Source organism: Aegilops tauschii, chromosome 2 (genome assembly GCF_002575655.3).
Source record: "Aegilops tauschii subsp. strangulata cultivar AL8/78 chromosome 2, Aet v6.0, whole genome shotgun sequence".
Classification (NCBI taxonomy): domain Eukaryota; kingdom Viridiplantae; phylum Streptophyta; class Magnoliopsida; order Poales; family Poaceae; genus Aegilops; species Aegilops tauschii.
In genome coordinates this window covers 597,114,457-597,186,545 of record NC_053036.3, presented here as the reverse complement: position 1 = coordinate 597,186,545, position 72,089 = coordinate 597,114,457, and the positions used below count along the sequence as shown (strand labels likewise).

The window sequence follows — 72,089 nt, the reverse complement described above, 5'->3', positions numbered from 1 at the left end:
AGATATCCGTAACCGAGATAGTCGTGCACCGTCGTGAGCAGTGCGGCTCTCATAGGGAAATATTCTTTCTCTGCGGCGTCCCACGTATTGGCTGGCGTTTTCCACAGCGTGTCTAGCTCCTCTTTCAGCAGCCCCAGATACAGATTGATGTCGTTCCCTGGTTGTTTCGGCCCTTCAATTAGCATACTCATGTGAATGTACTTCCTCTTCATGCACAACCAGGGGGAAGGTTGTACATCCACACAAACACAGGCCAGGTGCTATGTGTGCTTCTCTGGCTGCCAAACGGATTGACTCCATCGGTGCTCGCGCCCAGCACGATGTTCCTTGGATCGTCCCCAAATTCTGGGTATTCGAAGTTCAACGCTTGCCACTGGCTCGCATCCTTAGGGTGACTCAGCATCTTGTCTTTTTTATTTATCTCCGGATCATTTCCATCATCTTCTCGCTTCTTCTCCTCCCTATCCGCGTGCCAACGCAGGAGCTTTGCTAGCTTAGGGTCCGTGAAATACCGCTGCAGACGAGGAGTGATCGGAAAGTACACACCACTTTTCGAGGAGCTTTCTTCCTCTTCTTGTATCGAGTGACGCCGCACACCGGACATATGGTAGACTCCGCGTGCTCGTCCCGATAAATGATGCAATTGTTCATGCACACATGGTATTTCACGTGCGGTAAATCCAGAGGACACACGATTTTCTTCGCCTCCTCGAAACTGGTCGGGCACTTGTTCCCCTTGGGAAGACGTTCGTGCGAGAATGACATGTTCTCGTCGAAGCATGCGTCGGTCATTTTGTGTTTTACCTTCATCTCTAGAGCCATGAGCGTTACTTTCAGGCGGGTATCCTTGGGCCTGCATCCTTCATACAATGGAGTAACCGTGTCTATCTCCAGTTGATCCAGCTTGGCTTTCTCTCGGGCGGCAGCTCTTGCGTTATCCGTCTGCTTGAGAAGCAGCTCTTGAATATGAGGGTCCTGCACCGCCCATCGATGGTCCATCGTCGTCTGCTCCGGCATCTTCATCTTCATGATCATGCCCTTCGTCTTGATCTTCCTCATCATCATGTCCTGCATCTTCTACATGATGACTGTGTACAGCATCACCGTCGTGATCATGTCCTGGAGATTCTTCGTCTTCTCGCCCGCCCTCGCCGCGGTGGTTGTCTTGCTGCCCTTCCTCATTTCTTGCCCGGCCCCCATGGACGACTTCATAGTCATCTTCATCACCTTGCCACCGATAGCCATCCATGAAACCACGCAAGAGCAGGTGGTCCCGCACCTGCCCGGAAACCGGGTCCGCAATAAGGCTCTTTAGCTTGCATCTTCGAAACGGACATCTTATCTCTGTCTCGTTCTTTTGAAGCATCTCGGCCTTCGGGGAGCTCAAAAACCTATTCACGATGCCTTCGGTCATCGTGCGGACCATGGTCGCCTGCGGGGTAGAGCAAAACGATACTTTAGAACCAAGAAAAAATTTGGCATGACTTTGCCTAAAAATAGGACCAAAAAGAATGCATAGTGCCAAATTCTCGCCGAAACGGAAATGAATCAACATTCCGGCAAAATATTGGCAACTATCGCATTTCAAATACCGGTACCTACAAACATAAACATATATGCAACACCACAAACATACGTAGATCTAGCTAGGCCATAAAAAGTGTATGTGCATGTTGTTGGAGGGAGAAAAAAGTAGATCTACAACATAAAGAAAGCTTTCCCCTTACTTACCTATAAAAAAGGCAATTTAACCACTTAATTTGGGTGAATCTATGGTGCAAATGAGGTGAGGAGGAGGAGGCAGCCGAGACAAGCTTGGAGGAGGAGGTGGAGAGAATGAAGTGGGGAAAGTGAGTGTGGTAGGTGGCTGTCCAAAATATCTAGCTGGTCTCAGGTTACTAATGGCGCACCACCCAAACATGCGCCATTAGTAACCCTGGTTACTAATGGCACACCAGTTAGGGGTGCGCCATTACTAGTTTTGCAATATATATATATATATATATATATATATATATATATATATATATATATATATATATATAATTGTCAGTAGTGGCGCACCGTGGTTGTGGTGCGCCATTTCACCCTGGTGCGCCATTACTACTTTTGAAAAACAAGTAAAAAAAATTGTCAGTAGTGGCGCACAGAGCGTGTGGTGCGCCATTACTAGTTAAAACTAGTAATGGCGCACTGTGCCCTGGTGCGCCATTAATAGTTTTGGAAAAATAAAAAAATAAAATTTGCTAGTAATGGTGCACCGTGTGTCTGGTGCGCCATTAGTAATCAGGACACTAATGGCGCACCTGTATCTGGTGCGCCACTGCTATATATAGCAGTGGCGCACCACATACATGGTGCGCCATTAATGTCCATATCAGCTATAGCCCTTTTCCTAGTAGTGATGTTGTCTTTCCTCTAGTGGTGTTATGTGAACGCCGACTACATGACACTTCACCATGATTTAGGCCTAGGGGAAGGCATTGGGAAGTAATAAATAGATGATGGATTGCTAGAGTGACAGAAGCTTAAACCCTAGTTTATGCCTTGCTTCGTAAGGGGCTGATTTGGATCCATATGTTTCATGCTATGGTTAGATTTATCTTAATTCTTCTTTCATAGTTGCGAATGCTTGTGAGAGGGTTTAATCATAAGTGGGAGGCTTGTCCAAGGAAGGGCAGCACCCAAGCACCAGTCCACCCACATATCAAATTATCAAAGTAACGAACGTGAATCATATGAGCATGATGAAAACTAGCTTGACAGTAATTCCCGTGTGTCCTCGGGAGCACTTTGCTTTATATAAGAGTTCGTCCAGGCTTGTTATTTGCTACAAAAAGGATTGGGCCACCTTGATGCACCTTAGTTACTTTTGTTACTTGTTACCCGTTACGAATTATCTTATCACACAACTATTTGTTACCGATAATTTCAGTGCTTGCAGAGAATACGTTGCTAAAAACCTCTTGTCATTTCCTTCTGCTCCTCGTTGGGTTCGACACTCTTACTTATCGAAAGGACTATGATAGATCCCCTATACTTGTGGGTCATCATATATTTACATATATTCCAAAACCACTAGAAGCATCCATGAAGACACTTTTCCACCGCCGCAACCTTCTGTTCCCATGAGATCCCATCTTGGGGCCTTTTCCGGCTTCCTGCCGTAGGGGGATTCGATCACGGAGGGCATCTACATCAACTCTATTGCCCTTTCGATGAAGCGTGAGTAGTTTACCTCAGACCTACGGGTCCATAGCTAGTATCTAGATGGCTTCTTCTCTCTCTTTGATTCTCAATACCATGTTCTCCTCGATGTTCCTGGAGATCTATCCGGTGTAATCTTCTTTGCGGTGTGTTTGTCGAGATCTGATGAATTGTGGATTTATGATCAGCTTATCTCTGAATATTATTTGAATCTTCTATGAATTCTTATATGCATGATTTGGTATCTTTGTATTTCTCTTCAAATTATCGGTTTGGTTTGGCCAACTAGATTGGTTTTCTTGCAATGGGAGAGGTGCTTACCTTTGGGTTCAATCTTGCGTGATTTCACCTAGTGACAAAGTAGAGGTGCCCCGAAACGTCGGAAAATGAGAAGAAAAAGGACATCACCCGAACTCTTGTGCAGTTGAAATATCTCCGCCTGGATTCCATCACTCCAAGAAATCCACCTGGAAGCCTTCTCTTTGCACCAACATTGAGGTACCAGAGAATATTGCAGCGGCTTCTCTCTGTAAGGTGTCGTATAGCAGAACGAGGACTTGTCGTTGCTGCGCCATCCAGTGTTGCCGATGCTAGAACTAGGCATGTCATGCAAACTTAGGAAATTAAACATAAATGTCAGTGGTCATAAACAAGCTCATGAACGAGCTTAGTGTTGGGGAACGTTACATGGAAAACAAAAATTTCTATGCACACGCAAGATCTATCCATGGAATGTATAGCTACGAGAGGGGAGAGCATCTTCATACCCTTGAAGATCGCTAAGCAGAAGCATTTATCAACGCGGTTGATGTAGTCATACACCTTCACGATCTGTCCCGATCAAGTACCGAACGTATGGCACCTCCGCATTCAGCACACATTCAGCTCGATGACATCCTCGCCTTCTCCATCCAGCAAGAGGGGCAAAGTAGTAGATGAGTTCCGGCAGCACGACACCGTGGTGATGGTTGGTGATGAAGAACAATCTCCACAGGGCTTCGCCGAGCACTACAGAAACTAGACGAAGGATAAACTAGAGGGGATGGGTTACCGGCACACGGCTTGGTGAATCTTGATGTGTTCCGGGTGCTAGCCCCGCCCCTCTATTTATATGTTGAGCCCTGGGGTCGAAACTTGGAGAAAGAGCCTCCTCAAAGTCGGTTTTGCCCGCAAGGAAGAGTCCTTCTCGAACTTCCAGGACCAGACGCCACAGTCCTTGGCGTTTGGCCCAAACGCCATGGGCCTCGGCGTCTGGCCCAGGGCCAGACGCCGGGGTCTCCGGCGTTTGGACCCTGAACTCTGCAAAACATCCTTTTGCACCGACCTAAAGCCCCGTGGGCCTTACCCCTTGGCCTAACCATATCATCCTATATATCAATCTTTACCTCCGGACCATTCCGGAGATCCACGTCATGTCCGTGATCTCATCCAGGACTTCGAACAACATCCGGTCACCAACATACATAACTCATATAATACTATATCATCATAGAACATTAAGCATGCGGACCCTACGGGATCGAGAATGATGTAGACATGACTCAGACGCTTCTCTGGTCAATAACCAATAGTGGGACCTGGATGCCCATATTGGTTCCTACATATTCCACAAAGATCTTTATTGGTCAAACCTTTATGACAACATACTTAGTTCCCTTTGTCTGTCGGTATGTTACTTGCCCGAGATTCGATCGTCAGTATCTTCATACCTTGTTCAACCTTGTTACTGGCAATTCTCTTTAATCGTTCCGTAATACATCATCTCGTAACTAACTCCTTAGTCACTTTGCTTGCAAGCTTCTTGTGATGCTGTATTACCGAGAGGGCCCAGAGATACCTCTCCGTCACTCGGAGTGACAAATCCCAGTCTCGATCCATGCCAACTCAACAGACACCTTTGGATATACCTGTAGAGCATCTTTATGATCACCCAGTTACGTTGTGACATTTGATAGCACCCAAGGTATTCCTCCAGTATCCGGGGGTTGCATGATCTCATGGTCGAAGAAACATTATTTGACATTTAAGAAAGCAATAGCAATAAACTGAACGATCATATGCTATGCTAACGGATGGGTCTTGTCCATCACATCATTCTCCTAATGATGTGATCCCGTTATCAAATGACAACTCATGTCAGTTAGGAAACATTAACCATCTTTGATCAACGAGCTAGTCTAGTAGAGGCTCACTAGGGACACGGTATTTGTTTATGTATCCACACATGTATTTAAGTTCCCGGTCAATACAATTCTAGCATGAATAATAAGCCTTTATCATGATTAAGGAAATATAACAATAACCATTTTATTATTGCCTCTAGGGTATATTTCCCTCACTCAGTGTGTAGCGGGCAGTGGCGGCTGATAAACTAGCTCATAAAATTAGCCATGTCCTTCATCTAATTCCAAAATACTCAAACATGTGAGTTCATCAAAGATGATTTGGCAAAGTATGTGCTTACCTACGTCACCGGTGAGAGGCAGCAGACCCACCAACACTGATCTGCACCCCGATGACCCGCCCAAATCCACACTACGACGCTCCATCAAGATCACGGACAGCGGCACCCTGTCCAGATCCTCTCCATGCAGATGAGGAAGAATATGAATGCGCCTCGATGAGTGGGAGCGTCTGTCGATGAGGCATGGCGAGAGGGAAGAGGAGGAAGACCTCGAACGCGCCGAAGACAAGTGTCGTCGAGGAGGTGTGGCGATGGCTAGGTGTGGGGCGTGATAGGTCTCCAACGTACCTATATTTTTTATTGTTCCATGCTATTAAAGTATAAATCTTGGATGTTTTATATACATTTACTAGCAACTTTATATCATTTTTTGGAACTAACCTATTGACATAGTGCCCAGTGTCAGTTGCTTTTTTTGCTTGTTTTTACTTTGCAGAATATCAATACCAAACGAAGTCCAATTGCCACGAAACTTTTTGGAGATTTTTTTCTGGTGATAAGAGACCCTGGAAGCTTCTAGAGCTGACGAGAGGTGGCTTGTGGGCCCACGAGACACCAGAGCACGCCAGGGGCCTCCGGCGCACCCTGATGGGTAGTCGGGGCCACGGGAGGCTTCTTGACCTACCTCCACCTCTATAAATACTCTAAAATCCCCAAAACCCTAGGGGAGTCGATGAAACACTTTTCCAGCCGCCGCAAGTTCCAGAACCACGAGATCTAATCTAGAGGCCTTTTCCGGCACTCTGCCGGAGGCGCCAACGATCACGGAGGGGTTCTTTATCATCCTTGTTGGCCCTCTGATGATGCGTGAGTAGTTTACCACAGACCTACGGGTCCGTAGCTAGTAGCTAGATGGCTTCTTCTCTCTTTTCGATCTTTAATACAATGTTCTTGGAGATCTATTTGATGTAACTCTTTTTTGCGGTGTGTTTGTTGGGATTCGATGAATTGTGAGTTTATAATCAGATCTATCCATGAATATTAATTGAGTCTTCTTTGAACTCTTTTATGCGTGATTGTTATAGCTTCGTATTTCTTCTCCGACTTATTGGTTTAGTTTGGCCAACTGGATTGATTTATCTTGCCATGGGAAGAGGTGCTTTGTGATGGGTTCGATCTTGCGGTGCTCAATCTCAGTGACAGAAGGAGACATGACACACATGTAACGTTGCTATTAAGGGTAACAAGATGGGGTTTATTCATACGTGAGTTTATGTTGTCTACATCATGTCATCGTTCTTATTGCATTACTCCGTTTTTCCATGAACTTAATACACTAGATGCATGCTGGATAGCGGTTGATGTGTGGAGTAATAATAGTAGATGCAGAATCATTTCGATCTACTAATGTTGGGTGTGATTCCTATATACATGATCATTGCCTGGGATATTGTCATAATTATTTGCTTTTCTGTCAAATGCCCAACAGTAATTTGTTTACCCATCGTATGCTATTTTCTTGAGAGAAGCCTCTAGTGAAAATTACGACTCCCGGGTCTATTTCCTATGATATTAAAACCAAAAATACCTTGTGCAATTTTTCTTTATTTTTTTGTTTTAGTTAGATTTATTTATCAAATCTCATACAATTTAATCTGTCTCAATACCGTTGAGGGATTCACAACCCCTTCACGTGTTGGGTTGCAAGTATTTGTTGTTTGTGTGCAGGTGTTGTTTACATAGTGTTGCTTGGTTCTCCTACTAGATTGATAACCTTGGTTTCATAACTGAGGGAAATACTTACCTTCGTTGTGCTGCATCATCCCTTCCTCTTCGGGGAATTACCAACGCAGATACAAGCAATCAGGAAGAATTTCGGGCGCCGTTGCCGGGGAGACATCATCAACATCTATCAAGTACGTACGCATAAACTCTCATCTCCTTGCAATTTACTTTATTTTCCATTTGCCTCTCGTTTCATCTCCTCCACTTCTAATTTTTTTTACAAAAACACAAAAATATGTTTTGTTTGCTCGTTTGCTATCTTTGTTTTTGTTGCAATGTGCCTTCTATTTGCTTGCATCTTTGCTTGCTGAAAATCTGTTGATATGGATCTTCATCCACTTTCTAATCTTTTCAAAAGATCCAATTATGATGAACCAGTTGCTAGTGAGTTGAGTGCACTTGATTATCTCTATGACGTTTTGCTTGAAAATCATGAATCTGAAAATTGTGATGAAGTGTTGAAAGAAGAAATTTATAAAGTGATTCATAATAGCTCCTTGAATGAAAAGCCCGAATGCAATGATATCAATATAAATTCTATTATTGTCAATTGTGCTAATTATATGCAAAGCTACAAGCTTGGGGATGATAATTTTGTTATGTCTACTACTTATTGCAATGATCATGATTGGGGTGATAATGTTTCTTATGATCTTGAAAATTTATTTAAGCCTCATGATGAATAAGATATTGATAATAATGCTTGCAATAATATTGAAAGTGGGTTTGGAAGAGCGACAACTTTAAGTAAAATAATCCCACACATTTGGAGAGTGTTCAATCTTATGATATTTTTGATAAAAGTGGGTTTGGAGAGGTCATAACTTTAGTAGATGTTAATCCCACTATCTTGGTAGATTATAAATTTTTTATTCATGTGGAACATGAACAGAAAACTTTATATGATAGCTATATTGTTAAATTTGATTATGATCCTACATGTAATTATTGTGACAGAGGAAAATATGGTTGTAGAAATTTTCATGTTACTAAATTACCTCTCGTTATGTTGAGATTACTATTGTTTCTTTCTTCTTCCTTGCATATGCTAGTTTTTGCTTGTCTTGATAATTTGTTTTCCTATAAAATTCCTATGCATAGGAAGTATGTTAGACTTAAATGTGTTCTTCACATGCTACACGATGCTCTCTTTGTGTTTCATTACTATCTTTCATGTGAGCATCAATAAAATCTTAAGCCTATCTTAATGGCTATAAAGAAAGAGCTTGTTGGGAGACAACCCAATAGTTTTACATTTCTGTTTTTAATAAATATGCAATTATGTTACTGTTATGATTGTGTTTTTATGTTTTAGTTAGTTTTTGTGCCAAGTAAAGCCTTAGGATCATGTTGGATGATAGTTGATTTGATTATGTGCAATAACAAAAACTTTTGCATCCAGTAGCAGAATTTTTAAAATTCACAGGAGCATGATAAAATTCTTAATTTTTCACACATGATTGGTATACAAATTTTCCACGTTTTCCTAATTTGTCAGAATTTTTAGAGTTACACAAGTATGGTTAAAGTTCAGATTACTATAGACTGTTCTGTTTTTGACAGATTCTGTTTTCGTTGCATTGTCTGCTTATTTTGATGAATCTGTGGATTGTATCAAGGGGGTATAAGCCATGGTAAAGTTAGAATACAGTAGGTATCATGCAATAATAAAATATGAATGGGTTTGCAATAGTACTTAAAGTGGTGATTTGCTTTATTATACTAACGGATCTCACGAAGGTTTTGTTAAGTTTTGTGTGATTGAAGTTTTCAAGTTTTGGGTGAGATCACGATGGATGAAGGAATAAGGAGTGTAAAGAGCCTAAGCTTGGGGATGACCATGGAACCCCAAGGTAGTATTCAAGGAGTACCAGGCAACTAAGCTTGGGGATGCCCCGAAAGGCATCCCATCTTTCTTCTAACGACCATCGGTAATTTTACTTGGAGCTATATTTTTATTCGTCACATATCATGAGTTTTGCTTGGAGCATCTTGTATTATATGAGTCTTTTCTTGTTTTGCTTTTTAGTTTGTCACAATCATCCTTGCTGGACACACCTATTTTAGAGAGCCATAATAATGCTATGATTTGTTAGAATTGCTCTATGTGCTTCACTTAAATTTTTTGAGCCATGTAATTTCTCTGGTACTTCACTTATATGTTTTTGAGCATGGTGGTGGTTTAATTTTTGAAGAAATACTCTCATGCTTCACTTAGATCACTTTGAGAATTAGTAAAATTTTGAAGACCTCATGCTTCACTTAGATCATTTTGAGAGTTAGCAAAATTTTGAAGAAATATCCTCTCATGCTTCACTTATATTATTATGAGAGATGAAAATTTTGAAGAAATATCTATGCTCCCGTGCTTCACTTAAATTTGTTTGAGAGCTTGTTATTATCAATGGTAATTTTCTTAAGATATGAAATTAGTCCCAAAGTGATAGATATTCAAGAGGGATAATAAAAACTATCATCAAGATCATTGGATATTAAAACTTGATTCCTTGAAATAGTTTTGCGATATGGAGATAGTAATGTATGAGTGATAACCCACAAGTATAGGGGATCGCAACAGTTTTCGAGGGTAGAGTATTCAACCCAAATTTATTGATTCGACACAAGGGGAGCCAAAGAATATTCTCAAGTATTAGCAGTTGAGTTGTCAATTCAACCACACCTGGATAACTTAGTATTTGCAGCAAAGTGTTTAGTAGCAAAGTAATATGATAGTAGTGGTAATGGTAACAAAAGTAAAGGTAGCAAAAGTAACATTTTTGGTGTTTTGTAGTGATTGTAACAGTAGCAACGGAAAAGTAAATAAGCGAAGAATAATATGTGAAAAGCTCGTGGGCATTGGATCGGTGATGGAGAATTATGCCGGATGCGGTTCATCATGTAACAATCATAACATAGGGTGACACAGAACTAGCTCCAATTCATCAATGTAATGTAGGCATGTATTCCGAATATAGTCATACGTGCTTATGGAAAAGAACTTGCATGACATCTTTTGTCCTACCCTCTCGTGGCAGCGGGGTCCTAATGGAAACTAAGGGATATTAAGGCCTCCTTTTAATAGAGTACCGGAACAAAGCATTAGCACATAGTGAATACATGAACTCCTCAAACTATGGTCATCACCGGGAGTGGTCCCGATTATTGTCACTTCGGGGTTGCCGGATCATAACACATAGTAGGTGACTATAGACTTGCAAGATAGGATCAAGAACTCACATATATTCATGAAAACATAATAGGTTCAGATCTGAAATCATGGCACTCGGGCCCTAGTGACAAGCATTAAGCATAGCAAAGTCATAGCAACATCAATCTCAGAACATAGTGGATACTAGGGATCAAACCCTAACAAAAATAACTCGATTACATGATAGAACTCATCCAACCCATCATCGTCCAGCAAGCCTACGATGGAATTACTCACGCACGGCGGTGAGCATCATGAAATTGGTGATGGAGGATGGTTGATGATGACGATGGCGACGAATCCCCCTCTCCGGAGCCCCGAGCGGACTCCAGATCAGCCCTCCCAAGAGGTTTTAGGGCTTGGCGGCGGCTCCGTATCGTAAAACGTGATGAATCCTTCTCTCTGATTTTTTCTCTACCCAAAAGTGATTATATGGAGTTGGAGTTGAGGTCAGTGGAGCGTCAGGGGGCCCACGAGGTAGGGGGCGCACCCTAGGGGGGTAGGCGTCCCCCCACCCTCGTGGGCAGGGTGTGGGCCCCCTGACGTGGATTTTTCTTCTGGTATTTTTCTTATTTTCCAAATAGATGTTCCGTGGAGTTTTAGGTCATTTCGAGAACTTTTGTTTCTGCACATAAATAACACCATGGAAAGTCTGCTGAAAACAGCGTCAGTCCGGGTTAGTTCCATTCAAATCATGCAAGTTAGAGTCCAAAACAAGGGCAAAAGTGTTTGGAAAAGTAGATACGACGGAGACGTATCAACTCCCCCAAGCTTAAACCTTTGCTTGTCCTCAAGCAATTCAGTTGACAAACTGAAAGTGATAAAGAAAAACTTTTACAAACTCTGTTTGCGCTTGTTGTTGTAAATATGTAAAGCCAGCATTCAAGTTTTCAGCAAAGATTATGACTAACCACATTCACAATAACTCTTAGGTCTCATGTTTACTCATATCAATGGCATAATCAACTAGCGAGCAATAATAATAAATCTCAGATGACAACACTTTCTCAAAACAATCATAATATGATATAACAAGATGGTATCTCACTAGCCCTTTTTGAGACCGCAAAACATAAATGCAGAGCACCTTTAAAGATTAACGACTGACTAGACATTGTAATTCATGGTAAAAGAGATCCAATCATAGTCATACCCAATATAAATTAATAGTAATGGATGCAAATGACAGTTGCGCTCTCCAGCTAGTGCTTTTAATAAGAGGGTGATGACTCAACATAAAAGTAAATAGATAGGCCCTTCGCAGAGGGAAGCAGGGATTTGTAGAGGTGCCAGAGCTCGGTTTTGAAATAGAGATATATAATATTTTGAGCGGCATACTTTCATTGTCAACATAACAACCAAGAGATGGCGATATCTTCCATGCTACACACATTATAGGCGGTTCCCAAACAGAATGGTAAAGTTTATACTCCCCCTCCACCAACAAGCATCAATCCATGGCTTGCTCGAAACAACGAGTGCCTCCAACAAGCAACAGTCCCAGGGGGAGTTTTGTTTGCAATTATTTTGATTTAGTTTGCATAAAGCATGGGACTGGGCATCCCGGTGACCAGCCATTTTCTCGTGAGTGAGGAGCGGAGTCCACTCCTCTTGAGAATAACCCGCCTAACATGGAAGATAAGGGCAGCCCTCGTTGATACATGAGCTATTCGAGCATACAAAACAAAATGTTTATTTGAAGGTTTAGAGTTTGGCACATACAAATTTACTTGGAACGGCAGGTAGATACCGCATATAGGAAGGTGTAGTGGACTCATATGGAATAACTTTGGGGTTTAAGGGATTGGATGCACAAGCAGTATTCCCGCTTAGTACAAGTGAAGGCTAGCAAAAGACTGGGACGCGACCAACTAGAGAGCGACAACAGTCATGAACATGCATTAAAATTAATAAACATTGAGTGCAAGCATGAGTAGGATATAATCCACCATGAACATAAATATCGTGGAGGCTATGTTGATTTTGTTTCAACTACATGTGTGAACATGTGCCAAGTCGAGTCACTTAAATCATTCAAAGGAGGATACCACCCCATCATACCACATCACAACCATTTTAATAGCATGTTGGCACGCAAGGTAAACCATTATAACTCATAGCTAATCAAGCATGGCACGAGCAACTATGATCTCTAATTGTCATTGCAAACATGTTTATTCATAATAAGCTGAATCAGGAACGATGAACTCATCATATTTACAAAAACAAGAGAGGTCGAGTTCATACCAGCTTTTCTCATCTCAGTTAGTCCATCATATATCATCATAATTGCCCTTCACTTGCACGACCGAACGATGTGAATAATAATAAGAGTGCACCTGCATTGGACTAAGCTGGAATCTGCGAGCATTCAATAAACAGGAGAAGACAAGGCAATATGGGCTCTTGGTTAAATCAACAATAATGCATATAAGAGCCACTTCAACAATTTAATCATGGTCTTCTCCTATCGACCCCCAAAGAAAAGAAATGAAATAAAACTATTTACACGGGAAAGCTCCCAACAAGCAAAAGAAGAACGGGAAATATTTTTGGGTTTTCTTTTTAATTATTACTACTACAGCAAGAAAAGTAAACTAACTAAAAGTTACTACTAACTTTTTTGGTTTTTCTTAAGGTTTATTAAACACACAAGAAGAAAGCAAGAAAAAGAAAATAAACTAGCATGGATATTACAGTGAAAAAGTATGAGCACCGACATCTAGCAATGGGTATGTGAACATAAATGTAATGTCGGTGGGAAATACGTACTCCCCCAAGCTTAGGCTTTTGGCCTAAGTTGGTTCATTGCCACGGATGGCCTGGCGGATATCCGTAGGTGTAGCTGGGGTCGTACTGAGATGTAGCAATTATCACCTCCTGAGCTGCAGCGTGGCGGCGAGCTGCCTCCGCCCTCCTCTCGTACTCATCTGCCTCCTCTCTGGTAATAACATATCTTCCTTTTGCCTGATAATCAAAGAAGGCAGGAGCAGGGAGAGTAATATGGACAGCACGACGTCTGTCAAAGATTAAGCGATACCGGAGAGGTGATTCATTCCTCTCGACAAACTGGTGGTGTACCATAACATTATAGTCTAAATAAGTAGGAGGCAACTCAATATCATCCTCACGAATGTCCACACCAGGAAAATCAGCTAAGCGGGTTGCATAAATTCCTCCAAAGAAATCTCCATTAAATCTATTATTATGCAACCTACGTGCAACAATGGCTCCCAAATTATAAGATTTGTCTCCTAACACAGCACTCCTAAGAATACTAAGGTCAGGGACACACATATGACATGCTTCATCTTTACCATTTATGCACCTACCTATGAAGAGAGAAAAATAATGTATAGCAGGAAAATGAATGCTCCCTATAGTAGCTTGTGCTATATCTCTAGATTCCCGCACAGTTATACTAGCAAGAAAATTTCTAAATTCAGATTTGCGGGGTTCACAAGCACTACCCCATTGTGGAAGTTTGCAAGCAGTGGTAAAATCCTCTAAGTCCATGGTATAAGATTTTTCATAAAGATCAAACAGGACAGTTGGAGAATTACGTGAAGATGAAAATTCAAACCTCCTCACAAAGGAACAAGTGAGATAGTGGTACTGGCGGCATTTGTCTGCCTCGAAGCTCACAAGATCAGCGTTACGCAAATATGCGTTAAATTCTTCCTTGCTTCCCGCTCGATCCATAAAGTTTTCTGAAGGCCATTCACAGGGCCGCACTGGAGCGTCTCTTGGTGGCTCATCGTCAGCATCACGCATTGCAAGCCTGGGTCCTTGCTTCCTTGAAGAACCACCTTGGAACATTTTCCTAAGCATATTTCTTCCTCTGAAAAATTTCTGAAATTTTTAGTAACTTCAAATAAAAGTAGACCAAACTCAACAAAATTGATAGCAACTACTCCTACAAGTGCCTAGAGCCTATATCATGCATTAGAACTACTTGTAACCAAATAAATTTGACATGCAAGCTCAAGAACATGGTCACCTAGGCAGCACAAATTTGCAATGAATAGAGCACTAGAACAAAAACTAATTGGACCAATGGAGGAGTCACATACCAAGGAACAATCTCCCCAAGCAGTTTTGTGAGAGGTGCTTTGAGCAAGGAGATCGAAAATCACAGCAAAATGAGCTAGAACTCGTGCTTGAGCTGGATGTTGGTGTTTGTGGGAGGAAGAAGGAGTGTGTGGGTGCAGGAATAAGTGGAGGAGGGCCACCGTGGGCCCACGAGGCAGGGGGCGCGCCCAGGGGGTAGGGCGCGCCCTCCACCCTCGTGGCCAGGTGCTTGCCCCTCCTGATGTGTTCTCAGTGCCAGATATTCTCAAATATTCCAGAAAAAATCATATTCCATTTTCAGGGCATTTGGAGAACTTTTATTTTCGGGGTATTTTTATGTTGCACGGATAAATCAGAAAATAGACAGAAAAATACTATTTTTACTTTATTTCAACTAAATGACAGAAAGTAGAAAGAGGGTACAGAAGGTTGTGCCTTCTAGTTTCATCCATCTCATGCTCATCAAAAGGAATCCACTAACAAGGTTGATCAAGTCTTGTTAACAAACTCATTCCGAATAACATGAAACCGGAGAAATTTCGAATAACACTATGTTACCTCAACGGGGATATGCACATCCCCTATAATAAGAATATCATATTTCTTCTTGACAGTAGGAAGAAGAAATTCAAGACCTCCAAATATAATCGATGGAATTTTTCCAATAGAGTTGATACTATGAACTTGAGGTTGTTTCCTCGGAAAGTGTACCGTATGCTCATTACCATTAACATGAAAAGTGACATTGCCTTTGTTGCAATCAATAACAGCCCCTGCAGTATTCAAAAAGGGTCTTCCAAGAATAATAGACATACTATCGTCCTCGGGAATATCAAGAATAACAAAGTCCGTTAAAATAGTAACGTTTGCAACCACAACAGGCACATCCTCACAAATACCGACAGGTATAGCAGTTGATTTATCAGCCATTTGCAAAGATATTTCAGTGGGCGTCAACTTATTCAAATCAAGTCTACGGTATAAAGAGAGAGGCATAACACTAACACCGGCTCCAAGATCACATAAAGCAGTTTTAACATAGTTTCTTTTAATGGAGCATGGTATAGTAGGTACTCCCGGATCTCCAAGTTTCTTTGGTATTCCACCCTTAAAAGTATAATTAGCAAGCATGGTGGAAATTTCAGCTTCCGGTATCTTTCTTTTATTAGTGACAATATCTTTCATATACTTAGCATAAGGATTCATTTTGAGCATATCAGTTAATCGCATACGCAAAAAGATAGGTCTAATCATTTCAGCAAAGCGCTCAAAATCCTCATCATCCTTTTTCTTGGATGGTTTGGGAGGAAAAGGCATGGGTTTCTGAACCCATGGCTCCCTTTCTTTACCATGTTTCCTAGCAACAAACTCTCTCTTATCATAACGTTGATTCTTTGATTGTGGGTTATCAAGATCAACAGCAGATTCAATTTCTACATCATTGTCATTACTAGGTTGAGCATCATCATGAACATCATCATTAAAATTTTCATTGGGTTCATGTTCATTACCAGATTGCGTTTCAGCATCAGAAATAGAAATATCATTTGGATTCTCAAGTGGTTCAGCAGTAGGTTCACTAGAAGCATGCAAAGTCCTATCATTTTTATTTTTCTTCTTTTTAGAAGGACTAGGTGCATCAATATTATTTCTCTGAGAATCTTGCTCAATTCTCTTAGGGTGGCCTTCAGGATACAAAGGTTCCTGAGTCATTTTACCAGTTCTAGTAGCCACTCTAACAGCATAGTCATTATTCTTATTATTCATTTCATTGAGCAAATCATTTTGAGCCTTAAGTACTTGTTCTACTTGAGTGATAACCATAGAAGCATGTTTAGTAATGAGTTTAATTTCACCTTTAATATTAGCCATATAATCACCCAAGTGTTCAATCATATAAGCATTTTGTTTTAGTTGTCTACCAAAATAAGCATTGAAATCTTCCTGCTTAACCATAAAGTTATCAAACTCATCCAAGCATTGGCTAGCAATTTTAGTAGGAGGGATTTCAGCTTTATCATATCTATAGAGAAAATTTACCTTTACTACCTGTGTCGGGTTATCAAGACCATGAGGTTCTTCAATAGGTAATGGATTAAGATCATATGTTTCTTCAACAGGCGGTAGATTAAGACCATGTATTTCTTCAATAGGAGGTAAATTCTTAATATCTTCAGCTTTTATACCTTTTTCTTTCATAGATTTCTTTGCCTCTTGCATATCTTCAGGACTGAGAAATAGAACACCTCTCTTCTTCGGAGTTGGTTTAGGAATAGGCTCAAGAATTGGCTCAGGAGCTGGCTCAGGAAGTGTCCAATTATTTTCATTTGTCAACATATTATTCAATAGAATTTCAGCTTCATCCGGTGTTCTTTCCCTGAAAACAGAACCAGCACAACTATCCAAGTAATCTTTGGAAGCATCGGTTAGTCCATTATAAAAGATATCAAGTATTTCATTTTTCTTGAGAGGATGATCAGGCAAAGCATTAAGTAACTTGAGAAGCCTCCCCCAAGCTTGTGGGAGACTCTCTTCTTCAATTTGCACAAAGTTGTATATTTCCCTTAAAGCAGCTTGTTTCTTATGAGCAGGGAAATATTTAGCAGAGAAGTAATAAATCATATCCTAGGGACTACGCACACAACCAGGATCAAGAGAATTAAACCATACCTTAGCATCACCCTTTAATGAGAACGGAAATATTTTAAGGATATAGAAGTAGCGAGATCTCTCATCATTAGTGAATAGGGTGGCTATATCATTTAATTTAGTAAGATGTGCCACAACAGTTTCAGATTCATAGCCATGGAAAGGATCGGATTCAACCAAAGTAATTATATCAGGATCAACAGAGAATTCATAATCCTTATCAGTAACACAGATAGGTGAAGTAGCAAAACCAGGGTCAGGTTTCATTCTATCATTAAGAGATTGTTGCTCCCATTTAGCTAATAACTTCTTGAGTTCATATCTATATTTGCAAGCTAAAATAGCTAAAGTAGCTTCTCTATCAAAAACATAACCCTCAGGAATAACAGGCAAGTCTTCATCATCATTTTCATCAATATAATCAGTTTCAATAATTTCTTTCTCTCTAGCCCTAGCAATTTGTTCATCAAGAAATTCACCAAGTGGCATAGTAGTATCAAGCATAGTAGTAGTTTCATCATAAGTATCATGCATAGCAGAAGTGGCATCATCAACAACATGTGACATATCAGAACGAATAGCAGAAGCAGGTTTAGGTGTCGCAAGCTTACTCAAAACAGAAGGTGAATCAAGTGCAGAGCTAGATGGCAGTTCCTTACCTCCCCTCGTAGTTCAGGGATAAATTGTTGTCTTAGCGTCTTTCAAGTTCTTCATAGTGACCAGCAGATATAAATCCCAAGTGACTCAAAGAATAGAGCTATGCTCCCTGGCAACGGCGCCAGAAAATAGTATTGATAACCCACAAGTATAGGGGATCGCAACAGTTTTCGAGGGTAGAGTATTCAACCCAAATTTATTGATTCGACACAAGGCGAGCCAAAGAATATTCTCAAGTATTAGCAGTTGAGTTGTCAATTCAACCACACCTGGATAACTTAGTATCTGCAGCAAAGTGGTTAGTAGCAAAGTAATATGATAGTAGTGGTAACGGTAAGAAAAGTAAAGGTAGCAAAAGTAATATTTTTGGTGTTTTGTAGTGATTGTAACAGTAGCAACGGAAAAGTAAATAAGCAAAGAACAATATGTGAAAAGCTCGTAGGCATTGGATCGGTGATGGAGAATTATGCCGGATGCGGTTCATCATGTAACAATCATAACATAGGGTGACACAGAACTAGCTCCAATTCATCAATGTAATGTAGGCATGTATTCCGAATATAGTCATACGTGCTTATGGAAAAGAACTTGCATGACATCTTTTGTCCTACCCTCACGTGGCAGCGGGGTCCTAATGGAAACTAAGGGATATTAAGGCCTCCTTTTAATAGAGTACGGGAACAAAGCATTAGCACATAGTGAATACATGAACTCCTCAAACTATGGTCATCACCGGGAGTGGTCCCGATTACTGTCACTTCGGGGTTGCCGGATCATAACACATAGTAGGTGACTATAGACTTGCAAGATAGGATCAAGAACTCACATATATTCATGAAAACATAATAGGTTCAGATCTGAAATCATGGCACTCGGGCCCTAGTGACAAGCATTAAGCATAGCAAAGTCATAGCAACATCAATCTCATAACATAGTGGATACTAGGGATCAAACCCTAACAAAACTAACTCGATTACATGATAGATCTCATCCAACCCATCACCGTCCAGCAAGCCTACGATGGAATTACTCACGCACGGCGGTGAGCATCATGAAATTGGTGATGGAGGATGGTTGATGATGACGATGGCAACGAATCCCCCTCTCCGGAGCCCCGAACGGACTCCAGATCAGCCCTCCCGAGAGGTTTTAGGGCTTGGTGGCGGCTCCGTATCGTAAAACGCGATGAATCCTTCTCTCTGATTTTGTTCTCCCCGAAAGTGAATATATGGAGTTGGTGTTGAGGTCGGTGGAGCATCAGGGGGCCCACGAGGTAGGGGGCGCGCCCTAGGGGGGTAGGCGCGCCCCCCACCCTCATGGGCAGGGTGTGGGCCCCCTGACGTGGATTTTTCTTCCGGTATTTTTCTTATTTTCCAAATAGATGTTCCGTGGAGTTTCAGGTCATTCCGAGAACTTTTGTTTCTGCACATAAATAACACCATGGAAAGTCTGCTGAAAACAGCGTCAGTCCGGGTTAGTTCCATTCAAATCATGCAAGTTAGAGTCCAAAACAAGGGCAAAAGTGTTTGGAAAAGTAGATACGACGGAGACGTATCAATGAGTCATGTTGGTGAGTAATTATACTTTAGTAAGAATATTGGTGTTAAGGTTTGTAATTCCATATGCAAGCACGAAAGTCAATAGTTATGAAATGAAGTTATATCCTATTTGTGGTGCATTATTCAGTGTTAGTTATGTTCAATGCTCGTTTATAATCGTTTTTGTTTTTTGGTTGGTTGCTTCTCAATCTATTTGCTAGCCTTTCCTTGTACTAAGCGGGAATACTGCTTGTGCATCCAACTCCCTAAACCAAGTCCACCATACCTACCTATATGCGGTATTTCCATGCCGTTCCAAGTAAATTTGTATGTGCCAACTCTAATTTTCAAAATGAATTTCCTTTTTTTGTGCCTGTACCACTCATGAAGCGGCAGGGGTGGCCAATATTTTCCATGCTAGGTATGTTATTCTCAAGATGAGTATTTATTCACTTGTCATTGCACGAGAGTGTGCGGGTAATAGGGATCCCCAGTACCGAAATGAATTTTATATATATATGTTGTTCATAATAAATTCTTGGAAAGTGTTGGATGGAAGGCACCCGTGAATATGCCTAGCCTTGGATTGTGAAAGAATGGTGGAAAAAGGAATAAACTTTATTTTATGTTTGGGAACCGCCGATGATTTACCTAGCATGGAAGATATTGGGAATTCTCGGTCGTTTTCGTTGATAGGAAAAGCATGCTTCTCAAAACAATTTTATCTCTCAATTTAAGCTATGAGCTCTAGCACCTCTACAAATCTCTGCTTCCCTCTGTGAAGGGCCTATCTATTTACTTTTATGCAATTTTTATTTTTATTGGCACCCACACACTATTGTCATACTTGTGCATTGGATGTAGCTAATATTTGAGTGTGTTTCATGAATGGATCAATGATTGAGCATAATGGGCTAGGGATAAGCTTTATTTAGCGTTGATATTTTGAAAGACATGGTTTCTTGTTGATTTGCTTGAATATTGAGGTCTTCATGTCAAATTATAGACTATTGCTTTGAATCACTTAAAGTCCAAATGTCCATGCTACAAAGAAAAGAATATGTGATAAATATGGTATGTAGCATTCCACATCAAAAATTATGTTTTTATCATTTACCTACTCGAGGACGAGCAGGAATTAAGCTTGGGGATGCTTGATACGTCTCGCCCGTATCTATAATTTTTTTATTGTTCCATGCTATTAAAGTATCAATCTTGGATGTTTTATATACATTTACTAGCAACTTTATATCATTTTTTGGGACTAACATATTGAAATAGTGCCTAGTGCCAGTTGCTATTTTTTGCTTTTTTTTACTTTGCCGAATATCAATACCAAACGAAGTCCAATTGCCACGAAACTTTTTGGAGATTTTTTTTTCTGGTGATAAGAGACCCTGAAAGCTTCTAGAGCAAACGAGAGGAGGCCCATGGGGCCCACTAGACACCAGGGTACGCAAGGGGCCTTTGGCATGCCCTGATGGGTAGTAGGGCTCACCGGAGGCTTCTTAACCTACCTCCACCTCTATAAATACTCTAAAATCCCGAAAACCACAGGGGAGTCGATGAAACACTTTTCCAGCCGCCGCAAGTTCCAGAACCACGAGATCCAATCTAGAGGCCTTTTTTGGCGCACTGTCAGAGGGGGCAACGATCACGGAGGGGATCTTCATCATCCTTGTTGCCCCTTCAATGATGCTTGAGTAGTTTACCACATACCTACGGGTCCGTAGCTAGTAGCTAGATGGTTTCTTCTCTCTTTTTGATCTGCAATACAATGTTCTCCTACATGTTCTTGGAGATCTATTTGACGTAACTCTTTTTTGCGGTTTGTTTGTTGGGATCCGATGAATTATGAGTTTATAATCAGATCTATCCATGAATATTAATTGAGTCTTCTTTGAACTCTTTTATGCATGATTGTTATAGCTTCATATTTCTTCTCCGATTTATTGGTTTGGTTTGGCCAACTAGATTGATTTATCTTGCCATGGGAGGAGGTGCTTTGTGATGGGTTCGATCTTGCGGTGCTCAATCTCAGTGACAGAAAGAGACATGACACACATGTATCATTGCTATTAAGGGTAACAAGATGGGGTTTATTCATACGTGAGTTTATCTTGTCTACATTATGTCATCGTTCTTATTGCGTTACTCCTTTTTCCATGAACTTAAAACACTAGATGCATGCTGGATAGCAGTCGATGTGTGGAGTAATAGTAGTAGATGCAGAATCATTTTGGTCTACTAATCTTGGACGTGATGCCTATATACATGATCATTGCCTTGGATATCGTCATAATTGTTTGCTTTTCTGTCAATTGCCCAACAGTAATTTGTTTACCCACCATATGCTATTTTCTTGAGAAAAGCCTCTAGTGAAAATTACGGCCCCCGGGTCTATTTCCTATCATATTAAAACCAGAAATATCTTGCGGCAATTTTTCTTTCTTTATTTTATTTTGTGTTTTAGTTAGATCTATTTATCAAATCTCATACAGTTTAATCTATCTCTATACCGTTGAGGGATTGACAAGTCCTTCACGCGTTGGGTTGCAAGTATTTGTTGTTTGTGTGCAGGTGTTGTTTACATAGTTTTGCTTGGTTCTCCTACTGGATTGATAACCTTGGTTTCATAACTGAGGGAAATACTTACCTTGTTGTGCTGCATCATCCCTTCCTCTTCGGGGAATTACCAACATAGATACAAGCAATCAGGGCGCCTCTGTCCAACCGAGATTTAGGGTTCGATGAGAGAGGGGGAAAAGGAGTAAATGTAGCGGCGCGAGTGAGGTTCAGTGACTTAACTGCAACTCGCTTTGGGTTTATGACATGGTTAACATGGCAGCCCTGATTGTCCCAAACTATCTACACGGGTCAGAGATGCCCATTACCTTTGACCGGTCTGATCACCCCGTGCATGTGCCTTGTCCTGGATGGCCAGCTCTCGTAGTCGACCCACCAGTCAATGGGTTCTGACTGCGGAATGTGCTGATGGATGGAGGAGCCGGGTTGAATATCTTGTATGCGAGTACATTGGAGAAAATGAGAACTCCCTAGTCGAGGCTTAATTCGACCAGGATGACCTTCCATGGGGGTGGTCCCTTGCATGCGTGCCAAACCACTCAGGTAAATTACCTTGTTAGTCGTATTAGAGGACGATAAGAACTTTCGCAAGGAGTCCCTGTCCTTCGAGGTGGTCGACTTCAAGAGTGTGTCCCACACCATCTTCGGACGGTCGGCATACGCAAAGTTCATGGCCCGTCCCAGCTACGCATACTTGAAGCTTAAAATGTCGGGCCCCACGGGTGTGATTACGGTCTTGGGTGACCCGAGGCGTGCAAAAGAGATCGTGAACCTGAACGCCAGCATGGCGGAAGAAAGTGGTGCAAAAGTGGAGTTTGTTGCATACAAGCTCACCGTTGATCCCACTGAGATGCCTATGGAAAAGAAACTGACTCCTGAACCATCCTTCCATTCAGCAACAGGCACAAAAAATATTCAAGTGCACCCCTGCGATCCCTCCAAGACGGCTAAGATTGATGATGACCTGGACCCAAAATAGGAAAGTGAGCTCGTCAGCTTCCTCCATGAGAATTGGGATATTTTGCGTGGCAGCCGTTTGACACGCCTCGTATCCCAAGGGAGCTGGCTAAGCACCGACTGAACATGTATCCAGGAGAAAAACCCTTCAAGCAGACTCTTCGTCGTTTGCTGATCCTAAGAGCGAGGCCATGGGATTTATCACAAAAGTAGAGCACTCAGAGTGGGTGGCGAACCCAGTTGTCGTCCCCAAAAATGATGGAACTTGGCGTGCCTGCGTGGACTATAGGGATGTCAACCGAGTGTGTCCCAAGGACCATTTCCCCTTTGCCTCATATTGATCAGATTATGGACTCCATGGCTGACTGCGAGAGATTATGCTTTTTGGATGCTTAGTCCAACTATTATCAGATCAAGTTGAAGGAGATGGATCAGTTGAAGACTGCATTCATCACTCCATTCGGAGTATTTTGCTATGTTACAATGCCTTTCGGTCTGAAGAATACTGGAGCCACTTACCAGCATACCATCCAGACTTGCCTGCACAAGCAGATTCCCCGCAATGTTCAGGCCAGAAAGCTCCTTCACGTTCGCTCGTTGGAGCGATCGAATCGATCCAAAGCCTTGCATCCTCCGACAGCTTCCCACATATTGTGTTGGGGCCCACCACATGCACGCAAAGTCTAGCCTCGTACAAAGGCTTCAGGCTCGCGCAATAGCAACGCCCAGACTTATGTTGATGGCATCGCTGTGAAATCGGCTAAGGCCTGGGAAGAGTGTTGACACTGCTTCCAAACTTTCATAAAGTGCTATCCTTGATCATCAAAAGAGCTAAACCTAGTTTGACAAGGAACAATCATGGGTTGATATTTTGTAAAAAAAATCTCTTAGTTTTCTCCACATGTACATATCCATCCTTATTATAGAAACGACATAGTAGGGCCTTCCTTACTGTTTTTGCTAGATAAAAAAAGAGTTCACACCCAGTATCTAGATAACAAGACCACACAACTCACAAAAAAACTGCAAAACATATTGAAAAAGGATGACAAGCTCAAATAAAGGAAACAAGAACATCTTAAGGTGATGGAGCATCGTTTTGAAGACTTAAGCTTCACCCAAGTTGAGTGAACACTTCATTGCACTAGTCGCCCGCTCCACTTTTGTACATGCCAACATAACCAACTCTTAGTGCTCTGGTTATTGGAGTAAAGAACATGTACTTGACCATTGTGTGCATGAGTAAATAGCTTGCAATGGTGAGAACATTTTTCTCTTATGCAATTTTACTTTCTCTTTGGTTTGTGTCAAAGACACTGGTACCTACATTGGGCCCATTCCCCATGCTTCCTAATGGTTGCATGGGTCTAAACAAACCCAACATAATCTTCTACATGGGCCAATTGATGGGCTATGATCCTTTGGTAAATTTTCTGAGAGCCCCAGCCAGAAAGCATGCAATCAATGGATCTCCAAGACCCTCCACCACTCCACGAGGTGCATGTTCGCGCTGGTCTGGTTTACTAAGGGTGGGGATACAAAGGCGGGAGACAAGGAGGCGGTCACTGGTAGTAAGTAAATGGTGGAGGGTTCTTCAACAGGAGGTGGTGGAATGTTTAAACCTTAGAATACAAAAGCTTATGTTACAATATATGGTGCGAGTCCAATTTAGAGACTCTAGCAAACCGACACAAAATTAGTATCGACTCAAGTAACAACTACTTGTTTGGTCGTGCCTCTTGGACCTCAGACTTACACTATGCCGAGCAACATGCATTGTTCGGAGAAGGATACCAGGATGAAGAGTGCCTTGGGCTTTGGTGAGCTCGACACTCGTGGTGGGCTATTATGCGGAATAGAGCGACATAGTGTAAGAAATAGCCCACCATGAGTGCCCAGGATTTGGTGAGGTTGGCGCTCGATGTTAAGGAGTTGCTAATAAGAGGACAAGGACGATACATTGTACTTTATGTGGCCCGCCCTAGGGAAGACTCCAGGTCTACCGATTGTGTTGACGCAAGATCGTCGCGGACGCACTGCCATAGAGTTCATGCATCTATATTTGTAGAAGTCTGAGTGGAAGCGTCCGTCTCACGATAGGGATGCCTACGTGTTTATATGGGTAATATGAAATTACGGGGATTGATATGAGATTATTACTTTATTTATAGGAAGTCTATACAAGGAAACAACCAGAAATTACCGCATATAGAACAACTACAACCCACACACGCACTTGAGATATTCACCACCCAAGTCCGATTGAACAACAAAAAACATGCATTCAACTTGGTGTTGAAAGTCATGGAAATTCTGAAAAAAAAAACATCATATTTATTTTTAAGCAGATAAATCCATGAAAATTTGCTAAAATCGTCAATAAACATACATAGTAGTTATAACGGCCAACAAAGGCAAGACCCGGTCCCCATACATGAGAGAAAGTATAAGCTCTAAAGGAGCAATAGACACACTAGTTGAGCAATGATAGGACAACTGATGAGATTTGCCCTTTTGACAAGCATCACAAATCGAATCATCGCCTTTACTTGAGAAAGACAATTTATATTATTTTTAAGAATCTGTCAAACCACTATAAATAATGGATGCCCGAGGAGATGCAGGTTTGCTTACGCTAAGCACCTGCTTTGACTCCTCTGAAAGCCATACTCTACTCGTTCTGTGAAGAAGAATTCTTCCCGTGCCCTGATCCTTAACATAAAAGGAAATTAGGACGAATCTCCAAATAGGCATGATTATCATCAGTACGTTTAGAAGCAGAAACATGACTTTTTAGAAGCCTTTGGAACATGCAAGATATTATCAAGATGAATGGGACGGTCAATATGTATTTCCATATGAAAAGACGTATGATCCATAATTCCATACCTTGACCACTTGCCGTATGCACTTTTTCATTGCCGGTGTGGCGATCACGTATGGTAAGTTTGTCAAGTTCACCCGTGATGTGATTAGTAGCGCCAATATCTACATACCTGTTGGTATCAACTCCATAGGAGGAGGCAGATGTGGCATTCACCTGTTGTGCTGGGTCGTCACAAAATTTCGGAGCGTGGTGATTTGTTCAGTCGAGACAACCAAGACTGAGGGGGCAGACTTGGCGGTCTCATGTTGTTAGAGTTGTGTCGAATGTTGTGTACAAGGTAGATTACAGTTGGACTCTGAGTAGTATTGTGTTTAGATAGGATATGGAGTCGTGTCCTAGTAGGACACTTGTATCCTAGACCTCTCATATATAGCGGGGCTAGACAAACGATGTAACCTATGCCAACATAATAGCACATGCGCGCAAGGGGGAGCCGGCGGCATGTGCCGGCGCCCGGGTGGCCGGTGTGCGGTATTGTGACGGTGTCATGGGGAGGAGCGCCCGTAGTCAAGCCCCGGGGATGTAGCCATATCGGTGAACCTCGTTAACAAATCTCGATGTCGTGCTCGTGTGATTGCTTGGTCCTCGGATGATCAACGGTATGCCTCGGATTTATTCTAACAAGTGGTATCATGAGCAAGGTTTGAAGAGGCCGTTGAAGTTGATCTAATGGAGGAAGAAGATTGCATCGACAGACTGCAGGAAGCGATTGCGATACGCGAACGAATATCGTCGGCGAGTTGCGATTCAAAGCGGAGTTGATCTTTTTGTGATCTTTAAGCAGCAATCTTGAGCAGCTAGGCGTTGGTGGATGTCTTTTGTGAGCAGATTGGATTGACCTAGATCGATCGGAAGCAGTGTGGCAGACGCGGGACCGTTCGGCACGAGCGCGTCTGTGACGACGTGGACGAGGCGACTGCAGGGGCGCGGTCGCGCTGCGGCACAAGGCCCAGGAGGGGCTGGCATTGCGCGTCTGGGCCATATGCTGGGTCTTGCCGATGGCCCAGGCGGGGCTGCGTTGGTCGATGCTGGTGCAGTGCGTGGCCTGGTTAGGCTGTGTTGTGCTCTAGAAAGCTGTGGAGGCACCTGACATGAGATTTGTTTGGAAATAAAAAAGGGACCGAGTCCCGGGGGAGATGTGTTCTCCTTTTTTTTTTTGAAACTCACACCGAGGTTTATGGGATTTCGTCCGCTACAACCTGTAAGATACAGTCTGGTGGAACATGCATCCACACCTTACAGAGATTATTCGTCACACACTCCCTCGCTAACCGGTGAGCTGCATTATTTGCAGACCGTCGAACCCATGTAATCTTCCATCTATCCCTTGATTCCAACATTTGCTTGACCTCTTCAACAACAGGCCCGAGCGGTGATAAATCCTTCTCCTTGCTCTGCAGTTTGCATACAATCTCCCGGCAGTCCATCTCTAAATGGAGGTTTTGAACATTCAGATTCTGCGCGAGTTGTACTGCTCTTCTGCAGGCTAATAGCTCCACCATTGCCGGTTCTTTGCATTGCCTGAAAGCATGACAAGCTCCTCCTAGGAACGCCCCCTCCTGGTTTCTGAGCACGATACCTACTCCTCCCCTGTCGCCAACCTTGGACATCGCCCCATCTACGTTTGCTTTCACCCACTCATCCTCTGGTGGGCACCACTTCTCCCTAGGGGCTGGATTATCGAGCTTGCTCTTCTTTCCATGGATAGCTTGCCACTCACACATTAAAGCAAAAACCCTTCTCGCAATGCCATCAGCATCTTCTATTCTCTGCCCTTCTCTGGCGTTATTACGAGCCAGCCACAGCGCATAGGTTCCTTGGACCATGACCGCCCTTTCATCATCCGATGCGTCCGCAAGCCAAGATAGTAGCCATCTCGCTAATGCATTCTGGGGGCTGACCGACTCCGGTGGGATCGCCACCGGCACCCCCAACTCCGAACGCATTATCTTCCAGAACAATCTTGAATGAAAGCAGTCCCAAAACCTGTGATAGTTCGTTTCCTCCCTGCCACAAGCCACGCAGAACACTCCCTCTTTAATCTTCCTCCGCTTAAGCTCCGTGCCTACCACCAGACCATTTCGTATCAAGCGCCACATGTGAGTTTTAACCTTTCCCGGCGCTACAGTATCCCACAAGCTGAGCCACGCCTTGTGATCAGCCACCGTTGACGAAGATTCCGGCTGGCCAGCTTTGAGGCTTTCCTGCGCCATCCGCAGATGATACGCCGAGCGTACTGAGAACACACCATTTTTTGTGTAGTTCCATGCCAAGTAGTCCTGCATTGTTGGCCCTCCCACCGGGTTATGCAAGATCTCCTCAGCCTCATCAGATGAGAACATGGCACGCACCTTATCTTGATCCCAAGCACTCCTTTGCTCATTAAGCAGGTCACACACTCTCGTTATTCCATGTATATATCTTTGACCCAGTGGCCTTAGACTTCCCTTCCTAGGAATCCAGTTGTCATGGTGAACCTTGATAGCTGTCCCGTCTCCTATTCTCCAAATAAGACCATCGAGCAAAAGGTCCCTTCCGTGAAGAATACTTCTGAAGGTGAAAGAGCCCCCCTCCGGGCATGTTGCATTTAGAATGGACCCCTCAATGAAATATCGAGCCTTTAACACTTGAGCATATAACGAGTCCGGAACCTGGAGTATTCTCCAAGCTTGTCTTGCAAGCATGGCTTGGTTGAAAGCCTCCGGATCCTGAAACCCTAGCCCACCCTCATGCTTCCTCATGCAAATTTTCTCCCATGCAGTCCAGTGTACCCTTTTTTGACCATTCGCTTCACCCCACCAGAAGTTCGAGGAGATAGATGACAAATTCCCGCACATTTTCTTTGTGAGTTGAAAACAGCTCATGGTAAAAGCTGGGGTAGACTGGAGTCCCGACTTTACAAGCACCTCTCTAGCCGTCTTGGACAGCCCTTGTCCTTTCCAACTGGACACTTTCCCTCTCGCACTTTCTTCTACATACTTGAAAGTACCGTCCTTCGATTTCCCTACAACTGTGGGGAGCCCAAGATACCTTTCTCCTAGGGCTTCCATTGCAATGCCGCTGACCTGTTGCACCTCTGCCTTCACTTCATCGGAGCAGCCCTTGCCAAAAAATATTGCTGATTTTTGAAGATTAACTTTCTGACCTGAAGCCACCTCGTAATCATGCAATATGTCGCGGAGAACCTCAAAATTTTCTCGGGACCCCTCCAGGAAAACCACACTATCGTCGGCGAACAAGAGATGGGTAACCGTAGGCCCCTGTGACCCAAAAGATACTCCCTTGAGCCGATTTTCCCGTTGTGCATTCTTCAACATCGCAGAAAAACCCTCTACACAGAAGAGGAAGAGATATGGTGAGAGGGGGTCTCCCTGCCTAAGCCCACGCGAGGGTATAAACCTGGTAGAGAAACCCCCATTCAGCTTCACATAGAAAGTAGCTGATTTGACACATCTCATGACCATCTCCGTCCAGTGACTGGAGAAGCCAAACTTCAGCAAGATTTGTTCAAGGAAATCCCATTCCACCCTATCGTAGGCTTTCATCAAATCGAGCTTCACCGCACACAAAGGTTTCCTCCTCTTCCTCTTCCTTATTGCATGTACACACTCATATGCCACCAAAACACTATCAGTTATTAGCCTTCCAGGAACAAAAGCGCTCTGTTCTTCGGAGATCATAAAAGGCAGTACCACCTTGAGCCGGTTAGCCAGTGCTTTCGCGGCGATTTTGTAGAGAACATTACAAAGACTAATAGGTCGGAACTGCGAGAGAAGCTCCGGAGAGCTTACTTTCGGTATCATGATGATAACAGTGTCATTAAAACCTGTCGGAGCCGTCGTTCCAACAAGAAACTCACGTATCGCATTGCACACATCTTCTTTAACAAGCTCCCAATGCTTCTGATAGAACATGGCCGGAAGCCCATCCGGCCCCGGAGCCTTAGTAGGGCCCATCTGGAATAGGGCTACCTCAATTTCCTTGTCAGTAAAAGGAGCATCCAGCTTACCATTCATCTCTGCCGTGACCGCACTTTCAATATGCTGCAAAACCCTGGCTCCCTCACGCGAACCCTCGGATGCAAAGAGTTGCACATAGAACTGCGCAGCCATCGCCCTCATTCCCTCGTCGTCAGTACATCTTGATCCATCTTCTCTTTTGAGAGCCTTAACCGTGTTTTTCCTCTTGCGGTGAGACGCACGATTCTGAAAATACTTAGTGTTTTGGTCTCCATAGGTAAGCCAGTCCACTCGGGATCTCTGCTTGTAATATACCTCCTCCCTCTCATATAACTCATGTAATTGATCCTCAATATCTTTGATTTCCTGCCCGTACCCCGTCCGAGCAGCACGTTCCTTGGCATCAACCAACTGAACCTTCAAGTGGCCTATTTGTTTTTTGATAGATCCGAACACTTGGCGGCTCCAAACCTGCATAGCTCTTGACGTGAGCCTGAAGCGACTGCATGCCGCCCCAAGTGCACCACTCACCTGATTGGCTGCTTGCGCTTCGGCCCATGCACTAGCAATCATTGCTTCGTATCCTTCATGCCTGGTCCATGCTTCTTCATACATGAAAGGCCGTTGGCCTCCTTGGTGCCCCGCAGCCAGTGCCATCTGCACCTTAACCACCAGCGCCTAGTGGTCAGACTCCTCCGTCATAACATGAAGAACTTCAACCGCCGGGTAGAGCTGAGCAAACTCAGCATTGCAAGTAGCCCTGTCCAAACGCACTTGTATGTTGTCAAGGCCGTCCCTCTTATTGTCCCAAGTAAAGGGGTAGCCCGAGAAACCAATATCAGCAAGCCCGCAGTCAGACAAGCATTCCGCAAAAGTTGCCATTTGGCTCAAGCTCCTCGGATTACCACCAATCTGCTCTTTTTGGAGAAGCGCTTCATTAAAATCCCCCGCGCAAATCCACGGGAGGTTATCTTGTGAACGTAGGTAGCGAAGTACCTCCCACGTCTTCGTCCTTCTCTCCACACACGGTTCCCCGTAGATTCCAGTGAATCTAAAGGTGAGCCCGTCAGCCACAATCTGTGCGTCAACATAGTATTGGCACCAAGGCCTCACTGTCACCTCGACCGACTCTTCCACCACAACACTAACCCCCCACTCTTGCCATTGCAATTAACAGCTACCCCATGTCTGAACCCTAGGCTCCACTTTAGTCTCTCCATAGCACGTGAGGTCTTTTTTGTTTCAGACAAGAATACCACCGTTGGGTTGTATGACCTGATCAGGTCCCTTAGCTCGCCCACTGCCGGGTCCAACCCCAACCCCCGACAGTTCCAAGCTAGAATGTTCATTGCTCCCGGCGGCCCTCCGTCCTGGGAGGGTCCGCCGATGAACCATTGTTCTCTTCAATACGGTCAAACACAGACGCGGTTTTCTGCCTCGTGTCTCGAACAAAAGTATCAATTCCCACCTGTCTATCCAGATCACCCTTAGCTACCCAGTGTTGTTTCGGTGTCCTTTTCCTCTCCATCTGAGCAAAATGTCTTGGGACTATTTGGAGTTCGCCTTTCCACATAGTGCTCTGGCCTCGGTTTCCTCACGTAATACCCTTGCCTGCGCTCCCTCCCACTGACTTGGCTCGATGATCCAGCTTCCCCATGGTCCCGTGTGCCATACTTCTTGTACCTGCTCCTCAGTTCAGCTTGCTTCTCCTGTTGCCTCTGTCGGAGCTCCGACCTCATATCTCTTTCTCTCTTCTGCTCAATCTCATCCCGCAGATCCCTTTCGCGAATCGTCGAACCCCCTTGCATTTGCTGATTGTGGGCACCAGATCCCTCATGCTCCCGCTCGCCAACCTCGCTAGTGCGAGATGCAGCCGGTGTAGTGAACTCATTCTGCAGGTTTCTTTTCGTAGGTAGATCGCGCACAGTACCCGATTTCCTCCTCCTCTGATCTCCCTCACTTGACCTGACACTCCCATAGCTATTTGCACTGCCCGAGGGCCCCCTGAGTGATGCATCTTTTGTCCCCCATGACCGACCTGGGGATGCCCGAAGCCATTCTCCCCATTGCTGATCAGGGTCCGCCGCCGGCACACAGCCCTTGTCACCGTGGACCAGTCTTCCACAGTCGAAACAGAAGTGTTGGATCTTTTCGTACTTAAAGTCGAACCGGGTTTTCTCTACATCATCTTCAGTTTTCTTCAGGTAGAACCCCCTCACCAACGGCTCGAACACTGGTAGCTTAACCCTAAACCTCAGTTCAGACCCTTTTGCAAACCCAACTTTTTCCACGTCCACCCTCACAATTTTGCCCAACCAATTCCCTAGTGCTTCCCCAAACTCCTTCGTCCGCCTATCCAGGGGAAGATCTTCAACCCTTACCCAAACGTCCACCGCTTCAAACCTCATCTCCGATGGTCTGGTTGCTCCATCATAGTCCTTGAGCACTAGCACATTAAAATCATATTGCCACGGGCCGTTGTTCAGTGCATGTTTCCAGTCTCCCTCGCTCCCAAACGACACTGCAAACAGGTTCCTCCCAATTACCTTGAACTGCGCCTCTTTATGCAGGCCCCAAGCCCTCGACATCGACTTCTCCAAAGCAACTTTGTTCATCAGACGAGGGGTAAACGCTTTCCCAATCGCCGACCACTTCGCCGGCCTAGCATGCTCATGTTCAGGCTCCTTGAATACAAAGCCACCCGCTTCCTTCTCCGTCAAGACCAGTCCACCCAATCTGACCGTCAGACCTGGCGACACAGAGGCGTGCCTGCTCTGGGAGCCCAGTGGCGTCCCCGTCGCAGGTGTCTTCGACTCCTTCACCGTCGGCGCCCTTGGTGTAGCCGCCGTCTTCTGAGCTTTCGTTCCTGCCGCCAACACAGGTCCGCCCGCCGCCGTCGCCGCTCTCGGCGTTGCTTCGCCCGTCTCTTCTCCTATCCGCCATGGTTGCCCCCTCGTCGGGAGGTTCTCACTCCGGTTCCAGCACGTTCAGATCCGCCGCCGTCTCCTCCCGTGCTACCGAGATCCACACCACCATCGCTCGCAAAACCCTAACCCTAGCGTTCAAGACGATCACCTCAATCGCCCCTCCGTGTTTTACGTACGAGGTGGAACCACTCAATCGTGGGAGATGTGTTCTCCTGGTGGCCGAGACGTAGACATGCAACTTCAAGACTTCAAAAGGAAAGCATCCGTCGTGTGTTATGCAGCACGTGGGAAGGCAAGGACTTGGGCATGCAAAGCTAGCATTTGAACTTGTGCAAGAGAGCTACTTCACGTGAAGACCAGACGCTATCATGTTGGATTTGCAACTAGTATACTTGGTGTACTTGGGGATCACGAAAAGAGTGCTCGGTATTTTTTCACAGGCACCTGTACAAAGAATCATGGAGCCAATGGGTACCAGGTTTGAGGTGGAGACGTTCGACGGAACTAAAAACTTTGGGTTACGGCAGACAAAGGTGAAAATTTTGTTGGCACAACAAGGATGCTTGAAGGCGTTGCAAGATGTCAAGCCAGTTAAGACGGATGATGAGAGCTTTGAGGAGTTGCATATGGTTGCAGTCAGGACAGTTCAGCTCAGGTCAGACACATAGGGCAGTTGGCCTGGACAGTCTGACGGATCGACGTAAGTCGATTGGTACAGAAGATGGTGGTGGAATCGGCGACGACGACATAGGTGCGTGATGCTGATGGTGACCGACTTCTAGGCGTGGAAACACGTGGCACAGGCCCGAGTGCTTGTGTGGCTTCGACAAGACTATGGTGCGGGGTTGATTCAAGGTGATGTACACACGGAGCTTGAAGTCGACGGGGCGCGAGGTTGGACTGATCATCTACCATGGAGTCATGTTGAAGGTGGAGCTGGATTGAGAGGCTATGGTGAAAGGATCCAGAGAATCGAAGCCTATTCAGCGGGAAGAGCGAGTGGCACGTAATTCGGACTGGAGCCCAGTGGTCTGATGGAAGCGTGAAACTCGTCATCGGTCGGTGACGACCAATGGTACTCTGCAGTGGGGGTTGAGTGGTGTGGGTTCGCGACCCTTGAGACTCGACCAGGACAGCGGAGGCTCAACGCGATAATAGCGGTGAGGCGTGCGGCATGCACAGGACATGGAGACGGGCCAGGGCTCTGGTGGTCATACATGTGGTGAGACAACTGCGAATTTGATTCGGGATGACTACAAGTAGCGGTGAAATTTCTTCAAGTTTCAGACAGGCGGTCAAGAAAGGAGCGGTGATGTTGAGTTCAGGTAACTCTTATGTGGGACACCCAATATGTGAGATGTTCACTTTCACGCAGGTCAGTGATCAGTGTGTGATGGCGTTGGACTGATACTCTGAAAGTTGGGAGCGCAAACTAGAGTAATGTGGAACTTGATTTTGCTCGAGTGTTGACTGTGGTCAAGAAAAGAAGGGACTACAAGTTGTAGGTGGAGTCATATGGAGTCTTTGGAGTAGCAGCGGTACTCATGGGATAAGCTCAAGTTCAATGTACATGGAAGTTTGACGCCGAATTCAAGGTGGTGGAGAATATTCGCCAAGGTGGAGTTTGTTAGAGTTGTGTCAGAACATTGTGTACAAGGTAGGTTACAGTTGGACTCTGAGTAGTATTGTGTTTAGATAGGATATGGAGTCGTGTCCTAGTAGGACACTTGTATCCTAGGCCTCTCATATATAGCGGGGCTAGACACACGATGTAACCTATGCCAACATAATAGCACAGGCGCGCAAGGGGGAGCCGGCGGCGTGTGCCGGCGCCCGGGTGGCCGGTGTGCGGTATTGTGACGGTGTCACGGGGAGGAGCGCCCGTAGTCAAGCCCCGGGGATGTAGCCATATCGGTGAACCTCGTTAACAAATCTCGGTGTCGTGCTCGTGTGATTGCTTGGTCCTCGGATGATCAACGGTATGCCTCGGATTTATTCTAACACATGTGAGTGAGCATCAAGAGAAGACTCAAGTTCAAACTGCCAACGTGGAGTATGTTAAAATTGTTGTTGATATGTGTATAAGGCTACAATTGTACTTGCTGTATGTGAAAGGCTACATGTTTCAGCCTTCATGTGTAACCCGGTTCTAATATAAAACGAAGGGGGAGGTCCGAGCGTCCATGGCAGGGGAGGCCGGATTGGCCATGGCGCGAAGTTCAAGATTCGACGACCTCAGCGGGTTTTGCCATCATTGTACTATTCTGGTTTAATGCATGTGAGAAGAAGCACCAACAGTCGTACCACGAGAATACAGTATATGCGTTGATCTATGAACCCTGAATCCTCTTTAAGAAATGTAGTCTTCAATCTTCATGCCTACTTTTCGTAATGGTCTGAGTTCTGAATTACATATGCATAAGAGAACTGCTAAGAACTGCTACACAAACGATGGGATGTGCCTGATTTCACCTTGGTTCACGTGGGCCGTACCCATCGATCACAAGGTCTTGTGAAAATCGTCCCGCAAAGCGTCTGTGGACAGTAATTTCGTATGCATAATTATAACATCTAAATAAGATTGTTTAGATCACTACTTTAATGATCTAAATGATCTGATATTAGTTTACAGAGGGAGTAATATGCAAGCATGGTTTGACGAGCAAGTCAAGACGGTGTTCAAGTCTGTGAGCATTACGCGTCTAAACACACAAGTTGCATATCGTTACGCGCTGCAAATCAAGATCACCGCAGAAATTTCCCTGAAACAAAAGGAAATTCTCCTTTAGAAACCAGACCTACTCTTCGATCCTGCAACTGCGATTAATCACCCATCACCGACTGACTAGCATCGGCAACCAAGGTTCGGAAATGCCAAGACTGATCAGCACATTGTAGCCTTTGCTCTCCGGATTGCAGATGCAGAGCACATCAAGCAAGGAGGATGGAATCCTTACACGCTTTACGCCCCTGCCATCAGCTCTTTCTTTCTTCGGTCCGTCTTAGGAAGTTCGACCACACTGACGGCGGCCATACTATCGCAACATCTAAATCCTAGCTTAAGCTTCGATTCTAAACATAATTTACCCCAGCTTTTCACTTGAGAAAGAACTCTGCAGGCAGCAGAGAGTGCAGAGCTAATTATGGAATTTAAAAGCCTGATGCGCCCTTGGAGCCGGGGATGTCGATCCACTGGAGCTGCAGCTCGACCTCCCCGCACTCCACGTTCCTGAGCCTGAGCACCACGTCCTGCTTCACCGTGCCCTCGGACAGGTATATGGCGCTCTCCTCCGCGAGGCAGTTCTGCCGGTTGGGCACCAGCTTCTTGACAACCGAGTTGTCGGCGACGCCCTGCAGCTGGATCCTCATCGTCGCGGCCTCCACCAGCGGCCCGATGTCCAGCTCCGCGTTGCCCATCGGGTCGTCGAAGAATGTGTCCTTGTCGAACACGTCCTGAAGAAGAACAAGAAGCAATGGGTTGTCAGGCAGCTGTCTCTCAGCCAGTTACCATCTGCTTGTCTGTACTGTACCCCGCGTTTCCAGAATGTTCACCTTCCTTTCCTTTTGCGCAAAGGCATCACATTATTTTTCTTTCTCTCTCTTTTTTGCAGGGAGAAAATTGATTGCGTTTCACGATTCGATTTACTAGGAAATTTTCCCAAAAATCAGTTGAATTGCTGAGGCACGAGAGAGGGAAAAGGGGGAAAGAGAATGGAACGCATACCAGTTTGACAGGAATGGTGGGATCTTCGATGGAGAGGGTCAGCTCGTCGTTCCACTCCGGATTGATGCTCTTTCTCACCACTCGCGTCTTCAGCTTCTGCGAAATATTACAGCGGGCGAGAATAATCAGGAGGAGAACACTCCAGAACGGGGACCGCGGAGAGGCGATTAATTCTTTCCAAAAGAGGACTAAAATTCGCGGAATCGACGGGCAGATCGACGGTGCATCTGCACAGCGAGAGAAGGGGAAAAGAGAGGAGCTCGAGACCGAGACGGAACGAACCTGCTTGCCCATGCGGACGACGACGTAGGGGTCGCTGGAGCGGAGGTCGCGGATGGCGAGGTTCACCCCGCGCGTCACCCGCACCTTCACCAGCCCGACCAGATGCCCCAGCATGGTGCTGCTCCTCCGCTCCTCCTGCTTCGCGCTCGCGGTGGGTGATGAGAAACAAGAGTAATGGCGACTGACTGGTTGAGTTGCAGTTGAGTGGCAGGCAGGGGACGGCAGCCGTTGCTTTCTCTCCACCCCCCGCCCCACCCCCCGCTCCTGCTAAATACTAGTACTCCCCCGGGTGAGCGACGCCTGCTATGAGACAACGACAACGAGTGACCGCTCCACCACCTGGAGCGCGTGGACTGTGCTCCAGTGTTTGCTACTACTAGTAACGCTTTTAATCTTGCCGGGTGGATTCGCGTGGGTGTCTCCATCGGAAAACACATTCCGTTGGGGGCGAAATAGTACTGCATTTTTATTTCAAAAAAAAAAAGTACTCCCTTCAACTACTCCCGAATTCACAGTTGGTGCCCGCGCTTCTCGAGGCCAGATTTGGTTGGGCTCACGAGAAACATCCCACTGGAAGTCTAGAACGATACTATCAAGATGCAAAGTAGAGTGTGGCTTTGGTCGAATTTGTCATCAGGAACTAAAAATGGCCACCAATCAATCAATCAATCTTCCGGGAGCGAGCGAGTGGAGGACACGGCATTTAGCATTTTCTGAGCTGTCAATGGGCTTTTCAGGCCGATCGATCTGCCCCATCAGGCAAGTTTCGACGCGATTTTCTCAGAAAAAGGAAGGTGAGTCTCGACGTGATTCAAAGTTCGCCGAAGCTGCACGTTCGGTGCGTCTGCGCTCACTCGTTTACATGCATGACCATCGAGTCCGTCTTGACCCAGGAGCAGAGCCGTTGAAGCAGCCAGCGACTTGTTCGGTTTGGATGTTATGTTGTGCAATCATGCCATTTTAGAATCGCTTTAGCTTTAAGGAAAAGTATACTAGTGGTAGTGTGGAGTAATAAATCGCTAGGCAGGAAATGAAATAATGAAAAGTAACTTTGGCTGGCAAGCAAAAACCTCACGCGTTGGGTAGAAACCAAGTCGATCGGCTCTCCTCCGACTCCAAGGCAGCAAAAGGAGATTAATCGTGCGAACCAACGTGTGACTGAATGGTTAGATGGACAGTGGTATTTTCAGCCCATCGGGTCCATATTCTGGTGCTCGCATTTTATCCTGTGCTTCATAAAATCTCAAGATGATATGTCGGTTCAGTCTCTCGAAGGTGATCGGGGGAGGGGGGAGTATATATGAGCGCTTGCGTAAGAAAAGAGACTGATCGTAATTCTACGGCTGACACGCTCCTACGAGCATCTCAACATTATTTTTCCCTGGTTTGAAGAGTTGTTCTCTTTTTTTTTTGTGTGAAAAGACCTCCGGATTATATTGAAGATTCACCAGTAGTACAAGGGATCCAAGAAGTAAATAAAATTACAACTAGGTCCTCATATGACTCATCGCAGACTATTCTCACCGGAGCGAGTTGCAGACGCGTCGTTACCATCGCCACTCCATAGCCGGAGCAAGCATCATGTTAATAGTCCAAAAAAACAAGCATCCTTTTAAAGATGAATGTGTCGACCGGGAAGTATGCCAGCTTCAGGCACAAGTGACCAGCACACCGGAGAGAAGGCTGGCGTCGTCAAATGATCACCACAAACCGGGGATCCGTCCCCTACATCACACCTGGACCCAGCCCATGCACCATCGACGGCGAGTGCACCGGTACAGGGGAACGGGGATAGTACTCACTACGCAGAATCGCCTTCGCCGCACCGACTAGCCAGAGAACACCAGAACTCGCAAGATCTTTAGATCTTCGAGGAGCAAAATCCCCCTTCAATCCACAGCTGCAATCGACGGGGGGAAGGGAGCTGAGCCACCGTTGGATCCACAGATCAGTGCGAAGACCACGCCACCCACATGCCGACACCGCCGGCACCGCCTGCATCGGCAAGGGAGAGGAAGGGCGACGGATTTATTTCTCTAGAGCGGCGTCAAAACCCTGACCAAATCGACGCCGACGGCCACTAAACCTACCATATCTACACTCCTGACATAGAGAAACGGGACCCCCCCCCACCTCCCCCAGCCGTCAAAGCGAGCGGAGGAGGCCGGGATCCACGCCCTCGACGGCGAGGAAGAGGGATTCACGATGGTTTCGCCCTTTTTTTGCCTTTCTCTAGTCTCTACTGTTGAGGGGGGAGTATTGTTCTCACAATAGTGCTATGAGTATTAATTGAAGAGTTAATCCATAATTAGTCTTTTTCTCAAAAACTTTATCCTTTATAATTGAAACAGTTACCCGTCAAACCCGCTCGCTCCTGCCCAAATTTGAGCAGCATCGGGCAAGTTTCTGTTAGGGATCGTTGCAGAAATTTAAAATTTTCTACGCATCACCAAGATCAATCTATGGAGTCATCTAGCAACGAGAGAGAGAGGAGTGCATCTACATACCCTTGTAGATCGCGAGCGGAAGCGTTCAAGAGAACGGGGTTGATGGAGTCGTACTCGTCGTGATTCAAATCACCGATGATCCTAGCGCCGAACAGACGGCACCTCCGCGTTCAACACACGTATGGAGCGGAGACGTCTCCTCCTTCTTGATCCAGCAAAGGGGAAGGAGAAGTTGATGGAGATCCAGCAGCACGACGGCGTGGTGGTGGAAGCAGCGGGATTCCAGCAGGGCTTCGCCAAGCGCTACTGGAGGAGGAAGAGGTGTCACGGGAGGAAGAGGGGGGCGCCAGGGCTTAGGGTGCGGCTGCCCTCCCTCCCCCCACTATATATATGTGCCCCCCTTGGAGATCCCATCTAGAGGGGGGCGGCGGCCCCCGGGGTGGCGGCCCCTCGGGGGGCAACGACCCCCTTAGGGTTTCCAAACAGGGGGACGCATGCCCCCTCGGGGGGCAACGGCCCCCTAGGGTTTCCAACCCTAGGCGCCTTGGGCCCTTGGGTGGGGCGCACCAGCCCACCAGGGGCTGGTTCCCACTCCACTTCAGCCCATGGGGCCCTCCGGGATAGGTGGACCCCCGGGACCCTTCCGGTGGTCCCGGATCAATACCGGTGACCCCCGAAACTCTCCCGATGGCCGAAACTGGACTTCCTATATATAAATCTTTATCTCCGGACCATTCCGGAACTCCTCGTGACGTCCGGGATCTCATCCGGGACTCCGAACAACTTTTGGTTAACCGCATACTAATATCTCTACAACTCTAGCGTCACCGAACCTTAAGTGTGTAGACCCTACGGGTTCGGGAGACACGTAGACATGACCGAGACAACTCTCCGGTCAATAACCAACAGCGGGATCTGGAGACCCATGTTGGCTCCCACATGCTCCACGATAATCTCATCGGATGAACCACGATGTCGAGGATTCAAGCAATCTCGTATACAATTCCCTTTGTCAATCGGTACGTTACTTGCTCGAGATTCGATCGTCGGTATCCCAATACCTCGTTCAATCTCGTTACCGGCAAGTCACTTTACTCATTCCGTAATGCATGATCCCGTGACTAACTACTTAGTCACATTGAGCTCATTATGATGATGCAATACCGAGTGGGCCCAGAGATACCTCTTCGTCATACGGAGTGACAAATCCCAGTCTCGATCCGTGCCAACCCAACAGACACTTTCGGAGATACCTGTAGTGCACCTTTATAGCCACCCAGTTACCTTGTGACGTTTGGTACAACCAAAGCATTCCTACGGTATCCGGGAGTTGCACGATCTCATGGTCTAAGGAAATGATACTTGACATTAGAAAAGCTTTAGCAAACGAACTACACGATCTAGTGCTATGCTTAGGATTGGGTCTTGTCCATCACATCATTCTCCTAATGATGTGATCCCGTTATCAATGACATCCAATGTCCATGGTCAGGAAACCGTAACCATCTATTGATCAACGAGCTAGTCAACTAGAGGCTCACTAGGGACATGTTATGGTCTATGTGTTCACACATGTATTACGATTTCCGGATAACACAATTATAGCATGAACAATAGACAATTATCATGAACAAGGAAATATAATAATAACCATTTTATTATTGCCTCTAGGGCATATTTCCAACAGTCTCCCACTTGCACTAGAGTCAATAATCTAGTTACATTGTGATGAATCGTACACCCATAGAGTTCTGGTGTTGATCATGTTTCGCCCGTGGAAGAGGTTTAGTCAACGGATTTGTGACATTCAGATCCGTATGCACTTTACAAATATCTATGTCTCCATTTTGAACATTTTCACGAATGGAGTTGAAGCGACGCTTGATGTGCTTGGTCTTCTTGTGAAACCTGGGCTCCTTGGCAAGGGCAATAGCTCCAGTGTTGTCACAGAAGAGAGTCATCGGCCCCGATGCATTGGGAATAACTCCTAGGTCGGCAATGAACTCCGTCATCCAGATTGCTTCATGTGCTGCATCCGAGGCTGCCATGTACTCCGCTTCACATGTAGATCCCGCCACGACGCTTTGCTTGCAACTGCACCAGCTGAGTGCCCCACCATTCAAAATATATTCGGTTTGTGACTTAGAGTCATCCAGATCTGTGTCGAAGCTAGCATCGACATAACCCTTTACGACAAGCTCTTCGTCACCTCCATAAACGAGAAACATATACTTAGTCCTTTTCAGGTACTTCAGGGTGTTCTTGACCGCTGTCCAGTGTTCCATGCTGGGATTACTTTGGTACCTTCCTACCAAACTTACGACAAGGTTTACATCAGGTCTGGTACACAACATGGCATACATAATAGACTCTATGGCCAAGGCATAGGGGATGACACTCATATTTTCTTTATCTTCTGCTGTGGTCGGGCATTGAGCCGTGCTCAATCTCACACCTTGCAATACAGGCAAGAACCCCTTCTTGGACTGATCCATATTGAACTTCTTCAATATCTTATCAAGGTATGTGCTTTGTGAAAGACCTATGAGGCGTCTCGATCTATCTTTATAGATCTTGATGCCTAATATGTAAGCAGCTTCTCCAAGGTCCTTCATTGAAAAACACTTATTCAAGTAGGCCTTTATGCTTTCCAAGAATTCTATATCATTTCCCATCAATAATATGTCATCCACATATAATATGAGAAATGCTACAGAGCTCCCACTCACTTTCTTGTAAACACAGGCTTCTCCATAAGTCTGTGTAAACCCAAACGCTTTGATCATCTCATCAAAGCGAATGTTCCAACTCCGAGATGCCTGCACCAGCCCATAGATTGAGCGTTGGAGCTTGCATACCTTGTCAGCATTCTTAGGATCGACAAAACCTTCCGGCTGCATCATATACAATTCTTCCTTAAGGAAGCCGTTAAGGAATGCCGTTTTGACGTCCATTTGCCATATTTCATAATTGTAGAATGCGGCAATTGCTAACATGATTCGGACGGACTTCAGCTTCGCTACGGGTGAGAAGGTCTCATCGTAGTCAACTCCTTGAACTTGTCGATAACCCTTAGCGACAAGACGAGCTTTATAGATGGTAACATTTCCATCCGCGTCCGTCTTCTTCTTAAAGATCCATTTATTTTCTATCGCTCGCCGATCATCGGGCAAGTCTGTCAAAGTCCATACTTTGTTTTCATACATGGATCCTATCTCAGATTGCATGGCTTCAAGCCATTTGTTGGAATCTGGGCCCGCCATTGCTTCTTCATAGTTCGAAGGTTCACCGTTGTCCAACAACATGATTTCCATGACAGGGTTGCCGTACCACTCTGGTGCGGAACGTGTCCTTGTGGACCTACGAAGTTCAGTGGTAACTTGATCATGATCGTCATCATTAACTTCCTCTCTAGTCGGTGCAGGCACCGCAGAAACATTTTCTTGTGCTGCGCTACTTTCTGGTTCGAGAGGGGTCATCTCATCAAGTTCCACTTTCCTCCCACTTACTTCTTTCGAGAGAAACTCTTTCTCCAGAAAGGACCCGTTCTTGGCAACGAGGATCTTGCCTTCGGATCTGAGATAGAAGGTATACCCAATGGTTTCCTTAGGGTATCCTATGAAGACACATTTTTCCGACTTGGGTTCGAGCTTTTCAGGTTGAAGTTTCTTGACATAAGCATCGCATCCCCAAACTTTAAGAAACGACAGCTTAGGTTTCCTTCCAAACCATAATTCATACGGTGTTGTCTCAACGGATTTCGACGGAGCCATATCCAATAGAGTGCGATTACGACGTTCGGACACACCATTACGCTGAGGTGTTCCAGGCGGCGTGAGTTGTGAAACAATTCCACATTTCGTTAAGTGTGTGCCAAATTCGTGACTCAAATATTCCCCTCCACGATCTGATCGTAAGAACTTTATTTTCCTGCCACGTTGATTCTCAACCTCACTCTGAAATTCCTTGAACTTTTCAAAGGTCTCAGACTTGTGTTTCATTAAGTAGACATACCCATATCTACTCAAGTCATCAGTGAGGGTGAGAACATAACGATAGGCACCGCGAGCCTCAACACTCATTGGACCGCACACATCAGTATGTATGATTTCCAATAAGTTGGTTGCTCGCTCCATTGTTCCGGAGAACGGAGTCTTGGTCATTTTGCCCATGAGGCATGGTTCGCACGTGTCAAATGATTCATAATCAAGAGACTCCAAAAGTCCATCTGCATGGAGTTTCTTCATGCGTTTGACACTAATGTGACCAAGGCGGCAGTGCCACAAGTATGTGGGACTATCATTATCAACCTTACATTTCTTGGCATTCACACTATGAATATGTGTAACATCACGTTCGAGATTCATTAAGAATAAACCATTGACCAGCGGGGCATGACCATAAAACATATCTCTCATATAAATAGAACAACCATTATTCTCGGATTTAAATGAGTAGCCATCTCGCATCAAACGAGATCCAGATACAACGTTCATGCTCAAAGATGGCACTAAATAACAATTATTGAGGTTTAAAACTAATCCCGTAGGTAAATGTAGAGGTAGCGTGCCGACGGCGATCACATCGACCTTGGAACCATTCCCGACGCGCATCGTCACCTCGTCCTTCGCCAGTCTTCGCTTATTCCACAGCTCCCGCTTTGAGTTACAAATATGAGCAACCGCACCGGTATCAAATACCCAGGAGCTACTACGAGCGCTGGTTAGGTACACATCAATAACATGTATATCACATATACCTTTGGTATTGCCGGCCTTCTTATCCGCTAAGTACTTGGGGCAGTTCCGCTTCCAGTGACGTTTCCCTTGCAATAAAAGCACTCAGTCTCAGGCTTGGGTCCATTCTTTGTCTTCTTCCCGGCAGCTTGCTTACCGGGCGCGACAACTCCCTTGCCGTCTTTCTTGAAATTCTTCTTACCCTTGCCTTTCTTGAACTTAGTGGTTTTATTCACCATCAACACTTGATGTTCCTTTTTGATCTCCACCTCCGCTGATTTCAACATTGAATATACCTCAGGAATGGTCTTTTCCATCCCCTGCATATTGAAGTTCATCACAAAGCTCTTGTAGCTAGGTGGAAGCGACTGAAGGATTCTGTCAACGACCGCGTCATCCAGGAGATTAACTCCCAGCTGAGACAAGCGGTTGTGCAACCCAGACATTTTGAGTATGTGTTCGCTGACGGAACTATTCTCCTCCATCTTACAACTGTAGAACTTGTCGGAGACTTCATATCTCTCGACCCGGGCATGAGCTTGGAAAACCATTTTCAGCTCTTGGAACATCTCATATGCTCTGTGCTGCTCGAAACGCTTTTGGAGCCCCGGTTCTAAGCTGTAAAGCATGCCGCACTGAACCAGGGAGTAATCATCAACACGTGTTTGCCAGGCGTTCATAATGTCTTGGTTTGCTGGGACGGGTGCTTCACCTAGCGGTGCTTCAAGGACATATGCTTTCTTGGCAGCTATGAGGATAATCCTCAAGTTCCGGACCCAGTCCGTATAGTTGCTACCATCGTCTTTCAGCTTGGTTTTCTCTAGGAACGCGTTAAAGTTGAGGTTGACATTAGTGTGGGCCATTTGATCTACAAGACATATTGTAAAGATTTTAGACTAAGTTCATGATAATTAAGTTCATCTAATCAAATTATTAATGAACTCCCACTCAGACAGACATCCCTCTAGTCATCTAAGTGATACATGATCCGAGTCAACTAGGCCGTGTCCGATCATCACGTGAGACGGACTAGTCATCATCGGTGAACATCTTCATGTTGATCGTATCTACTATACGACTCATGTTCGACCTTTCGGTCTCTTGTGTTCTGAGGCCATGTCTGTACATGCTTGGCTCGTCAAGTCAATCTAAGTGTATTGCGTGTGTAAATCTGGCTTATACCCGTTGTATGCGAACGTTAGAACCTATCACACCCGATCATCACGTGGTGCTTCGGAACAACGAACCTTCGCAACGGTGCACAGTTAGGGGGAACACTTTCTTGAAATTTTAGCGAGGGATCATCTTATTTATGCTACCGTCGTTCTAAGCAAATAAGATGTAAAACATGATAAACATCACATGCAATCAAATAGTGACATGATATGGCCAATATCATTTTGCTCCTTTTGATCTCCATCTTCGGGGCGCCATGTTCATCATCGTCACCGGCATGACACCATGATCTCCATCATCATGATCTCCATCATCATGTCTTCATGAAGTTGTCTCGCCAACTATTACTTCTACTACTATGGCTAACGGTTAGCAACAAAGTAAAGTAATTACATGACGTTTCAGTTGACACACATGTCATAAATAAATTAAGACAACTCCTATGGCTCCTGCCGGTTGTCATACTCATCGACATGCAAGTCGTGATTCCTATTACAAGAACATGATCAATCTCAAACATCACATATATCATTCATCACATTCTTCTGGCCATATCACATCACATGACACATGCTGCAAAAACAAGTTAGACGTCCTCTAATTGTTGTTGCAAATTTTTACGTGGCTGCTATAGGTTTCTAGCAAGAACGTTTCTTACCTACGCCAAAACCACAACGTGATATGCCAATTTCTATTTACCCTTCATAAGGACCCTTTTCATCGAATCCGATCTGACTAAAGTGGGAGAGACAGACACCCGCTAGCCACCTTATGCAACTAGTGCATGTCAGTCGGTGGAACCTGTCTCACGTAAGCGTACGTGTAAGGTGTTGGGGAACGTAGTAATTTCAAAAAAATTCCTACGCACAGGCAAGATCATGGTGATGCATAGCAACGAGAGGGGAGAGTGTTGTCTACGTACCCTCGTAGACCGAAAGCGGAAGCGTTAACACAACGCGGTTGATGTAGTCGTAAGTCTTCACGATCCGACCGATCAAGTACCGAACGCACGACACCTCCGAGTTCAGCACACGTTCAGCTCGATGACGTCCCTCGAACTCCGATCCAACCGAGTGTTGAGGGAGAGTTTCGTCAGCACGACGGCGTGGTGACGATGATGATGTTTTACCGACGCAGGGCTTCGCCTAAGCTCCGCAACGATATTATCGAGGTGTAATATGGTGGAGGGGGGCACCGCACACGGCTAAAAGATCGTTGATCAATTGTGTGTCTAGAGGTGCCCCCTGCCCCCGTATATAAAGGTGCAAGGGGGAGGCCGCCGGCCAAGGAGGTGTGGCGCGCCAGGAGGAGTCCTACTCCTACCGGGAGTAGGACTCCCCCCTTTCCATGTTGGACTAGGAGTGGAAGAGGGGAAGAGGTGGAGGGGAGGAAGGAAGGGGGGCGCCGCCCCCCTCTCCTTGTCCTATTCAGACTGGGGGGGAGGGGGGCGCGGCCCTGCCCTGGCCTCCTCTCCTCTCTTCCACCTAGGCCCACTAAGGCCCATTAAGTTACCGGGGGGTTCCGGTAACCTCCCGGTACTCCGGAAAAATCCCGATTTCACCCGGAACACTTCCGATGTCCAAACATAGGCTTCCAATATATCAATCTTTATGTCTCGACCATTTCGAGACTCCTCGTCATGTCCGTGATCACACCCGGGACTCCGAACAACTTTCGGTACATCAAAACATATAAACTCATAATATAATTGTCATCGTAACGTTAAGCGTGCGGACCCTACGGGTTCGAGAACTATGTAGACATGACCGAGACACCTCTCCGGTCAATAACCAATAGCGGAACCTGGATGCTCATATTGGTTCCTACATATTCTACGAAGATCTTTATCGGTCAGACCGCATAACAACATACGTTGTTCCCTTTGTCATCGGTATGTTACTTGCCCGAGATTCGATCGTCGGTATCTCGATACCTAGTTCAATCTCGTTACCGGCAAGTCTCTTTACTCGTTCCGTAATACATCATCCCGCAACTAACTCATTAGTTACAATGCTTGCAAGGCTTTATAGTGATGTGCATTACCGAGTGGGCCCAGAGATACCTCTCCGACAATCGGAGTGACAAATCCTAATCTCGAAATACGCCAACCCAACAACTACCTTTGGAGACACCTGTAGAGCACCTTTATAATCACCCAGTTACGTTGTGACGTTTGGTAGCACACAAAGTGTTACTCTGGTAAACGGGAGTTGCATAATCTCATAGTCATAGGAACATGTATAAGTCATGAAGAAAGCAATAGCAACATACTAAACGATCGAGTGCTAAGCTAACGGAATGGGTCAAGTCAATCACGTCATTCTCCTAATGAGGTGATCCCATTAATCAAATGACAAATCATGTCTATGGCTAGGAAACATAACCATCTTTGATTAACGAGCTAGTCAAGTAGAGGCATACTAGTGACACTCTGTTTGTCTATGTATTCACACATGTATTATGTTTCCGGTTAATACAATTCTAGCATGAATAATAAACATTTATCATGATATAAGGAAATAAATAATACTTTATTATTGCCTCTAGGGCATATTTCCTTCAGTCTCCCACTTGCACTAGAGTCAATAATCTAGATTACACAGTAATGATTCTTACACCCATGGAGTCTTGGTGCTGATCATGTTTTGCTCGTGGAAGAGGCTTAGTTAATGGGTCTGCAACATTCAGATCCGTATGTATCTTGCAAATTTCTATGTCTCCCACCTGGACTAAATCCCAGATGGAATTGAAGCGTCTTCTGATGTGCTTGGTTCTCTTGTGAAATCTGGATTCCTTTGCTAAGGCAATTGCACCAGTATTGTCACAAAAGATTTTCATTGGTCCCGATGCACTAGGTATGACACCTAGATCAGATATGAACTCCTTCATCCAGACTCCTTCATTTGCTGCTTCCGAAGCAGCTATGTACTCCGCTTCACACGTAGATCCCGCCACGACACTTTGCTTGGAACTGCACCAACTGACAGCTCCACTGTTCAATGTGAACACGTATCCGGTTTGTGATTTAGAATCGTCCGGATCAGTGTCAAAGCTTGCATCAACGTAACCATTTACGATGAGCTCTTTGTCACCTCCATAAACGAGAAACATATCCTTAGTCCTTTTCAGGTATTTCAGGATGTTCTTGACCGCTGTCCAGTGATCCACTCCTGGATTACTTTGGTACCTCCCTGCTAAACTTATAGCAAGGCACACATCAGGTCTGGTACACAGCATTGCATACATGATAGAGCCTATGGCTGAAGCATAGGGAACATCTTTCATCTTCTCTCTATCTTCTGCAGTGGTCGGGCATTGAGTCTTACTCAATCTCACACCTTGTAGTACAGGCAAGAACCCTTTCTTTGCTTGATCCATTTTGAATTTCTTCAAAACTTTGTCAAGGTATGTGCTTTGTGAAAGTCCAATTAAGCGTCTTGATCTATCTCTATAGATCTTGATGCCCAATATATATGCAGCTTCACCGAGGTCTTTCATTGAAAAACTCTTATTCAAGTATCCCTTTATGCTATCTAGAAATTCTATATCATTTCCAATCAGCAATATGTCATCCACATATAATATCAGAAATGCGTCCAAAAGTCTGTATAAAACCAAATGCTTTGATCACACTATCAAAGCGTTTATTCCAACTCCGAGAGGCTTGCACCAGTCCATAAATGGATCGCTGGAGCTTGCACACTTTGTTAGCCCCCTCTGGATCGATAAAACCTTCCGGTTGCATCATATACAACTCTTCTTCCAGAAATCCATTCAGGAATGCAGTTTTTACATCCATTTGCCAAATTTCATAATCATAAAATGCGGCAATTGCTAACATGATTCGGACAGACTTAAGCATCGCTACGGGTGAGAAGGTCTCATCGTAGTCAATCCCTTGAACTTGTCGAAAACCTTTCGCAACAAGTCGAGCTTTATAGACAGTAACATTACCGTCAGCGTCAGTCTTCTTCTTGAAGATCCATTTATTTTCAATGGCTTGCCGATCATCGTGCAAGTCAACCAAAGTCCATACTTTGTTCTCATACATGGATCCCATCTCGGATTTCATGGCCTCAAGCCATTCTGCGGAATCTGGGCTCACCATCGCTTCTTCATAGTTCGTAGGTTCGTCATGGTCTAGCAACATAACCTCCAAAACAGGATTACCGTACCACTCTGGTGCGGATCTTAATCTGGTTGATCTATGAGGTTCAGTAATAACTTGATCTGAAGTTTCATGATCATTATCATTAACTTCCCCACTAATTGGCGTAGGTGTCGCAGAAACTGGTTTCTGTGATGATCTACTTTCCAATAAGGGAGCAGGTATAGTTTCCTCATCAAGTTCTACTTTCCTCCCACTCACTTCTTTCGAGAGAAACTCCTTCTCTAGAAAGGATCCATTCTTAGCAACGAATGTCTTGCCTTCGGATCTGTGATAGAAGGTGTACCCAACAGTCTCCTTTGGGTATCCTATGAAGACACATTTCTTCGATTTAGGTTCGAGCTTATCAGGTTGAAGTTTCTTCACATAAGCATCGCAACCCCAAACTTTAAGATACGACAACTTTGGTTTCTTGCCAAACCATAGTTCATAAGGTGTCGTTTCAACGGATTTCGATGGTGCCCTATTTAGAGTGAATGCAGCCGTCTCTAAAGCATAACCCCAAAACGATAGCGGTAAATCAGTAAGAGACATCATAGATCGCACCATATCTAGTAAAGTACGATTACGACGTTCGGACACACCATTACGCTGTGGTGTTCCGGGTGGCGTGAGTTGCGAAACTATTCCGCATAGTTTCAAATGTAGGCCAAACTCGTAACTCAAATATTCTCCTCCACGATCAGATCGTAGAAATTTTATTTTCTTGTTACGATAATTTTCAACTTCACTCTGAAATTCTTTGAACTTTTCAAATGTTTCAGACTTATGTTTCATTAAGTAGATATACCCATATCTGCTCAAATCATCTGTGAAGGTGAGAAAATAACGATATCCGCCACGAGCCTCAATATTCATCGGACCACATACATCTGTATGTATGATTTCCAATAAATCTGTTGCTCTCTCCATAGTTCCGGAGAACGGTGTTTTAGTCATCTTGCCCATGAGGCACGGTTCGCAAGTACCAAGTGATTCATAATCAAGTGATTCCAAAAGTCCATCAGTATGGAGTTTCTTTATGCGCTTTACACCGATATGACCCAAACGGCAGTGCCACAAATAAGTTGCACTGTCATTATCAACTCTGCATCTTTTGGCTTCGACATTATGAATATGTGTATCACTACTATCGAGATTCATTAAAAATAGACCACTCTTCAAGGGTGCATGACCATAAAAGATATTATTCATATAAATAGAACAACCATTATTCTCTGATTTAAATGAATAACCATCTCACATTAAACAAGATCCAGATATAATGTTCATGCTCAACGCTGGCACCAAATAACAATTATTTAGGTCTAAAACTAATCCCGAAGGTAGATGTAGAGGTAGCGTGCCGACCGCGATCACATCGACTTTGGAACCATTTCCCACGCGCATCGTCACCTCGTCCTTAGCCAATCTTCGCTTAATCCGTAGCCCCTGTTTCGAGTTGCAAATATTAGCAACAGAACCAGTATCAAATACCCAGGTGTTACTGCGAGCATTAGTAAGGTACACATCAATAACATGTATATCACATATACCTTTGTTAACCTTGCCATCCTTCTTATCCGCCAAATACTTGGGGCAGTTCCGCTTCCAGTGACCAGTCTGCTTGCAGTAGAAGCACTCAGTTTCAGGCTTAGGTCCAGACTTGGGTTTCTTCTCCTGAACAGCAACTTGCTTGCTGTTCTTCTTGAAGTTCCCCTTCTTCTTCCCTTTGCCCTTTTTCTTGAAACTAGTGGTCTTACTGACCATCAACACTTGATGCTCCTTTTTGATTTCTACCTCCGCTGCCTTTAGCATTGCGAAGAGCTCGGGAATTGTCTTATTCATCCCTTGCATGTTATAGTTCATCACGAAGCTCTTGTAGCTTGGTGGCAGTGATTGAAGAATTCTATCAATGACGCTATCATCCGGAAGATTAACTCCCAGTTGAATCAAGTGATTATTATACCCAGACATTTTGAGTATATGCTCACTGACAGAACTATTCTCTTCCATCTTGCAGCTGTAGAACTTATTGGAGACTTCATATCTCTCAATCCGGGCATTTGCTTGAAATATTAACTTCAACTCCTGGAACATCTCATATGCTCCATGACGTTCAAAACGTCGTTGAAGACCCGGTTCTAAGCCGTAAAGCATGGCACACTGAACTATCAAGTAGTCATCAGCTTTGCTCTGCCAGACGTTCATAACTTCTGGTGTTGCTCTTGCAGGAGGCCTGGCACCTAGCGGTGCTTCCAGGACGTAATTATTCTGTGCAGCAATGAGGATAATCCTCAAGTTACGGACCCAGTCCGTGTAATTGCTACCATCATATTTCAACTTTGCTTTCTCAAGGAACGCATTAAAATTCAACGGAACAACAGCACGGGCCATTTATCTACAATTAACATAGACAAGCAAGATACTATCAGGTACTAAGTTCATGATAAATTCCAGTTCAATTAATCATATTACTTAAGAACTCCCACTTAGATAGACATCTCTCTAATCATCTAAGTGATTACGTGATCCAAATCAACTAAACCATGTCCGATCATCACGTGAGATGGAGTAGTTTCAATGGTGAACATCACTATGTTGAGCATATCTACTATATGATTCACGCTCGACCTTTCGGTCTGCGTGTTCCGAGGCCATATCTGCATATGCTAGGCTCGTCAAGTTTAACCTGAGTATTCCGCGTGTGCAACTGTTTTGCACCCGTTGTATTTGAACGTAGAGCCTATCACACCCGATCATCACGTGGTGTCTCAGCACGAAGAACTTTCGCAACGGTGCATACACAGGGAGAACACTTTTATCTTGAAATTTTAGTGAGAGATCATCTTATAATGCTACCGTCAATCAAAGCAAGATAAGATGCATAAAAGATTAACGTCACATGCAATCAATATAAGTGATATGATATGGCCATCATCATCTTGTGCTTGTGATCTCCATCTCCGAAGCACCGTCATGATCACCATCGTCACCGGCGCGACACCTTGATCTCCATCGTAGTATAGTTGTCGTCTCGCCAACTTATTGCTTTTACGACTATCGCTACCGCTTAGTGATAAAGTAAAACAATTACATGGCGATTGCATTGCATACAATAAAGCGACAACCATATGGCTCCTGCCAGTTGCCGATAACTCGGTTACAAAACATGATCATCTCATACAATAAAATATAGCATCATGTCTTGACCATATCACATCACAACATGCCCTGCAAAAACAAGTTAGACGTCCTCTACTTTGTTGTTGCAAGTTTTACGTGGCTGCTACGGGCTTAGCAAGAACCGTTCTTACCTACGCATCAAAACCACAACGATAGATTGTCAAGTTGGTGTTGTTTTAACCTTCGCAAGGACCGGGCGTAGCCACACTCGGTTCAACTAAAGTGAGAGAGACAGACACCCGCCAGTCACCTTTAAGCAACGAGTGCTCGCAACGGTGAAACCAGTCTCGCGTAAGCGTACGCGTAATGTCGGTCCGGGCCGCTTCATCTCACAATACCGCTGAACCAAAGTATGACATGCTGGTAAGCAGTATGACTTATATCGCCCACAACTCACTTGTGTTCTACTCGTGCATAGCATCAACGCATAAAACCAGGCTCGGATGCCACTGTTGCGGAACATAGTAATTTCAAAAAATTTCCTGCGCACACGCAAGATCATGGTGATGCATAGCAACGAGAGGGGAGAGTGTTGTCTACGTACCCTCGTAGACCGAAAGCGGAAGCGTTAACACAACGCGGTTGATGTAGTCGTACGTCTTCACGATCCGACCGATCAAGTACCGAACGCACGGCACCTCCGAGTTCAGCACACGTTCAGCTCGATGACGTCCCTCGAACTCCGATCCAGCCGAGTGTTGAGGGAGAGTTTCGTCAGCACGACGGCGTGGTGATGATGATGATGTTGTACCGACGCAGGGCTTCGCCTAAGCTCCGCAACGATATTATCGAGGTGTAATATGGTGGAGGGGGGCACCGCACACGGCTAAAAGATCGTTGATCAATTGTGTGTCTAGAGGTGCCCCCCTGCCCCCGTATATAAAGGTGCAAGGGGGAGGCCGCCGGTCAAGGAGGTGTGGCGCGCCAGGAGGAGTCCTACTCCTACTGGGAGTAGGACTCCCCCCCTTTCCATGTTGGACTAGGAGTGGAAGAGGGGAAGAGGTGGAGGGGAGGAAGGAAGGGGGGCGCCGCCCCCCTCTCCTTGTCCTATTCGGACTGGGGGGGAAGGGGGGGCGGCCCTGCCCTGGCCTCCTCTCCTCTCTTCCACCTAGGCCCACTAAGGCCCATTAAGTTACCGGGGGGTTCCGGTAACCTCCCGGTACTCCGGAAAAATCCCGATTTCACCCGGAACACTTCCGATGTCCAAACATAGGCTTCCAATATATCAATCTTTATGTCTCGACCATTTCGAGACTCCTCGTCATGTCCGTGATCACATCCAGGACTCCGAACAACTTTCGGTACATTAAAACATATAAACTCATAATATAATTGTCATCGTAACGTTAAGCGTGCGGACCCTACGGGTTCGAGAACTATGTAGACATGACCGAGACACCTCTCCGGTCAATAACCAATAGCGGAACCTAGATGCTCATATTGGTTCCTACATATTCTACGAAGATCTTTATCGGTCAGACCGCATAACAACATACGTTGTTCCCTTTGTCATCGGTATGTTACTTGCCCGAGATTCGATCGTCGGTATCTCGATACCTAGTTCAATCTCGTTACCGGCAAGTCTCTTTACTCGTTCCGTAATACATCATCCCGCAACTAACTCATTAGTTACAATGCTTGCAAGGCTTTATAGTGATGTGCATTACCGAGTGGGCCCAGAGATACCTCTCCGACAATCGGAGTGACAAATCCTAATCTCGAAATACGCCAACCCAACAAGTACCTTTGGAGACACCTGTAGAGCACCTTTATAATCACCCAGTTACGTTGTGACGTTTGGTAGCACACAAAGTGTTCCTCCGGTAAACGGGAGTTGCATAATCTCATAGTCATAGGAACATGTATAAGTCATGAAGAAAGCAATAGCAACATACTAAACGATCGAGTGCTAAGCTAACGGAATGGGTCAAGTCAATCACGTCATTCTCCTAATGAGGTGATCCCGTTAATCAAATGACAACTCATGTCTATGGCTAAGAAACATAACCATCTTTGATTAACGAGCTAGTCAAGTAGAGGCATACTAGTGACACTCTGTTTGTCTATGTATTCACACATGTATTATGTTTCCGGTTAATACAATTCTAGCATGAATAATAAACATTTATCATGATATAAGGAAATAAATAATACTTTATTATTGCCTCTAGGGCATATTTCCTTCATAAGGTCGGTCCGGGCCGCTTCAACCCACGATGCCGCCGAATCAAGATAAGACTAGTAACGGCAAGTAAATTGACAAAATCGACGCCCACAACAACTTGTGTTCTACTCGTGCATAGAAACTACGCATAGACCTAGCACATGATGTCACTGTTGGGGATCGTTGCAGAAATTTAAAATTTTCTACGCATCACCAAGATCAATCTATGGTGTCATCTAGCAATGAGAGAGAGAGGAGTGCATCTACATACCCTTGTAGATCGCGAGCAGAAGCGTTCAAGAGAACGGGGTTGATGGAGTCGTACTCGTCGTGATTCAAATCACCGATGATCCTAGCGCCGAACGGACGGCACCTCCGCGTTCAACACATGTACGGAGCGGAGACGTCTCCTCCTTCTTGATCCAACAAGGGGGGGGAGGAGAAGTTGATGGAGATCCAGCAGCACGATGGCGTGGTGGTGGAAGCAGCGGGATTCCAGCAGGGCTTCGCCAAGCGCTACTGGAGGAGGAAGAGGTGTCACGGGAGGGAGAGGGGGGCGCCAGGGCTTAGGGTGCGGCTGCCCTCCCTCCCCTCCACTATATATAGAGGCTAGGGGGGCGCATGCCCCCCTTGGAGATCCCATCTAGAGGGGGGGCGGCGGCCCCCGGGGCGGCGGCCCCTCGGGGGGCAACGGCCCACTTAGGGTTTCCAACCAGGGGGCGCATGCCCCCTCGGGGGGCAACGGCCCCTTAGGGTTTCCAACCCTAGGCGCCTTGGGCCCTTGGGTGGGGCGCACCAGCCCGCCAGGGGCTGGTTCCCACGCCACTTCAGCCCATGGGGCCCTCCGGGATAGGTGGCCCCACCCGGTGGACCCCCGGGACCCTTCCGGTGGTCCCGGTACAATACCGGTGACCCCCGAAACTCTCCCGGTGGCCGAAACTGGACTTCCTATATATAAATCTTTACCTCCGGACCATTCTGAAACTCCTCGTGACGTCCGGAATCTCATCCGGGACTCCAAACAACTTTCGGTTAATCGCATACTAATATCTCTACAACTCTAGCGTCACCGAACCTTAAGTGTGTATACCCTACGGGTTCGGGAGACACGTAGACATGACCGAGACAACTCTCCGATCAATAACCAACAGAGGGATCTGGATACCCATGTTGGCTCCCACATGCTCCACGATAATCTCATCGGATGAACCACGATGTCGAGGATTCAAGCAATCCCGTATACAATTCCCCTTGTCAATCGGTACGTTACTTGCCCGAGATTCGATCGTCGGTATCCCAATACCTCGTTCAATCTCGTTACCAGCAAGTCACTTTACTCATTCCGTAATGCATGATCCCGTGACTAACTACTTAGTCACATTGAGCTCATTATGATGATGCAATCCCGAGTGGGCCCAGAGATACCTCTCCGTCATACGGAGTGACAAATCCCAGTCTCGATCCGTGCCAACCCAACAGACACTTTCGGAGATACCTGTAGTGCACCTTTATACCCACCCAGTTACGTTGTGACGTTTGGTACACCCAAAGCATTCCTACGGTATCCGGGAGTTGCACGATCTCATGGTCTAAGGAAATGATACTTGACATTAGAAAAGCTTTAGCAAATGAACTACACGATCTAGTGCTATGCTTAGGATTGGGTCTTGTCCATCACATCATTCTCCTAATGATGTGATCCCGTTATCAATGACATCCAATGTCCATGGTCAGGAAACCGTAACCATCTATTGATCAACGAGCTAGTCAACTAGAGGCTCACTAGGGACATGTTATGGTCTATGTGTTCACACATGTATTACGATTTCCGGATAACACAATTATAGCATGAACAATAGACAATTGTCATGAACAAGGAAATATAACAATAACCATTTTATTATTGCCTCTAGGGCATATTTCCAACAGTTTCCTCATTTTGTCTCTCTTTCACGTGTGCCTTTCTTCCTCCTCATGTCGTCATCGCCCTCTGAAGCACTGATCATCCCTGGAATGGATGCCCAAGTCCCCTCCCCATCCCCGCCATCCCTTTCCCTTCTCGTACCCCGTTGGCGGCGATGAACCGCCGCCGAACTCGGAAAAGCCAAGGCACGACACCAAGGAGGCACGGCTCGCATTGGCGTCTGAGAAGGGAGGGAGCATGGCAGCGACCATCCCTGGCCCCTCTCCTCCGCAACTGGCCAACCAACGGGTAGAGGCAGCGCTTGCCCGATGGCCAAGGAAATGGAGGCCAAGGAGGCGAAGAAGAATGCCACAACCACTCCAACGCCATATTCCCACCTCCCATCGACCCTGCGCCATCTCATCCACCTCAGGCTACCCCCACGCCTCCTTCGCGCGCCTCCTAGAAAGACTGATGCCGGCGACGACGTTCATACTTGTGAGTTGGCATACACAATGTCGAAGAGGTAACACTTCTTTATTTTCTTCTAATTTATTGGTGTTGCAATTCAAAACTAGTTCAAGAATCATGTGATGTTCATATATGGTGATGATTCTTGCCATCGTAGCATGCAAAATGAGCCGAATTGTTGGAATTCACGACGGTGTTGGATGATAGCAACACCATTGGCTTCGACAGGGAAAGTTTTAGATGATACCGAGGCTTAGATGATATCGTGATACGAGCTCCTGGGCCGTTGGATCTTAGATCCAACACATTTGAGAGGCTGTTGTACCTGTGCGCAATTCTTGAACTTTTGAGAGACTTCTTTGCAAAATGTCCAGAGCCTCTTGGAAGCCATTGGATCTGCTCAGATCCAATGACTCTGAGGAGCTCGTATCATTATAGAATCCCACACGCGGGAGCACTTGATATTCTCCCGGCTTCGACGACGTCGGCCATGACAATGTGTAGGTCGATGAACTATGTGAAAATTGCATGATGAAGGCAGCCTCGGTTGAGATGCTGTAATCAAAGGGTCATTTGCATGGAGAGTTTAGTCTTTTTTTTCTTGTCCGAAAAGCTTGGGCGGAAAAGCTAAAGATGCTCTGATCAAAGTAAAAAAGTCGGAAGCGAATTCCCCCACAAAAATGCAAATGCAACTTTTACCCACTCCTCGGCGAGACAGCGATAGGTCCAACGGACCAAAGAAAGATCCAAGGAACGTTTGGCTGCTGCTGTGATGCAGGTTTGACCCGGTCGCTGACCGTCTTGAGGCGGGCAGCGGGCAATGGATGGAGCAGTAATAAATGCACGACGCACGTTTGTGTGTGGTCTAGCTGTGAGTTGAGGCGGCTGGAGCGAAGATGGGAGGGATCCACACGTGGCTGCAGCACGCATGTGGCCGGCCGGCCGGCTCGAAAGATTAGAAGGAGGGCTGACTGTTTCCAACCTTTCCCGGTCTATGCTGTCTCCACGGCCACGGGGACGGGGTGGTTGGCTGGCACTGGCAGTGAGCAGGAGCTGGCGCGTTCTCGCCGGAAGCTGTAGGGCACTGCCAAGATCAAGCATCAGAATGGATAGGTTGTGCCGGCCGATATCTTGAATCTCGCAAGGGCGATGATGCGTCATCTCCGAGGGAATTCCCACTGTATATGTCCTTCCCAAACACACACAAAAAGTTGACACTTATAAGCTAGAATAATAATAATAATAATAATAAGGAACATGGTTGTAATTTTTATTACGTCTGTTGTTTTTTATACTGTCATGATTGAAGATGAATGGATTGGAAGTTTCTCGCAAAATATAATTATAATAATAAGGGTGATGATGCATTATCTCAGAGGGAATTTTCACGATTAGTGTCCTTCCTAAACACACACAAAAAGTTGACAATTATAAGCTAGAAAACTAATACACCCTCTGTCCGAAAATAAGTGTCTTAACTTTGATATAATTTTATACTGAAGTTAGTATAAAGTTGAGACACTTATTTTAAGACGGAGGGAGTAATAACGGTGGTACATGAGACCAAACCAACGATTGAGTGAACATCAGGACGATCAATCTACTCTCGCACATCCTAAACAAGTCAACAAAAGAAACTAAAATAGATTGTTCGCCCTTGCATAATACCTTGATCGATATGTGTATATTTTACCCTGTAATGAACAGCAGAAAGTTGGTGCGTCATCATGCCTGGCAACCTGAACGAAAGGAGCCAGTGAAAAGAAGCACCGGATCACATCCTATGTTCCGACCACACCAATAGTTGACTGTAGAGTGCATGGATGCATGGCAGCCGGTGGCACTTAAAGCAGCTGCTAATCCATCAAAGGCACTTTACTAATTAAAGCGCCTGAAGAAGGTTGATGACCTCACTACTCGCATCTGATCACTGTCGCATCACTTTCGATCCCGTCGTTGGAGAGAGGTAGAGGGCGGTTGACGGAAGATCCACCGTTGCGGCCACTTTGTGCATGTCAGCTACCGGTCTCATCATTGCCGTCCAAAATTGCCATCGCACCACCAACTTCTTAGACCACACTTGTGAGGAACACCACCACCAAATAGATCCGCGTTAGGATTGTCTGCTGGACAACCACCGTCGTCCCGCACAAGCCACTTCCAACCCTTGCTGGCCAAGCAAGCTTCGCTCGCCGGCGTCATTCGATGGCGGCAAGGGGGCGACGGTTTTGGTCTCACCCATGCAGCACCCTTGAGGAGGAAGCAAGCGAAGCATGGGCTATTGTATCTTCTCACCTCATGTGCTAATTACTTGCTCTGACATAGGTTATCCGGAATGATTGGGCGTAAAGCGTCTGTATGTGGCTTTTCAAGTCCGCCGTCAAATCTCAGGGCTCAACCCTAGACAGGCGGTGGAAACTACCAAGCTGGAGTACGGTAGGCAGAGGGAATTTCCGGTGAAGCGGTGAAATGCATTGAGATCGAAAAGAATACCAACGGTGAAAGCATTTTTTTAGTCTGTATATAAGTTTTGTCTGGAGTCAAAATATATCTACTTTGACCAAATTTATATTAAAAATATGTTGTGTAATACGCTGAGTAAAAAGGATCGAAGGGAGTACTATCATCATAAAATTTTGGTCCATTCGCAAAAAAAAGTCAAAAGCCTGAGGAGCATTTATGATTGTCCTTTGGAAGCTTGCTTTCAATAAGTGGGGCTCGTTTAATGAGTCAGCCCGCACTAGCCTACCGAGTCAACTGGATGACTTTCGGTAGCGACGCGAGCAATGACGTCGGTGATACCCCTTCTTTCATCAGTCGTACTCGCATCTGCATAGACTTCGGCACAGTTCAACCAACAGCAGCAAAGGGAAGCAAATAGAAAAAACCGAGATGACATTTGCAACTGTATATATTTTCATATGTTATTTTACAATATGTTACTCCCTCCTTTTCAAAATAAGTGTCGTGGTTTTAGCAGCAAAGGGAAACAAAAAAAAGAAACTGAGATGACATTTACTAACGGAGGGAGTATATACTTGCACATGCAGCTCATCCGCAGAGAGACACGGGCAAAATGTAGGAGGGCCAGTATAATTTACAGAAAATTGAAAGGAACAAGAATACTTGGCTTGGGTTGATGTAGGCTACTAGAGTACCCTTTTGTACTGTCTTTTGCGCTTCGAACTAGTCATCTAAGTTCTTCATATATTCTTTTGACAAGTTCGAATTCATTACGAATGCCTGCTCTTCTACCAGAGAGTTCCCTGACTGAATCAATGCATCCAGTGTTGGCTGATGAAAACATAAATCACATCAGGGTGTTAGACAGAGATTGCTTTCTCAACGGAGGAATGAACAGCCAATCCAACCACGGTGATATTGAAAGAACTGACACGAGAATGGCACAAAAAAATCCTGTTGGTGCATTGCTTGAAATGAAATTTAAATACCTTCGGAGGGATAAATGTTGGAAGCTTCTCTCTGTTCTTCCGCTTGAGAAGCTTTTCACCTAGTTGCTCATAACCACCAATGTCATTTACCCACTGCAACACAATGGGGAAAATGAAAAATATTATTTAGCCATTTCTTGCGAACAGTTTCAAAGCATGATATATCATTTGATTAGGTAGTTTCTGAAGAATATTTACAAAAGATACACCAAAGGCACATTTGGAGATGCCATCTCGAAATACTTGTGTTGTTGCATACCCAACATGACTCTTGTCTACTTCAATGAAAAACAAGTATGTGCATCAACTCTAATAAATGGGAGCATGTTCTGCAGCTTGAAACTTTATAAAGACAACCCCTTTTGCACACAGACAACAGGAGGTGGAAACAATTTCTAAAATCGATTATAAGAATATTACAATGGATCTCTTCATATTATGAGAACTCATACCAGATGCCCTAAATCAAAATAAGTACCTGCAAGATAGCCTGGTCATATGTCCTGGATCTCAAAGCTCCATAAAAGTCGAGAGCTGCAACAAGTTTTAAGTTATTCTTGAATAAGTTTTTCAAATGTAGAAGCGAAAATATGTACGAACTTCCCACAGAAAGAAAGAATAATGAAGCTAGGTAAAACGCAATCTCAACCAATAACTACACAACTCACACAACGTAACAGAACTTAAAAAGGAGAAGGGGGTATATTTTTCACACAATAATAGTTCCGCTATAATCTAAAGACTAGTGGATCATCATAACAAAACCTAATGCTCGCTGTACAGATTCTAGACTGATTATCAGGGCCACTCTGCAACCTATTTTTTGTGATATAAGCGAATTACATGATTCATAAGTACCAAAATCTTTCTCCTTCCGTTGTATGCTCACATCCTATGGCTATGACAACATAAGAAAATAACCATTTTTCCCAAAGACGTCCAATTTTTTAAAACAACAAAAATTATTGCTACGGTTATTAATGCATTAAAGAACTGAAGACTGATCATTCTTATGTATATGTGAAAAAATAATTTCGTTTATCAAGCCCTAACTTATATGTTAGCAAACAATAAGGCAAATATTTGAAGCACAAAATAACGTGGGTGACCTTAGCACTGCATATTCCACTACCAGATAAGCCTCATATGCTGCAAACTAGAAGTTACAGTTTTGGTGAAACGAGTACCTTGATTTGGAAATGTATCTACAATGCTTGAAACTTCCTCAAAAGATAACCCATCCTTTGTATACATACGGTGAACAATGTTAATTATATCTTCACGGGTGGGCTGCCTGTTAAGCACAAATGATCACACATCAAGTACCAAGGTTCAAAATATCCCTAGTTGGTGCATGGAAGTAGCATGAAACTACATATAATTAACAGAAAAGACTGAAAGAATATCAAATCGGTGGTAATCTTCAAACCAAGACAATCTCTGAAGTAGAGAGTTGAATAAAGAAACAATTTACTTTTTGTAGTGTCAAGTAATGCCAAGAAGAACATAGCCTACGTGGGCGATAGTACACAAAGTTATAACGAAAATGAAATAGCGCAGTTCAAAATTTTCAGTTTGTCAACAAGATTGCTTCAGATGCAGGGACAAACATACCAGTAGAACTTTTCCATCCTCCCATCACGAATCAAAGGAGCATATAGTGTTGAAAAATCATTTCCAGTTGCTATTATTGGAATTCTATGTGTTATATCAGATTCTCTCCATTTCTGCCCGATACTAACCCTGTTAGGATTATCTGCCAAGTTCATCAATGTTCCAACCACGATTTGATTATTGACCGTCATTTGTGTGTGTCCTGGCAACAACAGTAACATATAGTAAGGTTTTTCCTACTATAAATGTTGATATGTTTGAAAGATAAACTCTAATATTAATCAATCACGTACAAATAAGGTTTAATTTCTGCAAAAATATCTTTGCACACAAAGAATAAATCAAGTATCGTAGCTCCTGATGAAAAATCATAATAGACATCCAGGTCTAGCATAATCAACATTCCCATCAGCTCAATAAATGGCTTACCAAATCTTCCAAGACCAGCATCTAGGTCATTGATCATCAAACAGCTCATTTTCCCCTATACCATCAAAAACTTGTGAAACACGATCTTGTAAGGAAAAATAATATCACAAGCATCATTGGCAACATTAGCGTAATAATTCGATAGTGGTACAGAAGAGTAAATCACTACGGAGCACGTGAGATTCTCAGGATAAGTAAGCTTCAAGCCATGGAAGCATTTTTATCATCGCAAGATATAGACACATTGAACTAGACGATGGAAAACTTTATTAAGATGATAAAAGAGCAACAAGTACCATCTTTGGTAGTTCAGAGAATTTTCACTGTCACAACAATCTTGGGCTAGCAGTTTTTATCTAAATAGTTTTCAATTATTAGTTTTTAGAATTTTTTATTAATTCAATACGGGGAATCACTGGGTAGCTCAATAGTAGGACACACGATTGTGCTACCAAGCAACACAGGACTGAATCCCACCTTCCTCTTAAGAATATGTCGGGGGGTGCTAGTGCCCTTGGGCCACTTCTTTTTTCTAGTATGGAAATCATAAAGTTATTTTGACTACTGGAGATACAATCAATGTAAGACTAAACATTAACATATATATGTAAATGATCAACTACTGTATGTTGATACATAAGTTTGCAAATTATTAAGATACTGTTTTCTTTCATGCTCACTAATCACTTCTCAGAAAACTGAATCTGAAAGCGGGTTATGAAATTGAGTAGCTGAATACACCTTCTTACTTGGTTTTGAACTACTTGAGAGGCCGTTCTGTATCGGTCACGTATAAGTCTTCCAGGTTCACCTGCAATACGAGCAGAAAAAAAATCTGAGCAACTAACCACCCCCAATCATAATTACCATAACTGCAAAAGAGCAAGCAATTCCTATTTTGTCTATGGACTAGATCTGGCAGAACATAGTAGTAACTTGACTTTGGAGCAGACTTTAGGAACTGATAATTCCTTCATAACTAATATAAGCAGACCTTTCATCGAGCAAGGTCGAACTCGAACTTAACAAATCTGAACAGACATGCTAGTTTCTTTCTGAAAAGAAGCAAGAAACTCGATTGCAAATTCGTCCCACATTGGCTTTCAGCACTAGAAAGTGCTCCGAGCACTGAGGCAGGCCTCAGTTTTCAATCTGAACACTAGCAATCTGGGAAACATAAACATATGGCAGAGTAAATAAAGCATACAAGCATACAATAGTTTTGCTGTTTCTTGACCTGCTCTCTCGGATTCGAGTTCTCCAGCAGACATAATAACAGGCTCAACACCCATTGCTTTAAATATAAGTTCAGTCTGGAATGTTTTCCCTTGCCCCTTGCCACCCCAGACACCTGCATGGCGCAATATTGCTCAAGATCATTAAATGGTAAAGCATGACACTGAATCACACTACACGTTTGTTTTTTCATATTACAATCACGCACACAGAAACAAAAGAAGTAGAGTATGCTACCAAGTATAAGGGGAATCTTGATATTAAGATTATTTGCAAGGAAGTTCTTTACAATGTGGACCGCTGCAAACAATAAACAGTCCTTTAGAACATGTACCTGGAGAAAAGGATAAAAAAGAAGTGTTAAGCACACATCGGCCACTTCTGAAAGCTGTACGAAATACTGTCACTCGACTCTTGAAATATCATGCAAAAGTCAAAATTGGATGTTTCATTGTTTTGGGACTTTTAAACACTTACCTCTCAGGAGCCTAGATATTAAGTAGTATGAGGTTAGCAGTCACTACTACCGTACATGTACGATTTAGTGATATTTCATCCGCTGTGCACATTGTATGCCATTATTTTATATAGTTCAACTAAAACACATCCAGCCTAGTGAGTTGATTACTGTATGTTGATCATTCATAGATACCAATAAAGGCACATTCTGTTATTGCCACACCCCTTGCATAAGATTATACTGAAACGAAAAGTTGGTAACCTCTCTCCCCCGAAAAAGAAGTTAGTAACCAGACGATTGACAGCTTTGAACTGTTGAGTTTTATGTCTACTATAAGGATACTCCAATACACAATGTATATGTAGATTCAGATTCAAATGAAATGCATTCTGTGAAATGTTGAGGTCGTAATACCTGATTATAAGAATGCTGACTTCCTTATACATTAAACTGCTTACCAACTTTATCCTGTAACACAACGAATCTGCAGTGTCAAATCTCCGCCAATCAGATACTGACATAACAGTACAGACGAAGCTGAATTAAACAAACCAGAGCAGCTGTATATGAATTAAAAACAAACTCACGAGGAAGGCAGGCGCGATGTAGTAATCTCCCTGCAGATACTCAAATTTCCTCGTCGCCTTCTGGCGGTAATCGAACACGATATCCGCTGCAGCCACATTGCACAAGGAATTTGCCAAAAAAGAAGAAGAACATATCAGATTCTTCAGTTCCACTCATTGGTATGCTCACTGCTGAACTACATAGAAATGTACTGTTCTGAATTATGACAAGTGATCACAGATAGCTCTATCAAATAGCAATGGGGCACTGGAGAGCGTACAGTCTCTTCCGAGGAATTTGCCGACGAAGAGGTCGTCCACGATGCCACTGCGGGCACCGACGGCGATGTTCATGTTGTCGGCCTCCTTCCCGAGGCGGTAGAGGTAGTCGTCGCCCTGACCATCCGTGGCCTCCCACGAGGACTGCTTCGAAAGCCTCCTCCCGTGCCCCTCCTCCCCATCCTCCGCCTCCTCCTCGTCGCCGGCGGTGGGCTGGTGAGAAGCAGAGGAAGAGGAGGAGCAGAGAACGGACGGGAAGGCGGGGCAGATTCGTCCTCGGTTGGGGGTTCTGAGGTTGAAGCAGCCGGGGCTGGGGCGAGCGGGGAGGAGGATGTGGTGGCGGTGGCAGTGCGAAGCGGCGGCGAGGGAGGTGGCGGCCATGGCAGGGAACGCTGCGCCGCGTGTGTGATCGGGGGCTGTTTGCGGGTGGCCCCGTACGGCGAGGGCCGCTGGGGCCTTATCGGCAACGGTCGCTCAGGAATACGTCAGTAAATCCCGAATGCTCGGATTTTAAGATGTCATTTCAAACGTTTTTTTATGTCAATTTTACTTGATGCAAGGTGGCAAGTATAGTTGTTAAGACATAACAACTTTGTCCTTATTTTTTTTTAAAAATTACCATGTTTGCCAACCTCGCATGAATTAAATTTTCTGTGAAAGACGTTCGGATTGCCCTGCTTAAAATCCGAACGTTCGGAATTTATCATTTCCGAATTATTATACTATGGACTTGCTAACTTCCGAACTGTCGCTGAATTATAATAGATCCGAACGAATACTTATACTAGCTAATCACGCATACAATTCATTTTCTAGCATACTCCCTTTGTCCGGTGAAGAGTGTACATCTATTTTTTTAGCAAATTATGAAGTGAAGTAAAAAATGCATTGGAAAGGTACAAGCCACCATCTCTCTCCTCTTTAATTACCCAACACCCAATAAGCTAAGTACATGTAGAAATTAAGAAGACCATGTGTAGATTGCTATTTGTCTTGATTGCCGTGTGATGAGAGAGAAGTATTTTTTTTTTACTTTAAAGTGCATTGAGAGGATATAAGTACACTCTTTTGTGGATAAATTTTGAAGCCAAACGTACATTCTTCACCGGACAGAGGGAGTAGAGCGCATGCATTAACAATGATTACATGCATGCATGCAAATTAAAAGATGAAATAGGTGATGTTGGCAAAGATTTTTTCTATTTTGAAACTTCAAAATATTTTGTAGCACAAATCACTTCAATTTATAATCCGTTTTCACGTTAAAAATTCGTCGCGACGAGATCTCCGAAACTAGATTGTTTTGACAAACTTTTTTTCCCAATCAAAAGTTACCATGACATCAGTATGTAAACTATCCTCTAGTAAGTTATTGAGGTATGTTTCAACTTTTTTTTGTGCGTCAAAAGTTGCCACAGTATTTGTAAGTAACTTATTAGGTCTACAATACGACACCGTCTACATAAGGGGTCATGCCTGGGCCGTGAGGTGAGATCCGAGTGCCGACACGACATGACCCGCTTATAAACGAGACTTTGCGGGTCGTGCTAAGAAAGACCTGTTTAGGCATGTGCCGTATCGTGCCGTGCCTGGGTCGGCATGTTGGCCACCAAAGATCAGATTTGTGGTGCGGTAAAATAACATGTTGTTTACACAAAAGTTATCGGGTATATGTTTTTCAACTAACTTTTTTTTCATGTCTCTATGTTACCACGGTGTTTGTACATAAATTATCAGGTCCACGATATGTTTATTACCATGCTATTTACGTAGGAGTTACTGGCGGTATGTTTTCAACAACTCCCCTCCCCTCGTAGGGTTAAAGTTACCGCATTGTTTGTACATAAATTATTAGGTCTGCGGTGTGTATATTACCATGCTATTTACACATAAGTTACCGGGGGTATGTTTTCAAACACCACCCCCCTGCCCCCCGGTTCAAAGCTAACACGATGTTTGTATATAAGTTATCAGGTCGCGATGCGTATATTACCATGCTATTTACGCAAAGTTACCGGGGATACGTTTTCAACATCTTTTTTTTACCGAGTTGTCAGGTTTATAGCATATATTACCATGTTATTTATACAAAATTTCCGGTGGTGGTGTTTTATCAACAAATCCCCCCCCCCCCCTCCCCCCCGCCGTCAAAGTTTTATTTGTGAGTAAGTTATGTGGTGCATAAATTACCATGCTATTTATATATAAGTAATTAAGGGTATACTTTTAACAACTTTTTCTTTGAAGCAAAGTTACCGTGGTATTTGTACATAAGTTATTAGGTCTTCGGTGTGTAAACTATCATACTATTTACATATAAGTTATTGGGGGTATATTTCAAAAAAGTTGCTTGGATCAGACTTACCACGGTGTTTATACGAAAGTTATTAGGTCTACAATCTGTAAAATATCATGTTATTTACACAGGAGTTATTAATATTATTCTCGTAAAAAATCAAAGCGTGTACGAAGACATGAGTTCACCTTCACTACTTGAAATGCAACGCCATCAAAGTGTCATGCCTCACGGTCACCGATCTTCCTCTACCACATAAATAGCAATGACCATCAGAGTGTTTATGAAAACAACAACACGTGATACAACATGGAATTCCAAGAAAAATACTTCTTTTGCTGCTACAGTGGTGAAGAAGATTGAAATATCATGTTACCATTAATTAGACAGCAACTTACAATGGTTGAGATGGTCAGAAAGCTGTGTGCACAACAATGAGGTGGTGGGTTCAATACCAACTACTTGCAATTATTTTTCTCGCCTACATTTTGAGGACGTGATTTGTCAAATAAAGAACATATGAGCGTGCACACGCGGTCATGGACGTGGAGGCTGTTAGCAGGACCACGCGCGAGTGCAGGATGTCAGATGGACGGTGATGAGGGTGTTCGGATCTGTTGCAAAATTCCGATCAGTCGGAAATTAGCTTTCTCGTTACACTATATTACAAAAAATTAGATATGATTCTATTTAACTTTGAACACTGTAGATGTAGAAAAATTCCGCAGCGGATTTCTCATGTTCAAGGGCATGTAGTGATGGCAATGGCCCCACCGCCCCATACCCGCTAAACCCACGGGATTTCACCTACCTATAATAAATTCTAAAAAGTGCGTAAGCACTATTTGGACGACTCCAGCGCCGGCTCCTCACCGCAAATCTCGCTCCTACCGTTGAGCATGTGGGGTCAGGTGCCACCTGATCGGGGCGCAATATCTAGGTCCCACACTGCTACCCGACAACGTCATCCTATCCACCGCGACACCGCGCCGGATCCTTCCTTCCCATGGCGTCGCCCCGTGAAACGTTTATTTTGCATCATTATATCTTATTATAATTTATCCTATTTCGTTGATATATTTTATATTATGGTGCAATTCTAATGCCTTTCCTATCTTAAAATGCAACTTATACAAAGAGAAGGGAATTATCGGCAGCTAGAATTTTGGACCTAAAATAACAACAGAAGAGAAAACAATTCTCTGGAGCTTAAAATGAAGCGTGGATATTTCAAGACTTACTTTGGAATATATAATAAATATTGGAGCAAAGAAGTACCGGGGGGGGGGGGGGGGCAGTAGGCAGCCACACGGCCAGGTGGCACGGCCTACCCCCTGGCCACACCCCCTACCCGTATGAGGCCATGGTGGCTCGCCTCCCGATGCCCTTTGGCCATAAATTCTCATTTACCCTAGAAAAAAGATCACAAAATATTCTCAAGCCTTTCCGCCGCCATTTGCAAAGTGGAACTTGGATGGAGCACTTTTGCTTTCGGACGGAGCGATTAAGCCAGGAAAAATTCTCTCGGGGAGGGGGGTCAAAGCCTTCATCATCACCAACACTCCATTCACCATAGGAATCATCATCTCATCTCCAAACCGTAGTTCCTCTCTTGTGTTCAATCTTTGTATCAAACCTCAGAACCGCCACCAAGCAGGGGAAAGCTGTAACCACTAGGAAAGATCTTGCCGGTGATCCTCCTGAACCTCGATGAACATCGTGGCAATAAAGATTAAAGGCATGAGTAGAGTTTTACCTCCTTCCCGGAGGGGCCAAACCTTGGTAAACTCATGGTGTCTCTGCCTTACCATTTAAATCCGTCGAGCGTTTTCCCTTACCGAACAAACTACTTTACATCAAAGACACTGTTAGGATAAAACCCCCATAGTTGGTCAAGGTAAACTTTTCTGGAACTAAGACGAAAAGCAATTTGTCGGTGTCTAGGAACCTAACACTTGTGGTATGGGAACACCCCTTTCTGAGTTCGGCCGGGGGCTGAACATGCTACGTCCCTAAGTGCGTCGCGAGGCAAGAAGATAACACAATACAAAGGATGTCAGAATTACCCAGGTTTGGGCTACCGAGGAGGTCTAACACCCTACTCTTGCTATATTTGGTATTTTTTTGTAGGAGACGAATAGTACACTGGTTCCAAAAGTATATGATTGAGTGCCAATGGGTGGATCCCCTCTCTAGGTAGCACTACAAAAAATACACTTATGTGATGATACGTGTTTGTTACAGTAGGTCATGTTTTCTATCATGTATGTACATCCATGACGATTATATGACAGAATCAAGATAGTCATACTTGTGTTGTCGTAGAAGTGTTCCATGACAATACCAAAATTATCATCACGGAATGTTCACTTCCATGATGATAAATGACGCATCATGGAAGTGCTTTCGTCAAGGGTAACCGACACGTGGCATACACCGTAACGGGTCGCCGTTAAGCTATCGGGTCCGGTTTTGGATCCGATAACCCGTTAACAGCCCGGACCAATGGGGATTTTCCACGTGTAAAATTCTCATTGCCCGAAGGAAACACGTGCTAGCTCGTCATCGGGTCAGATATGCGCCTATGATATGTCGACACGTGCGACGGCCCAACACTGGCCCATTTAGCTTACAAAGGCTGTCCTGTTTGACTTGGTCAAAAGTTAGCGGGCCGGTCCATGAAAAGCATGTTAACGGTTTGTTCGCATATAGCCCATTTTACGGCCCGGTAACTCACGGCCCGTTAGGGCCTTCCCGAAATTGGCCGAACAGTGTCATGTGGGCCGTCGAATATAACACCAGCCCGTTTCACTTTCGGCCCATGTATGGCCCACGACGTCTTTTGGCCTATATGAGGCCTTTCGTATCTTTAGGCCCTTTAGTGGTCCACGGTGACTCTGGCCCATAATGTGACGCCCCCGATTCAATCGTACACTAATCATACACGCAAATATGTACGATCAAGATCAGGGACTCATGGGAAGATATCACAACACAACTCTAAAAGTAAAATAAGTCATACAAGCATCATAATACAAGCCAGGGGCCTCGAGGGCTCGAATACAAGTGCTTGATCATAGACGAGTCAGCGGAAGCAACAATATCTGAGTACAGACATAAGTTAAACAAATTTGCCTTAAGAAGGCTAGCACAAACTGGGATACAGATCGAAAGAGGCGCAGACCTCCTGCCTGGGATCCTCCTAAACTACTCCTGGTCGTCGTCAGCGGCCTGCACGTAGTAGCAGGCACCTCCAGTGTAGTAGGAGTCGTCGTCGACGGTGGCGTCTGGCTCCTGGGCTCCGGCATTTGGTTGCGACAACCAGGTAGAAGGGAAAGGGGGAAAAGAGGGAGAAAAGCAACCGTGAGTACTCATCCAAAGTACTCGCAAGCAAGGATCTACACTACATATGCATGGGTATATGTGTAAAGAAGCAATATCGGTGGACTGAACTGCAGAATGCCAGAATAAGAGGGGGATAGCTAGTCCTGTCGAAGACTACGCTTCTGGCAGCCTCCATCTTGCAACATGTAGAAGAGAGTAGATGGTAAGTTCACCAAGTAGCATCGTATAGCATAATCCTACCCGACGATCCTCTCCTCGTCGACCTGTGAGAGAGCGATCACCGGGTTGTATTTGGCACTTGGAAGGGTGTGTTTTATTAAGTATCCGGTTCTAGTTGTCATAAGGTCAAGGTACAACTCTGGGTCGTCCTTTTACCGAGGGACACGACTATTCGAATAGATAAACTTCCCTACAGGGGTGCACCACATAACCCAACATGCTCGATCCCATTTGGCCGGACACACTTTCCTGGGTCACGCCCGGCCTCGGAAGATCAACAAGTCGCAGCCCTACCTAGGCACAACAGAGAGGTCAGCATGCCGGTCTAAATCCTATGGCGTAGGGGTCTGGGCCCATCGCCCATTGCACACCTGCACGTTGCGAGGGCGGCCGGAAGCAGAACTAGCCCCCTTAATACAAGAGCAGGCTTACGTTCCAATCCGGCGCGCGCCGCTCAGTCGCTGACGTCACGAAGGCTTCGGCTGATACCACGGCGTCGAGTGCCCATATCTTTCCCACGTAGTTGGTTAGTGCGTATAGACCAAATGGCCAGACTCAGATCAAATACCAAGAACTCGTTAAGCGTGTTATTTTTAAGTATCCGCGGACGCCGACCAGGGCCAGGCCCACCTCTCTCCTAGGTGGTCTCAACCTGCCCTGTCGCTCCGCCACAAAGTAACAGTCGGGGGCCGTCGGGAACCCAGGCCCACCTCTACCGGGATGGAGCCACCTGCCCCTTCAGCCCCCATCTCCGAACAGTATCATAAGTAATGTAATAGTATAAAGTATATATCATATGCCCGTGATCACCTCCCGAAGTGATCACGGCCCAGTAGTATAGCATGGCAGACGGACAAGAGTGTAGGGCCATTGATGGAATACTAGCATCCTATACTAAGCATTTAGGATTGCAGGTAAGGGTAACAACTGTAGCAACAATGACAGGCTATGCAGCAGAATAGGATTAACCGAAAGCAGTAACATGCTACACTACTCTAATGCAAGCAGTATAGAGAAGGAATAGGGGATATCTGGTGATCAAGGGGGCGGGCTTGCCTGGTTGCTCTGGCAAGAAGGGGTCGTCAACACCGTAGTCGTACTCGGTAGCAGCGGTCTCGGTGT

At 44.7% G+C, this 72,089-nt stretch overlaps 3 protein-coding genes across 3 annotated transcripts; 1 reads left to right on the top strand and 2 right to left on the bottom strand.

Moving 5' to 3' along the window:
- The first annotated feature begins 22,775 nt into the window (after positions 1 to 22,775).
- On the top strand, positions 22,776 to 23,084 carry LOC109739319 (uncharacterized). Its single transcript, XM_020298407.1, has one exon. The coding sequence runs from the start codon at positions 22,776 to 22,778 to the stop codon at positions 23,082 to 23,084; it is 309 nt and encodes a 102-aa protein (XP_020153996.1).
- Positions 23,085 to 35,529: 12,445 nt separating this feature from the next.
- Positions 35,530 to 37,178, bottom strand: LOC109739320 (GTPase activating protein 1). The gene is made up of 3 exons (XM_020298408.4): positions 36,842 to 37,178; positions 36,560 to 36,655; positions 35,530 to 36,288 (listed from the first exon to the last, which is right to left on the bottom strand). The coding sequence occupies exons 1-3, from the start codon at positions 36,953 to 36,955 to the stop codon at positions 35,986 to 35,988; spliced, it is 513 nt and encodes a 170-aa protein (XP_020153997.1). The 5' UTR covers positions 36,956 to 37,178; the 3' UTR covers positions 35,530 to 35,985.
- Positions 37,179 to 59,949: 22,771 nt separating this feature from the next.
- LOC109740061 (ribulose bisphosphate carboxylase/oxygenase activase, chloroplastic) lies at positions 59,950 to 65,556 on the bottom strand. Its single transcript, XM_020299102.4, has 12 exons — positions 65,110 to 65,556; positions 64,850 to 64,935; positions 64,721 to 64,730; positions 64,040 to 64,102; positions 63,804 to 63,917; positions 63,316 to 63,377; positions 62,567 to 62,621; positions 62,138 to 62,339; positions 61,711 to 61,817; positions 61,002 to 61,057; positions 60,524 to 60,616; positions 59,950 to 60,365 (listed from the first exon to the last, which is right to left on the bottom strand). Exons 1-12 carry the CDS (start codon positions 65,486 to 65,488, stop codon positions 60,258 to 60,260), a joined length of 1,335 nt encoding a protein of 444 aa, XP_020154691.1. The 5' UTR covers positions 65,489 to 65,556; the 3' UTR covers positions 59,950 to 60,257.
- Positions 65,557 to 72,089: the final 6,533 nt, after the last annotated feature.

Bases quoted from the DNA above. Each gene is read 5' to 3' on its own strand.
- LOC109739319 (XM_020298407.1), top strand. From the start codon at position 22,776: ATGGCCCGTCCCAGCTACGCATACTTGAAGCTTAAAATGTCGGGCCCC.
- LOC109739320 (XM_020298408.4), bottom strand. From the start codon at position 36,955: ATGCTGGGGCATCTGGTCGGGCTGGTGAAGGTGCGGGTGACGCGCGGG. The intron at 36,656-36,841 runs GTTCGTTCCGTC...AATATTTCGCAG, and splicing joins TCGTCCGCATGGGCAAGCAG to AAGCTGAAGACGCGAGTGGT. The intron at 36,289-36,559 runs GTATGCGTTCCA...GTTCTTCTTCAG, and splicing joins CCACCATTCCTGTCAAACTG to GACGTGTTCGACAAGGACAC.
- LOC109740061 (XM_020299102.4), bottom strand. From the start codon at position 65,488: ATGGCCGCCACCTCCCTCGCCGCCGCTTCGCACTGCCACCGCCACCAC. The intron at 62,340-62,566 runs GTAAGCCATTTA...TGTTGTTGCCAG, and splicing joins TGCTGGTCTTGGAAGATTTG to GACACACACAAATGACGGTC. The intron at 60,366-60,523 runs GTATTTAAATTT...TGTTTTCATCAG, and splicing joins CAACATTTATCCCTCCGAAG to CCAACACTGGATGCATTGAT.